This window comes from Vicugna pacos, chromosome 12 (assembly GCF_048564905.1).
Source record: "Vicugna pacos chromosome 12, VicPac4, whole genome shotgun sequence".
Lineage (NCBI taxonomy): Eukaryota > Metazoa > Chordata > Mammalia > Artiodactyla > Camelidae > Vicugna > Vicugna pacos.
This window is the reverse complement of record NC_132998.1, coordinates 55554822-55623954: the sequence shown is the minus strand read 5'-3', so window position 1 is coordinate 55623954 and position 69133 is coordinate 55554822. Positions and strand designations below refer to the sequence as shown.

The 69133-nt window shown below is 54.0% G+C and overlaps 2 protein-coding genes and 1 long non-coding RNA gene across 4 annotated transcripts; 1 reads left to right on the top strand and 2 right to left on the bottom strand.

Annotated features, from left to right (window-relative positions):
- The first annotated feature begins 20642 nt into the window (after positions 1 to 20642).
- LOC140700499 (uncharacterized) lies at positions 20643 to 22866 on the top strand. The gene is made up of 3 exons (XR_012078902.1): positions 20643 to 20712; positions 21033 to 21096; positions 22413 to 22866. It is a non-coding gene; the product is annotated as an uncharacterized lncRNA (long non-coding RNA).
- A 19995-nt stretch (positions 22867 to 42861) lies between these two features.
- MCM5 (minichromosome maintenance complex component 5) lies at positions 42862 to 59941 on the bottom strand. Of its 2 annotated transcripts, none has more exons than XM_072973427.1 (17): positions 59586 to 59941; positions 59185 to 59359; positions 57947 to 58073; positions 57738 to 57866; positions 55341 to 55513; positions 53695 to 53850; positions 51954 to 52120; positions 51331 to 51502; positions 50699 to 50810; positions 49309 to 49452; positions 48907 to 48972; positions 48509 to 48685; positions 48015 to 48127; positions 46549 to 46677; positions 45433 to 45575; positions 44031 to 44158; positions 42862 to 43169 (listed from the first exon to the last, which is right to left on the bottom strand). In XM_072973427.1, exons 2-17 carry the CDS (start codon positions 59349 to 59351, stop codon positions 43068 to 43070), a joined length of 2205 nt encoding a protein of 734 aa, XP_072829528.1. In that variant the 5' UTR covers positions 59352 to 59359; positions 59586 to 59941; the 3' UTR covers positions 42862 to 43067. The 2 variants fall into 2 exon arrangements, with proteins under 2 accessions (XP_072829528.1, XP_015097060.1); XM_015241574.3 differs by having other exon boundaries at positions 59532 to 59605.
- A 2419-nt stretch (positions 59942 to 62360) lies between these two features.
- On the bottom strand, positions 62361 to 68933 carry HMOX1 (heme oxygenase 1). Its single transcript, XM_006207028.4, has 5 exons — positions 68775 to 68933; positions 67515 to 67635; positions 64757 to 65248; positions 63589 to 63688; positions 62361 to 62624 (listed from the first exon to the last, which is right to left on the bottom strand). Exons 1-5 carry the CDS (start codon positions 68795 to 68797, stop codon positions 62494 to 62496), a joined length of 867 nt encoding a protein of 288 aa, XP_006207090.3. The 5' UTR covers positions 68798 to 68933; the 3' UTR covers positions 62361 to 62493.
- Positions 68934 to 69133: the final 200 nt, after the last annotated feature.

Here is a 69133-nt window from a genome sequence, read left to right as displayed (position 1 = left end):
GAGGGCGAGGGCTACAGGGCTGCCCTGGAACCTGCAAGAGCCTGGGTCACATCCCGACATGGTCAGACCCTCCTCCCCCGCCTGCAAGATTCCAGGGCCTGTCATGGTTAAGAACTTGTCCTTCCAGCCAGGCTGCCTGGGTTGGAATCTCAGTTCTTCCACTTCCTGCAACACGGAGTTGATAACAGAACCTTCGTGATAACTCCAACCTGTAAGTGCTCAGAACAGTCTGCTGTTCTTATCTGCCACTGAGGCATCTCAAGTCAGAGACGGGCAGGAGCTTGCCCAAGGCCACCCAGAGAGGCTGGAACAGGGCGGGGGGTGGGGTGCGAGGGCAGGGGGATGTCTCCTAAATTCCAAGCCAGCGTTCTGTCTGTCACTGAGCTCACGGAGCGTTGATGGTTGTAAAGACAAGAGATGCACCTTCAAGGCATTGAGCTGCCCCCAAACAGCCATACACAGAGACTCACACCACTCCCCTCAGGGACACACAGATTAAATCGCAAGCAGATGCGGAGTGTGTATGCACACTCATTCTCTGATGCTGGGCTACTGATACTGGCAGGAATGCATGCATGCGCTCTCCACGCCCCGGGGATCCGGGCCTCCCCGAGACCTCACTGCTGTCTCTCTCTTTTCCTTCCCATCTTCTCACTCTTCCTCTTCCTCCACCACCCACACATATTTGTGGCTGTTTTCCCAAAGTCCCCGGCCTGTCTTGAAAGAGGGGTGATGTTGTCAGCTCCTGTTGCTAACCGGAAGCCAAAACTTCTGTTCCCAGCCTTGGGCCTCAGTGTCCCTGCTCACCTGGAGGGTCCAAGGAGGCCATGAGGTAGAGGCTTCAGCTGGAGCCGGGTCTGGGCTGAGGACCTCCAATGGAGGCTGCCACTTCCTACCCTCACTCCCTCAAAGGATGTCCAGGGGCAGCTGGGATCTCTGGCTGAGGTCCTCTGGGTCTACGTGGTCTCCACCGTTATGGCAGCTCAGGCCCCGCCCTCCAGAGTCCCCATGTTGTATGAAAGATGGAGCCTCAGAACCTTACGGCGCCAGAGCTGGAAGGACCCCTCCCAGCCATCTAATCCAGCCCCTCTTTTTACAGCTGGGGTGACTGAGGCTCAGAGAAGGAATGAGATTTGCCCAGGGTCACACAGCAGAAGCAGACTCCCATCCAGGGCTCTCTCCCCACCTCACGCTCAGGGTCGTGTGGTTGATCACCAGCCTGAGGCTGACCCCAGATGGCACAGTCCCCCCACTGCTCACCAGCCCCCTCCCCACAGCCCTCCACACCCTCCAGACTTGGACTGCGGTTCCCAAGCAAAGGCCGCCCGGCTCCTCCTTGACGGTCTCCAGAGGCGGAAACCTTCCCAGAGCCTGTCCGGAGACTCCGCTGTGATTTATTCCCTCTCTCCCTTCCTGTTTATTCAACCCCTTGGCAAAACGCCCCAGGGGAGAGAATTTATGAGAGAAGGAGGAGGGAAGTGGAGAGAGGAGGCTTAGGGAGATGAGTGTGGATTGATGAAAAGAAGAGGAGAGAAGAGGGGAAAGAGAATTTAAGGAGAAAGCAACACAGGGCGTGTGTCTGTGTGAGCAGGAGGGGTTTGGTGGCCAGCACCTGCGGGTCAGTGGAAACCCCCTCCTGAGAATCCCTAAGCTGGACTGCGGGTGCTCCTGAGGATACCTGGGGTCAGGGAGGAGGTCTTGGGGTCCCCACGCCCCTCCCAGGTGGACAGGCAGCTGAGGATGCTGCACCAAGAAACCCCTCATCCTCCTTAGGGTGCCAATGTCCCTGCCCCTATGCAATGCTCAGAAAAGCCCTGGGACCCACGGGGCCCTTGACAGTACTGTGTATACAGCAGGGGCTCCATAAACGCTGCATGAACAAGCAGCAGGAAAGAGCCAGGCCCCCGGGTTCTTATCCAGACTCTGACTGATTCGATGCACGGCCTTGAGCAAGACCATTCCCCCCTGGGTCTCGGTTTCCTCCTCCGTCCAGCGCGGGGAACGCTGGGTGGTGTCTCAGGGGTCCTCCAGCTCTGACAGCCCAGGGGGTTCACCAGCTAAATGTCATATAAGAACCTTGACACAGTAGCCTGGCCCTCCTCCCCACTACTCCCACTTCCACGCCCAGAGGAAGTGCCAGGGCTCCCCATTATTTCAGGGGGTCCCTGAGGGGCTCACGTTTTCACCCTGCTTCCTGGGTGCCTCGTTTTCAGGACAGCATCACCCGACACCTGAAACTCTGCTGTTTCTTCCAGACCCGCCTCCCTCCATCCACACTGAAGGTTCCAGGGAGACGTCGCTCCGTGCTCCAATGCCTTCCTATGTATGAGAGAAGTGATATTAATACCCAGGGGGAAGGAACGGAGCGGGGAACAGGTGAAACCAGCCTGGCAGAGCTGGGTGGTGGGCGCGTGAGGGCTTATTATACTGTTTGGTGATTGCCTTAAGAAAACATCAAATAATAACAAAGTTTAGAGGGGAGGGTACAGCTCAGTGGTAAAGAGTGCATGCTTAGCAGGCACAAGGCCCTGGGTTCAATCCTCACTACCTCCATCAAAATAAATAAATAAATATCTAATAAAATCTAATTACCTCCCCTCCCAAAAAAATTGAAAAAAAATTTTTTTAAATAACAAAATTTTGAATGCATCTTTTTGAGATACCTGTGGAATACACGGTTGGTAATCAAAGAAAAAAAAATCCTTGCTCAAATAATCATAATAATAATGCAATACCTATTGGGATGTTTGAAATCTAAGGAGGCTGAGAAGGATTTCACAGTGGTTTACAGGGCTCATGGATCAACACAATAGGAAAGCTAAACGCACTGCTTTCTTCCACTTGTTTACAGAATCAGGCTCCATTGTCAAGCCCCTTGGATATCTTCAAGGGTTTGAAACCATTCTCCATGCTAAGTACTGAACCACGCCATGCTAATGAATGCGTCTTGATTCGTGTTCTTTATCTTTGTGCTGTGCATATGGCTTTTCTCTTATTTTCAATTAGGTATGTCCACAGAATTACTGACATGTTGAAAGGAGGGGGGAAAAGGAGTAATTGGGGTCGAACAAATATTTTCATTAATTTTTTTAAAAATGCCCCCCAGCTCCCCAGCACGCTCTCTCCTCTCTTCGCCCTCTCCACTCCACCCCTTTCCCAGTGCTAACAGCCAACCCACGGTCTTCCTTCGGCAGAGCAGTTTTGCCCCTTCCCTCAAGCTCCTCTGCCCTGCTACCCAGCCCCTGCACACAATAAGGACTCAGGAAGAATCCTGGGGCTGAAGGACCGCATTGGCCAAAGGGTGGCTGGGAATGAAGGAGGCAGGTCAAGGTGAGGTCCGGACCTCCTTAGCGCAGATGGAGGACTCTCTTGCCCTGTGGCACTTGTGTTGGGAGTCCTCTGGGGACCCAGTCCTTCCCATGTCCATGAGATCCCTCCTGAAGTGATTGGTTCTGCTGACTTGATACCCAGGCTCTGCCTCTGAACCAGACACAGAAGCTAGATGGGACCCTAGGACCAACAAGACCAGCTGCCTCGTTTGACAGAGGAGAGGAGACACTTGTTCAATGTCACAGGGCACAGTTTATGGTGATTAGATGCTAATCTGACCAGCTTCTCCTCTTCACAGAACCTTGCAGTGGCTCCCACTGCCCATAGGACAAGGTCAGATGCCCCCATCTTGGCATCCAAGTTTTCAAGTTCTGCTCCTGCTCCTGCCCCTCCCCCCACACTCAGCCCCACCTCCCACAGGACTCATCAGCCTTACCTCCTTCCCTCAACCCTGCCCCCACCGCATCTTTACCCAGCCAGCTCAAATCCCCCTGCAGGGTCCTCCTCCCTAGGAGGTCCACTTGCCCAGGTAGCAGAGCTGGTAGCGTGAAAGCGAGTCAAGACTCCAGAGCCCATGCTTCTAACCCGCTCTCGTGCCCCAGCCAGGACCGGGAGAGCCGATGAAGACCCAGTTTCTGATTCCCAAACCTACACTTTCCCTTTCACTCCCCACACACCGCTGGGCACAGGCAGCCAGAGGTCAGGAAGAGGATGTCTGGGGAAGCAGTCAGAGCCATCCCACCCTCTGCCATGAACTTCATCACTCTGGTTCTTGAAAAGCACAAAGGGAAGGCAAATCTAGAGTTGGACCTGTGCTGGGTAGAAAGGAAGATTCTTCTGCTTCCTTCTCACCCAATACCTTTACTTTCAGGAGCCCAGGCAGGACCATATGAGGGCAGGATGTTGCCATGTGCTGAGGGTGGTGCTCTGTCCCACCCCAGGACTCATCCTGCCTCACCCTTCACACCGCCTTCCTCGCTGTGACCCCTGGCCAGACACATGCTCTCCCCACCGAGCCCCATGCCCTCTGGTCCACCATCAGTCTCAGCCTCACTGAGGGATGCTCATGGCGTGCATCCTGGATAAGAACATGGTCTCAAGAGCCAGCTCCACTGGGTTTAAATCCTGCATTTGTCACTTACTGTCTATGTGACCTTAGTCAAGAAATGTAACCTCCCTCTGCCTCAGTCTTCTCATCTGGGAGATGGGGCAGTAGCAGTGCCTACCACATAGGGTCGTTGTGCCAAGGAAACAAGTTAGAACATAGTAAGTGTTTAGAATTGTGTCTGGTACATAATTAGAATGCTGAAAAGGTTACTCATTATCAGAGGGCACCAGCCACGTAGCTAAGTTTTCATTCTTATCTCCTCTAGCCGTGTGACCCTGGGCAGGTTACCTAAGCCACAACTCTCTTCCGCCGATATTAAATGGGCACAGTCATTGCATTGTTTCAAGCACTGAACGCAGCAATTAGCACAGGGGTGGCCATTTTCAAGATGGTGTTATTGACAATAACGTGCTTGCCCTCGAGGAGCTCCCAGTCCAGCAAGGGCAGCCGACGGGTAACTGGCCTTTTATCTGGCAGCTCAGCAGCTGGGCTCCGGGAGCCCCTGGGACAGGGTGCAGGAGCTGACCATCTGCCTGGCAGCTCAGGGGAACCGGCAAGTGCCAAGTTGCAGAGGGAGAGGACACCTCATAGGCCTCCTTAGCCTCTCCAGGCTTCCTCCAGTGCAGCTGAGGGGATGGATGGGCTAGAGGTGGCCAACTATGTGTCACCGAAGGGATAAAAAAGCAACTCATGCCCTAGTCATCTCCAAGGAGAGATCTTGGGCAAGGAGGAGGAAAAGAAAAAAAGGGGCCATAAATCTGGAGATCTGGGACCAGCTGCTATGTGACCTTGGACAAGTCCTCTGACCTCTCTGGACGTCAGCTTCATCTTTGGTCATGCATATGGTTTGGGATGCTGATCAATCCGCACTTGCCTGGCTGGCCTGGGAAATCAAGCCTGTGGCCTGGGATGGGCGTCCCTGGTCTCCATGCAGGTCACGTCCCAGATTTTTTCCTGTCCCCCGGGACTTGCCACATGGGAATGCCAAGCCCAACTTTCTTTAAAACCATGGAGTATCCACGCAGCCTGACACCCCCCACCCCTATCCCCCCGCCCAATGCCTACAGCCTCGAAGCAAAGGCGAAAGTCTAGCAGAGTCCCATTTGCTGGAAGGCGAGAACTCAAGTTTGCAACCCACCTACTGTGTGCCGGGTTCTGGGCAAGGATTAATTCCTTCATGCCTCACAGTAACCCAGTGAAAACTGTTAATGTTTCCATTTTATAAGAAAGGAAACTCAGATTCAGAGAGGATAAGTCACTTGCCCAAGGACTCCCAGCCAGTTAGTGGCTGAGCCAGGATTCTAAGCGTGTGCAAAATCAGCAGTTTGTCCTCTGTCATGATGCTCTGGGGACCAGAGGCACACCAGAACCCTGCAGGTTGAGATGGGGAGCAAAGAGGAGATGTAAGGCCAGAGAGCATGGAGGCCAACCCAAGCAGGGCTAACGCTGTCCTCACCTCCAGAAATGGCAAAGAAGTTCTCTTCCTTCTGGGTCTTTTAGAACCACTTCTGTAACTGTTCATTTGGGGAGGAATCACAGCCATACACCAAGCATCTACCATGTGCCAGCTGTAAGCTGGGCATGGTCACAGTGACCAACACACAGTTCCTGTCCTCTCAGGGCTTATGGTCCAGAGAAGGAGACAAAGGAAGGTCAGGAGTGTGCTAAGTGTCACAGCAATGTAGCCTGGAGACTATGTGAGCCCAGAGGAGGGATCCCTACACCAATCCAGAAACCAGGGAAGGCTTCCTGGAGGAGGGTACATGTACTAGTGGTTTTTCAATGGGCTCAGCCAAGGACAGTCTGTCTTTTTCACCTGTATCTCCCTAAGATTGAGGACAATGCTTGGCAAAAGCAAACTCTCAGGAAAGAATGGCTGAAATGGTTTGCTTCACTGGAAGCCCCATGACAAAAGGTGAAAGCCTTTAAGAATAATACCAGGAAGGATCTGAAAAAAAAAAATTAGGGTTCGAGATGCTACAGATGCACGGGGACCAGAGGGGGCAGTGGGGATGGGCAAGCTCTGTCTTCAAAATCTGCAAGGCATTCACAGGGAAGAGGAAACTGATTGTACCCAGGGAACCCCAAGGGGCAAAGCCAGGACTAATGAAAAGAGGCATATTTGGCTCAGTTTTAAAAAGAATGTTTTAATAATTCCACATTTAGAAAGGTTGAGAGCTGGTTCAAGAAGTTGAGTCCCCTGTTAGCGGGGCTTAAGTTGAGGCTGGATGATCACTTATTAAGGCTGCTGGAAAAAATAAATAGATCAAAGGGCTTGGTGGGAAGTGGTGCCAGCTGACTTTGTAAGGTCCCACCTGTGGCTGAGTCTGGGATTTGCCTACCCAACCATCCATTTAATTTGACCTTGCTAACGAAACTCCCATTCAGGGTGGAACACCATGATGCTCAATACGGGGGCTGACAATGATTACTCTAAGCCATTTATGTCTATCTCATTCCCCTTTGACAGATCTTTTTCCAGCTTGCTTTGCAGTAGCAGTAGCTATGTGACCCACTTCTGGCTGATAGTATGTAAGGGAGGGTCTTGAGGGGGAAAGATCTTGTGTCCTTCCCACACTCCACCCACTCATTGCTGAGCTGGCCCTCACCCATCCTTATAGGGATGATGGTGCAAGGACATGCTATTTGGCAGCCGTTTTGAGACCATGAGGCAACAGAGCACAAGCCTGAATAGCAAGCACTCAGGATGGAAAAGTTCCAGATAGGAAAGCTTAGCAATTCTAAGATACACCATATTTTCACATTTTGACATCTTTGAAATCAAAATATATCTTAAAATAATCGTTGGGTATTAAGAGTGTAACTGGCTTTGTCTTTAATCATTGGAGGCACAGCATGGGATTTTCCCAGTACTCCATACATAATATGGTAGAACCAAGATTCCAATCCAGGTGTTTTCCAACTTAGCATGTGAAACATGGTCTAGGAGAAGAGAGGGAGGGATGAAAAACGACTAAGCCCTTTCCATGTGCCAGGCACAGGGCCGGACACTTCACAGGCACCACCTCTCTTAACTCTGACACCACCCTGGACTTGACCACCAACACCCACCTTGTAAGTGGCAGAAACTGGATTTCTACCTAGATCTGCTGACTCCAGAGTAGAGGCTCACATCATTTCTGTCCCTCTGTCCTCCTGCCTGTGCCTCCATCCAGACCCACAGCCAAGAGTCAAAGCCCAGGAGCCATCGCCTCCCTGCCAGGCACCACTATCCCTGTGGTCTTCGTCCACTTGCCTCTTTCCCTCTGCTTTTCACCCCCAAGAGTTGGTCTTCATCCCAAAGGCCAAGAGAAGCTACACGGTGCTTTCAAGGGGGAGTCTTTCCTTTGAGTTAAGCATTGCCCTCTTCAGCCTCCTTGCTTAAAATGCAGGTGCCCCTGAGAGGCACACTCCTAACCCGACCCTTGAAGATCAAGCTGGTTGAGGTCCTGGTGGAGGGCAAAGTGGGGGACACATCCAGGGGAGGCCCCCATGTCAGCCTCGCTGGCTCCTCTGGTTGGCCCAGGCCATCCCTCTGCCACGTTACTGCCCTTGCACTGACTTCTCCACGCTGTCCGCTGTCACCCAGGCCTCAGGCAGACGACACAGCCAGCCTGGCTGCCTGAGTCTGTGTTTCTGCTCCACAGAGCCATCACCCTGAATCCACTTGAAAGTGGAGGCAGTGAAAGACAGTAGTTAAACACTTGGGTCTTAGATTCAAGCCAATCTGGGCTCAACTTTGGTCTCTGCCACTTACAAATAGGTGAACTTGGGCACGTTATTTATTCTCTCTGAACCTCGGTTTCTTTATCTGTAAAAGGGGAGTATTAAAACCTTACCATGCAGAGTGTTGAGACAAATAGGACAAAGAATATGCAGTATGTGGCACTGGGCTGGAGCAGAGAACATAAAAAATGTCACTATTACTATTACTACTGTTGGCCATTGCCTAATCTGCAGGAACCAAGGCTTGAAGAGGGGCCATGAGCCATCCAGGATCACACAGTTGGAACCAGAATGTGGCATTCTCTCCACCTAACATAATAATAAAAATAGCAGTAGCAATATATAAAATAGATAAAGTCTTACTGTATAGCACCAGGAACTATATTCAATAGCTTGTAATAACCTGTTATGAAAAAGAATATGAAAAATAATATATATATGTATGTGTATAACTGAATCACTGCGCTGTATGCCTGAAACAAACACAACATTGTAAATCATCTGTACTTCAATTTTAAAAAAGCCATAACAATAATTGCAGCTAACACTTACCACGGACCAGGCACTGTCTTAAGTGTTTTATGTCTGTTTTCTCATTCAACTCTCACAGCTCTGTGAGTTCAGTATTATTATTATTACTATCCCTATTTTATATAAATGAGAAAATTGAGGCCCAGAGAGGTTAAACAATTTTCCCAAAGCCACGGAGCCAGTCAGTAGGGATTTGAACCTAAGACGTTCTGGCCCCAGAGTCCAACAAGTACTTGTCACATGTGTAGCCAATCCACTAAATGCCTTTACCCTGGACACATCTGATACCAAGATATGACTCTAGTGGCAGCGGTCAGGCCCATGACAGGGGAGTTGGGGAGGTCTGGTGGGGGCACCCTCTGATGGGAGCTGCTGCCACCCCTCCTGCTCCCTCAGACACAAACAGCGCTCACCGGCGCCTCCTGGGGCCACTGGGCAGGGCAGATGCTGAGTTCCTTAGCCAGCACAGTCAACAGCACCCCAAAGCCGTCCCTGGCTCTGCACAGTATCCCTAGATGTCTGAAGGCCGTGTTCAGAGAGGCAACAAGACCAGGGCCAGGAATGCATGGAGGCCAGCCCAGTCCGTGGACCCCAAGGAGGCTGCAGGCCCCGCCTGCCCCCCATCCAGGCAGCGGGAGAGTCAGCTGTTCAGAACGGAGCCAGCCTTATGCTGCTACCCAGGCCTGGAATATTCGCTTCCTCCTCCCAGCACAACCTGTCCTTGGCCTGCCAGTTCCTCCTCACCCAGTGCTCTCAGCCCAAGGGGCACAGCTCCCAAATCCACTCTGTCCCCCCTTTGCCAAGGGTGAGCAGCCTGCTTCTTAAGTGCCGTATGTGGAGTAGAAAGAATTTAGGAGGTGATGGAACTGTTGTGTCTTGACTGTTGTGGTTTCACAACTGCATGCGTTTGTCAAAACTCGTAGAACTGTGCACTAAAATGCTGGACTTGACGCTGGTAGGTTACACCTCAAGAAACCTAACTAAAAATCATATGTAAATATAAACAAAGAAATAAGCATATGATTAAAATAAAGAAAGAGAAAGACCCCTCTCCTGGAGATTTGCTGTCTAAGGCACAGGTGAAGCCCAGGAGGGCGCTGGCCACCCTGGACACCCACAGCTCCTGGGGTGCCACCACTCAGGCCAGGCCAGCAGGGAGGACACAGCACAGTGGGAGAGAGCCTGTCCCCTCCCTCCGCCACCTCAGCCAGCCCATGCACATCCCGCCGGCTCAGCCTCCCAAACACTCCCAGAACATATGCCTTTGCCCAGGGGCATCCATCCCTCTGGCTTCTTGGGGCTCCCCGCCTGGCTGAGCCTTTTCCACAAGTGAGGTGCATGCTAGGTTTATTCTCGTCTCATGTGAGACCAAATGGGGGCTTGGAGGAACTAAGGAACCTGCCCACGGTCTCCCAGCTGAAAACATGAATAATGACAAGGCTGAGCCCCTGGCCTGCATTATCCATTTATCCTCACAGCTACCTTGATTTTCTAGATGAGAAAAATGATGCACAGAGAGGTCAATTAACTTGCCAAAAGTCACACAGCTCACAAAGAGGCAGTGTTAGGAGTCAAGCCCCAAAATACTGGCCCCAAGATTCAGCTTTCAGCCACTATTCTCTTTTCCCCCTAAAGAGCCACTATCTCACTCCTCTCCCCAAAGACTACACTCAGAGCCATCACTGTCCCTGGTGGTCTACTGTGGCCCCAGGCACCTTCTTCTAAGAGCTGACTGGCAGGATGGGCAGTCCCTAGGGCAGTCCTGTGGGAAGGTGCAATTTAGTCCAAGGTCTCACCTCCTGCAATGACCATCCAGCATCATCAGCTTTTTGGAGCCCCCTGAGTGTTCAGCCTCTCCCTCAATTTCTTCTGCTGCTGGAGGGGTGGGGGAAGGGAGGGCTGGGAAACTTCAGGACCTGCGGGTGGGAGAAGAGAGGAGGGGGGTGCGGAAGGGGGCAGGGAGGCAAGGCCAACACCAAGGTCACCTTGAGGGTGGTTTCCCCCAAAGACAGCCAGACTTGCTGCTCAGTCATGAGGGTCTTACTGTACTAAAACAGAGTCTGTCTTCTTCTTGACCATGAGCATTACTTCAAAAGGTTGCCTTCTCCAGAGCACAGCATCATTCTACAGCATTTTGTTTAATTCAATTATTTAATGACTGTCTTCCAGATGGATGAGGAGAGGGGATGGGTTTCTCTTGTTTACAGCTGTATCTCCAGGGCAAGTGCGGATGGATAGATGATGCGTGGAAGGATGGATAAATGGTGAGTGGGTGGATGGGTGGGTGCCTGGATGGATAGATGGACGGATGAATGGGATAAATGATGCTCGGCAAAGGCTGGTGCTGAGGCTGAGGGAGACCATTTGCCTCCTCTCCACCTGCTATTCAGGGCTAAGAGCTTGTGATATCCCCTCTACTGGTCTTTTCAGGAAACTCGGTCCCTATAATCAGTGGGTCTGAGGCCCCCAGACAGGGACAGAGTGGCAGACTAAAGAACAGGATCCAACAGAGGATAAAGGCAAGATGAGGGAGGACCTGGGCGCAGGGGGTGAGGTGGGGGCAGAGCTTCACAGAATGAAAGTCTGGGGAAGCAGAGAGAAAGTCTTCAGCAGGTAGAGGAGAGAGTGGGTGGGGGCGATAGAAAAGCTGGAGGCAGAGGGAAGAACCTGATCAAAGGAAAGACAAATTGGCAATGATGCTCCCTGGTCCCTTCTCAGCACTTTGATGAGCTTGATGTGGATAAGAGCCTGCCTGGCTGATTCCTGAGCCCTTTTGCTCTCCATTACCGCAGCTCAGTCTCAATACATCTCTGAGGGGTGGTTTTATTATTATCCTTCCATCAGCCTGGCCCCAAGAAGGAAGACGCCAGCACTGCCTCCCTGAACCTGGATCTTTCTCCCCCATCCCTGGCTCCTAGGGTCAGGATCCTCACCTGTCATCCCAGGATGACAATGATACCACCTGGCAGGGGTGTCACAAAAAGGAAACTAGAGCATGTGTACAAGAGTCTGGTATCCAGGCAGCCTCACCATCCTCCTTTCCTCCCTCTTCCTCTCCCCAGACTGAGATGCAGGTGCCCGGGGAGCCAGGATGCAGGCAGAGCCGTTCCTGCAGAGGAATCAGTGGAGGCATCTCCATGGCTTCTCCATAGACCAGTGCTGGGTCTGCCCCAAGAGACTCCGGTCTCATTGACATGGGATGGGGCCTGGCCATCAGGACCCTTAAACTCCCCAGGAGACATTAGTGTGCAGCCCACGCTGAAATGCTCTGGTCTGAGGCACAGACTCTGCAAGGAGATCCAAGGAACTGGTCACAGTTGGCAGTGAGGAGGGCAACTGGGTGACCCCAGGCACAAGGGTGGGAAGGAGGAATATTTTTCTCTGAATACTCCTGAACTTCTGAATTCTGTTCCATGCGCCCATATTATCTATTCAAAGGGTAAATTTAAATGCCTATAATAATAAGCAAATGGAATTAAATCCAGCTCAACCCGCCCCCGAGATTGACAGGAAGTCCTTGGAGCAGCATCTTCTGTTCCTTCTCCTTCCCATGGATGCCACAGAACCCCAAGGTCTCCTGGTCCCTGGGAAATGGTGGTGGCACTCGCCTCAGCTGCAATGGTTGCCACTACACAGCTACTGTGACTGAATCGTGCTCCCCTGAAATTCATGGGTTGAAGTCCTAACCCCCAGGACCTCAGAATGTGGTTGCACTTGGAGATAGGCCTTTACAGAGGTAGTTAAAGTGAAAATGAGGTCTTCAGGGCAGGCCCTGATCCAGCGTGACTGGTGTGCTCATAAGAGGAGGAGACTTGGACACAGATGCACCCTGGCACAGAGGAAAGGCCGGGCAAGGACACAGCGAGAAGGCGGCCGTCTACAAGCCAAGGAGCGAGGCCTCAGAAGAAACCAACCCGGCCAGCCCCTTGATCGCAGGCTTCTAGCCCCCAGAGCTATGAAAAATAAATTTCTGCTGTTTCAGCCCCCGGGGTCTGGCGTACTTGGTTACGGCGGCCCGAGCACAGTGGCTTTTTATGCAGGACAGTGGGTCCCTCCACCAATACCTTCCAGCCTGGCCACCAGGGGTGGCCGTGGGAGGACCAGCTCAGGCCTAGACGTCCCAAAGCCCAGTCACCCCCATCCTAGATCCTAACCCTTGGGGGTGCCGGGCTTAAGGCCCAAGGCCTGAGGGGCCCCACAGCCCCTCTGCCCTTCCAGCCCCGAAGTCGGGTGCACATCCCCCTGGACAGTCTTACTCAATCCCTAGACCTTCGGACAACAAGGCCTTCAGGGCAACCACCTTGTGCGACAAACTCTCTTCATCAGCCTTGGAGAGCAAAAAGTCCCTTATACCGCCTCTAAACACGAAGGCCCGGCTAATACCCTCCCTTCCTTCCCTCCCGGCGCATCTGCAGGGGTAGACCCAGCGCAAGGACACTTCTCAGCCTGCCCGCCTGCCCTGCGGTCATCCTCCTGCCCTCCTGCCCCTTCCCTTCCTCCCTGACCTCCTGTTGTCTCAGGACTCTGGCCTGTAACAGACAGAACCTCACTTTAACCGAAGAGAATTGATTGTTTAAGGATAGAGCTGAAGAGTGAGGTGTGGGCTTCAGGTCTGGCTGATTCAAGGGTTCTCAGATGACACCATCAGAGCTCTATTTCTCTTTTCATCTTGTAAAGAAACTGTCCTCATACATCAAGTATGAGGCCCACAAGCTGCCAAAAAGTGTCACAAAAATCACCAGGGAGGGTTCCACTTGAACCAGCTAAGACATCTGTCCATTCCTGAGCTCTGACTCAGGGGACAGGGGACATTCTGATGGGCCAGCCTATTCTCTCACCCACAAAATGGGGAATTACTATTCCTACCTCCCAGAGGGTGCTGTAGGAACTAAATGAGAGAGGAATCTGAGGTGTATGGCTCTGTGCACAGGGTTTGGTATCTAGTCCTTCGCTGAATCTTTTTCTGAACCTCAGTTTCCCCATCTGTGAACTGGAGCAACAACACCTCACCACAGGATTTGGGAGCATCTGGAGAAACGCTGTGTGCAAATCACTGAAACATGAAAGACACCAAGGCACGGTGTTAGTGGTGTTCCCTCTAGTGGCTCTGGGACTCGGGAAGTTCATTTTCCCAGAGTTGAGGGCGGTCACCGGCGTCTGGCAGATTGTGAGCTGTCTGGGGAGGAGCCAGAGGCTGCCTGTCTGGCCAGGGCCAGTACTTTTATACCTCTTTCTATCTGGGGAGCCTCCGAGTCTTCCAATCCTTTCCTTTCTCCCCGATGTTTGACCCTCAGGGACTCTTGTCTTCCACCCTGACCTGAAGTCCCAGGCAGCGTGATGCAGAGAGTGGAGAGTTTGAGGGGCGCACAGACCTGGGGTGGGGTCTTGCCCTGCACCTTCCTGGCTGTGTGACCCTGAGCCAGTTACTGACCTCCCTGGGCCTCCCTTCTCTCTTCTGGATCCTCTGCTGAGAGGTGGGTGGAGGACCTCTCTCTACACCAGCCGGATGCTCCCCAGAAGTTGCTGTAATTGAATCCCATTTTCTGCACCCTGGGAGCTGACAGTTGAAAGGAACCCAGCTGAGAGCCCACTGAGAACACGAATGAGGAAGTTGGCATGCACAGAGACCTAGGCACCAGCCCTCCCTGTGCGGGGCAAGGAGTTCTTAAACTCCTTAAAGCTGTCCCGGGGGACGGGGAACCACCCTCTCCTTTCCGGGGCCTGGGAGAGTCCTGGAGAGAGCGACAGTAAACGGCACCCACCAGGGTCCTGGAACACTGAACTGTCATCGTCACAGCCTCCATTACCCCTCCCCTGCCCCCTGCTGGCAACCACAATCAGTGACACTCTGGGTGTAAGAAGAGTGGAGATGTCAACGCATCTGAAGATGCCAAGGACCATGTGAGCACCGGGGCTGTCAATGGGCCGGGAAGAAAGCAGAGTGACCGAGCAGGTTCTCCTACCCACTGTCTCAGTTCCCACTAGGGATTCAAAAAATTGAAGCTCAGTGAGTCCCACGCACACAGCTAAGAAGCAGGAGTGAGCTTCCAACCTGCATCAACCACAAAGCCCTTGCTCTGTCCCACTGCAGCCTGTGGCTTTGGTGTCTTCCATTTGTCCCCTCCTCCAACTCCTCCACCCCTCCCCAACCCCTGCCATCTCACCTAGCTGGCTCTCCTGCCTCATACCTCCCTCCACTCAACTTCATCCTTGACCCATTTGCAGAAGTACTTTTTCCACAAAAGCTTGTAAGTGTTTCTGTCCTAGCCTCGCTCAAGAACCTGCTGTGGCTCCCCATCACTTCTAAGAACCAAGTCAGAAATCCCCAGCCAGGCGCAAAGTGCCTCTGAAGCACCTGACTCCGTCACCTATATAGTCTGATCTCTCCTTCCCGCTAACCCCACAGTCCCTCAGCCCCAAATTGGCTCTTCTGCCAGTCCCCCAGCTGCACATGCTTACAATAGCCCCTTACCCCTCAGAAGCCCACGTGTAGCAGGCAAAATAATGGCTCCCCTAAGAAATCCACATCTTAATCCCTGGAACCTGGAAATGGATTATGTTACATGTGCCGGCAAAGGGGAATTACAGTTGTCTATGGAATTAAGGTTGCTAATCAGCTGATCTTAAAATAGGGAAATGGTCCTGGGTTACGTGGGTGGGCCCAATATAATCACAAGGGGTCTTAATTGCAGAAGGAGGAGGCAGAAGAGATCAGAGTGATGCACCGTGAGGACTCGACTGCCATTGCTGGCACTGAAGATGGAAGGGGCCACGAGTCAAGGCATGCGGGCAGCTGGAAAGGTAAGGACACAGACCTCCCATAGAACCTCCCTGCCCACATTTTAGCCCCCAAACAGCCATGTGAGCCCTCTCATCTACAGAATTGTAAGATAACAGATGTGTCTGGTCTAAGTCAGTAGTCATTTGTGATAGCAGCATTGGGGCCTGCCTTCTTCATGGCCTTTAAAAAAAAAAAAACCTTTCTTATTATTAGTGATAACGGTAGCTATGATTATTCCAGTGGTCCTTGACCATGGGTGATTTTGTCGATGTCTGGAGACATGTTTGGTTGTCACAGCTGGACGGCGCTGCTGGCATCTAGTGAGTGGAGGCTAAACACCCCACGATGCACAGGCCCGTCCCCACAACGGGGGATGGTCCAGCCCCAAGCGTCAAGAGGGCACAAGCCCAGAACGCCTGGGCTGTGCAGAGGCTGGTTTTGGACGCTGCGGCTGTGAGCCCCAAACCTTGCAGCAGCCTGGCAAGGCAGCGTGAACAACCAGAAGACAAAATTTAGGCTCAGAAACATCAAGGAGCTTGTCCGAAATGACACAGCTGGAAGGAGGCCAAGGCAGGGCTCCGTCACAGGCCTCTGCTGTCAGTCCTCCAAACCCTGACTGAGACCGCCTTCTGCAGATGGGGCGTGGGGGGCGGTCTGCGGCCCGGCTCAGGGTCTACAGGAGCCCCTTGCTGACGAAGACCTTGGCACCCAGGCTTGGCCCACCCGATCAGAGTCCACGCCTTGCCTCTGGGTGTCTCGTGCTTTAAGGACAAAAACAGTGCATAGGGAAGTCGAGCGTTTCAAAGACATCACCCGAAAAAACCCACCCCGTGTTTCATAAAGTGCTTCATTCACTTAGGTGGTGAGTGAAGTTCTATTGCACACCACACGCCAAGCACTGGCTGAGCCTCTGAACACACCTCCGTGGGGCCCGTGGACTCTGTGGTCTCTGAGGGGTGGGCACCAGCATGATACGATGGTTATGAGCGTGGGCTCTGAGCTTGAACCTGGCCCTGCTAACCCACTAGTTGTGAGGCCTTGGGCAAGTTAACCTCCCAGGGCCTTGGATTCTTCAGCTGTATGACAGGGACCATCGCATCCCGTCCCCCCAGGGTCATTGTGAGTTACATTTGCACAGCGCCTGACACACACACCGCATATGTTAGCTCTCAGCATGGTGACCTGTCAGCAAGTAACAGGGACAAGGCGGTGTGAATGTGGGACCCCTCATCCTCTCCCTCCATCCCTGCTGGTTCTCTGGGGGTTGCAACTTACGGGACAGACTGGTTTGGATCAACATGTTACAATCCAAGCAAAGGGACAAGGGCAGGGTGGGGGCGGTGGGGAGAGAGGCACTGAGCAGTTTGGGCTTGGAGTCTGGGGACTTAGCAGGGTCAGAAGATGAGAGCAGGGGAGAGAGGCAGCCACAGTCTATGTGAAGAATATTGAGAGAGAGAGAGAGTTGGGGAGAGAGAATTTCTAAATGCTGCTCTAAATTATGAACAAACTTCTCCCTGACCCCAACCCTCCTGCCAACGTTGGGACTTCCTAGAAAGGCAAGAAATAAAGACCTGAGGTTCCTCTGACTATTTCCTGGTTGCTAGACTGTTCCTTGCATGTGTCACCAAGCCAAGACTGGACCACGCGGAACACAGTTACAGGATCGTCACCCCATCGTACAGACAAGAATACCGAGGCTCTGAGAAGGCAAGTGCTGGCCTGTCTCCTGGTCACAGGACAAGATGAGGGCACAATAAGAGCTCAGCCTTTGGCTGCCTGCCTCCGATTTTCCGTGTTCCAAAGAGAGCATCTGAACCTCCCTTTCGTGTAAGAATCAGTCAAAGGAGACAGCTTCTCTGGTGCATCTACAATAGGATTTGGGGCACAAAGAAAGAGCAGGGTTGACACACTTGGCTTAGAGTCAGAGCTCCTAGGCCTTTCCTGGCCGCCTGCCGCCCATGCCATGGTCTCCCTCAGCCAAGTGCCTGTGCTGGATAGACTGTCCTGTTAAGACAGAATCCTGGTTCAAGAGGTACCACCAAGCCCCACTCCCCAGATCTCCCCAGTACCCTGGCATTGTCCTCTCCCTCCCCTACTGAGCCCCTAGAATGAGCTGCCATCGGGAGAGGGTGGCCACCATTCCCCTGTGGAACATGAGAGGGGTGGGCAGACTGCCTGGGCTGATAAAAGAACCCAGAGCCACTGATGCGTGTCTCCTTCTGCACCCAACACCTGCTCATGAATTGTGCACGTTCCTCAGGCTCGCTGTCTCCGTCATGGCTACTGTGCTGCTCTGGCCAGTTTGCTCAGCTTCTCTGAGCTCAGCAGGAGTCACGACACCAAGGCCTCCTTGTGAGGAGCAGGTGGATGGGAAAGGAGCCTTGGAGACAGGATGGTCTCGGGCAGGCATCTCCTAAGATCCCGGGGGAGAAGGGGACCCTTTTCCTTCAGTGTCACTGTTTGTTTAACAGAAGGCAATTACATTCTCCAGAACACCCTCGAGATGTAAATATTTACCCATGGAGAGCTGTGGGAGGCCCGGTCCAGGGGTGAAGTGAGGTCCTGAAGAACATGGCTCAGGCTTGGAGGGTGAGGCAGAGGGAGGTAGGGGAGGTGGAGGAGGAGGTGAGAAGAGGAGAAACCACATGTATATATGTCTGAAGGAGAGAGAAGTCCACAAGTGGCAGAACTGTTTAAAAACTGGCCTGTTTTCAAGCGAGCTGGCCGCGCCGGCCCCGCGGTCTCAGCCCGGAGGGTGGGCAAAGGTGGTTCTTGAACAGAAACCCACATGGAGGGGGAAGCACCAGCTGGAAAATGGGGGGAGGGCTGGGCTTCTGCTCCTGGACATTTCTTCTTCGTTTTGCACAGGAAGTTGAGAGCGACAATTGTCGTCATGGACACCCGGCCCGGTGCCAGGCATTCCCACGTGGAAGCAAGTGTGATTCTTAGTGTCACTTCTCCCGGGGAGCCCCTGAGGCAGCCACCTGCCCTCTCCTCCAGCACGTGCCCACTGGGCCCCGCCCTGATGCCCTCTAGGCAGGAAGGGGCAGATGAGTGAGACCGAATTCCCTTCTCCTGGAGACAGACCTGATTCAGTGTGACGCCAGCAACGAAGATACTGGAGAAGGGGCTGTGGTGTGATCCAGAAGAAACTGGAGAAGGGGGTGTGGTGTGATCCAGGCCAGGGCGTGAGAGGTGGAGGGGAGTGAGGTGTTTAGAGGGACCGTGATCTGGGCAGGGGCTCCACAGGTGCAAAGTCCTGGAGGACGGAGCCGAAGGCATTTGGGAGATCAGGGCAGAGGCACTGGGACGTCCATAGTTAAGGGGACCATGGAGGAGGGCAGGGCGGGGCGATATGTGCATCCCACCCAGTGAGTACGTACAGCAGGCCCTGGGTTCAACCCCCATCTCAGTCCAAGCAAGTTTCCCGCAAGGGTTAGAGGACAGCACTGGAGCAGAGGCCAGGGCTGAGGCAGCCAGGGCTGTGGGCCCCATCCCTGCCAAGCCAGCCTCACCCCGACTGCCTTACAGGACAGAAAGCGGACCCAGGTGGGGCTCAGACAGTCCCCGGAGGAGGCCAAAGGGCCTGATTGCCTTCAAGTGGCCTCATCTATTCACGGATCAGAAGGTGGCCGCTCCTCGCCACCTGCCAGCCTCAGTTTCTCCCTCCTTCTCCCTAGAGAGATGCTCATTCTTTTAACCCACACAGAAGCTGCTGCTGACACAGCCAGGGACACATTTCTCTGTACTGAGAGCCCTCGTCTGCTTCTGCCTGGGGGGCAAAGGACAGACCAGTTAACGAAGGAGGGCAGCGGTGAGATGGTGACGAAAAAGCACAACCCAATATGGAGATGACTGAGGACACAAAAGTCATGCTCCAGGAGCTCCGTCCACCTGAGCCTGCCCTGCTCAAAGCCACCTGGGGTTTATCCCTGTCGGAGAAAACCGAAGGCTGGAGAGTAATCATCTTGGCCCTTCGAGGCAGGCCCGGCTGCCACCTTGCCCACAAATGCACAGCATGGTGTTGGAGGAGCTGCCTGGCAGAGAGGCCAAGTCTGTTTGACTTGCTAAGGGTGGTAATCTCCCCACACTGAGACCCACAGTGGTGTCTGACTTAAATATTCTGGTTGCCGTGGCAACCTGCTCCACCATCACTTCTTCCCCTGTCATTCTCCATCGCAAACTGTGGTAGGAAGTTTTTGCTTCAATTGGAAACTTATGGTTGCCAAGGCAACCCCCTAGAGCATCCTGAGGATGCCAGTGGGCTGCAGGTGAGGTGGGGTTCTGTCTACTGGGGACCTAAGATGGCTGCATGGTGGGCAGGGGAGGGGCCCGGGGCAATGGTGGGGTGAAACGACCAGGTTTGGGGTAGAACATGGAGGGAAGAGGGGTTTTGGAAAGAGGACAGTGGGCTTCTGCAAATGCACACATTCATTCACTCCCACCCTTGTAAGTCATTCGTTCATTCACTCACCTGCACACTCTCCGCTCAAGCATCCATTCTGCTTTCTGGCTCTTTTGCCTGCATACTAGGTGGAAGGAGAGAGGTCAGAGCCCTCCACACACACATGCGGCCCCCGTGGAAAAGCAGGAACAGAAAGAGCCTGGCTTAGGAGTCCGACAGACCCCGGTTTTCATTTAGACCTCTGACCCTCTCCTCTAACAAGTGGCGTGTTAAGACTAGGACCTGCTTCTGAAGATGCTGGAAGCAGCAAACACCCGCGTGCCCGAAACTGCACATTGAGACAGGTCTTCTGCACTTGAGGAGTGTGTGGGCACAACCGTGGCTTGGGTCTGGTTCTCCAATGGGGGGAAGGGCTGATCCTGAAGGGAAGCAGTTCAGAAACTGGGATGGGTCAAGTCCGAGGGCAAGGCCGGGGAGGTCCTCACCCACTTGGAGAGAGACAGGAGCCCTCCTTCCTCCCCTGAGGTGGGTTCCAGAAGGAAATGAGGGAAGGATGGGGCAGAGGCAGGGGGAAAAGAGGGGTGTGAGGGCCTCCTGGCCCTCGCCTTATCCCAGCGATCCCACCGGGCAGCCTTCTTTCCTGATTTTGTAGATTAGGAAACTGAGGCTCAGAGAGGTGGAATTAGGTCACCAAGGAAGTACGCAAGTCAATCTGGAATTCAACCGTGGGCAGAGCTCCTTCCAAAATCCCTCATTTAATTCTTACCACAGTCCTAGGAGGCGGATTCCATTATCCCCACTCTGAGGATGCGAAAAGCTATCTGAAGCAAGGTAAGGCAGCTCACCTGAGATCACAGGGCTCCTTCCCACGCCCGCTCAGCCCAAACACCCAGACCTCGGGACGAGAGTGTGCCCTTCCCTGTCCAGAGGTCCGCGCTGGGAGATGGACAGGAGGGGAACTGGCATCAATCCATTGTTTCTGCTCTACCCTCAACTCCCAACAGCCTGGCTTCTGGTCAGGGTGCGAGGTCGGGGAGAGAAGCTTGGGCAGGGCTGGCTGAGCTCCTGTGGCCATGTGGAGCATGGACCCTGGGCTGGGAGGCCAGGCAGGCAGCTGGAACGGGACAGCCCCATTTCCTGCTCCTTCACAGGAATTGTCCATAATAGACCTCCCGGCAGCACAGAACAGACCAGAAGCCCCTCAGACGACGACATGTGAGGATTGGAGGTGGGCGGAGGGAGGGAAGGAAGGAGGTGAGCCTGGGAGATGGAGAGGTGTGTCTCCCTCCCTCCAGAGGCGGAGACCGTGGTTCAGAAACATTAAGTGATGCATCCAAGGCTCACAGTGGCCAAGGACATGCAGATCTGAGACTCAGTCCCGGCCTGTGCATCACCTCCAGGGCTGCTCCAGCCGCAAAGGGGCGGCTTCTGTTTCTGAGCCCCTCCCTGCTTCTCCCCACACCGGCGGGGGCAGCCCCAGGCCGCAGACCCTCAGACCCACCAGGCCTTGTCCAACCCAGGAGCTTGGCCCCTGCTCTCCTTCCCACCCAGAACATTCTTCCCCGAGATGGCCACTCACACACCATGCAGGACTTTGATGGCATGTCCCCTCTCCTGAGAGCCTTCCCTGGCCATCTTATCTGAAATTCACACCCCTTTGCTTCAAACAATCAGCTTTGAACCTACAATGAAAATGAATATGAAAAGGAAAACACACACACACACACACACACACACACACAAAACTGAATCACTTTGCTAGACACCAGGAACTAGAATCCCAAGGGTCTCCCTCGGTGCCGGACCCAGAGCCGGCGCTCAGTAAATATCTGCTAAGTCAACGAAAGAATCAGATGCAGCAACGGAGGTAGGTATGTTCTAAAACACAGAAGTACCGTGGATCGGGCTTTAAGCCTGGGCCCATCTTAATCATAGGTGTAGGCCTGAGAGGGGGATGGGCTTATTTTTCATTTACTCATTCCACAAATGTTTAAGGACACCTCTTCTTGGCAAGGCCTCTGCTGGCACCAAATTCGCCGCGCCGCGTCTCCAGGGAGTGTGTTGGAGGCAGGCCCGGTGCTACGGGAAACCTCGAAAGGGAAACCTCGCCCAGTCTCGGGCACCGGGAGGGCTTCCTAAAGGAAATGATTTCCAAGTTTAATCTTAGATGAGTAGCATTTAGCCAGGGGAGGAGAAAGGGTGTTCCAGGCAGGAGACACCAGCGCAGCCAAAGGCCCGGAGGCAGGAAGGGCTCTGGGAGATCGGCCACACTCCAGCGGGACGGGGCAGAGAGCACCAGGGAGGCGCCTGTGGGCCAGGGCAGGGCTGCTCAGCGTGGACCGGAGGGTGGGCCCCTGGCGGGCGGGCAGCAGAGCCCGGCCCCGGGCTGAGGGCGATGGAGAGCCCGCCGCTGCCACTCCCGTCCCCTCTGCCTCTGGTCGGTTCCAACGACGCTGCTGCTCATTCCTGCTTCAGACTTCAAGTGCTTGCTCTTTCCTCTGCCTAGAATGCTTTTCCCTGTCTCCCCACAGGCTCTGCTCCTCCTTCAGGTCTAGGCCTGAGCCTGGGCGGCTCAGAGAGGCTGACCGTGACTGGCCACCTGAAACAGCCACCTGGGGGATTACCCATCTTAGCTTCCTCCCTGCTTCCTGCAGAACCCGACACAGTCCCTCCTGCTCCCCATTCTCCCGCCCACCACGCGTCTTGTGGATTTGCAGGATCTCCCACCAGAGGCAAGGGATCTTTTCCCAGCAACCGAAGGTGGACATGACCGTGAGACTCATTTTGGCCTATAAAACATGGGCACAAGTGCAGGTGTCCCAGTTCTGAGCCTTAAGAGGCATTACAGGTTTCTCTCCACCCCTTGCCCTTCTGCCATCCCCATGGGACAAAAGTGTGGCTAGCAGCCCGAGGATGAGAGACCTGGGGAGCAGCCCTGGAGCCAAACCCCCTGAGCCCAGCGAGATGCATTGATCCCCAGCACACCCACAGACCTGGGAGTGAGATTAAGTGATTGTTACTTTAAGCCAGTGATTCTGGGGATTGTTTGTTAAGTGGCATGATCGTGACAATAAATGACTGATATACAGCACTTAACATGCTCTCTCATTATTCTACCCGTTTTGTCACCATTGTCTTGTCTTATACCAGAGCACTGCTGTGTCTTCATGCCTCGCACAGGGTCTGATGCGATGGAGAACTTCAAGTATGCGTTGAGTGAGTGAATAAATGAATGTGAGATCCTGAAGGGTCTGGAGCAGAGGAGAGGCATGAGCAGACATGGGGGTTAGGACGATGTCTGGTTGCTATAAGAGGAGACAGATGTGGTGGGAGAGGACTTTGCAGAGGGGCCGGGGAGGAAGCTCTCGCCATGGCCCAGAAGGGGACAAAGGGACCAGGATTCGGGAAGGACCTAAGAAGGATAACCACAAAGCTAAGGCTGATTTAGCCCGTCCTGTAGGCCAGGCTTTCCCTACATCTCACTTCATTAACTCCTCACAACCACCATGCAAGGCGGGTACCTTGATAATCCCCATCTTCAAAAAGGGGAAACTGAGGCATGGAGAGGGTCAGAAACCTTTCCGGGCCAGGCAGTGAGTGAAGGGCTGTCCAGCCCCAGCATCCTGGCACCAATCCCACCACCACACCTGGTGCTCCAGTCTCACAGTTCAGAGCAAACATCTGCAGACCCGAGACACTGATGGCATTGAGAGGGACCGAGAAATTCACCCCCAGCACACAGGGGAGGAGGGGATGCTTTACCACCGAAAGGAAACTGGGGAGAGTGTGGTGGCTTTTTGTGGTTTGAGTCAACCTGCTGGGTCACACTCCTAGATCACTTACTGGGTGCAAATGCCAGGCTCCGGAGGCCGCCTGGGGTCAGCCTGGGGGGGCTGGGGGGTCCACAGACAACGCAGCTGCCCTTCCCTCCCAGTTCCATTTCCTTGCCACTGCACCCCTGAAGAAAGGCTACTGACCCACACGTAGAGCACCCACACCTTCCTCCCAGGATTGGAGAAAAGCAGAAAAAAACCCTTAGTGATGGAATCTCAGGCACCGGTGAGAGAAGAGGGGAGCAAACCCAGGAGGAGAAAGGGGTCTTTGTGCAGGCCCCCCAAATCTCATCTGGGTTGGGAACCCCCAAACCAGCGGGGAGGAAGCGTGAATAGTAACATTCCCATCTGTTCTGCTCTTTGCAGTTTACAGAGCGCTTTCCTACACGTCCCCACGTTTAAACCTCACAGGAAGCTTCTGTTTTCCCCACGGAAGACGAGGACACTGAGGCCCCCTGACTTTTCCGAGCACACATGATCTTGAGGGACCGGAGCTGGCTCGGGGCCCTGGGCTAACTGCCGCTCCTGAGCTGGTTCCGCAATCTGAGCCAAGCGGAGATTGTTTCCAGGAGGTGGAGGTGGAGGGACAGACCACGGTGCAGGTGGGGGCGATGCTGAGGCCCCCGGAGGGCTCGGCGCACACAGGGCGTCTGGGCAGCAGGTGGGTCGGTGGAGGGGAGTGGACTCTTTAGACCAAACCTCACATTCAGAAAAGACTCTCAGAAAGAACCTGGGTGATGAGATGCTCAGAGAACTGAGGCGAGAGAAGGAAGCAGGAGGCGAGAGGGACCCGAATGTTATGAAGAAGAGCTGTGCAGGCTGGGACTTGAGGAGGAGACAGTCTGGAAGATTCTGTGGGCAGAGTCCAGGGAGGCGACCCGGGTCTCCCGTCCTCCTCCCTGGGACCTGCAGCCTCTCCCTGCACGAGATGCCCCGACGTTTCTCTGCGAACATTTCAACACTCCTTGGTGATATTTTGCTTGGTGGTTTCCGTGTTGGCCTCGCCTGCAGGCTTTGAGCTGCCCCTCAACTCGTCTGTTCACTCGTTCATTCACTCACAGGTGGCCTGGCCATCCCGGAGCTGGGGACGCAGTGGCAGCAGGCTGGGCAAGGTCTTACGTATCAGTGTACAGGGGCACAAGGGTCAGGAGAGAGGGCTTTCTTTCAGTCCCACACCTGGACACCTGCTTTCTTGATGAGGACACCAGGTGCTAGCATGTTCCAGCCAAGAACTGGTCACAGTGGCCCACTTCCTCCCCAAAACAGCCCGGCATTCCCCAGCGAAGGCTTTGTTCCTCTCACTCCAGACAACGCTCCCTGTTAAATCAGATCTGTCCCTCCAGGAGGAACACCCTGGCCCTTGTCCATCAGTGACCCCTTGTGTGTTCTTGGTTTCATTTGTTCCAGTGCCTAATTCAGGGCCCAGCACAAAAAAACACTGTAGGGTGTCTGCTGTCTGGATAAAGATGAATCCGTCCATTCAGTCAATATCTAGGTGATGCCTGCTGTGTGCAAGGCTCAGGGCCAGCTGATGGACACACAGAGGGAAACCAGACACACTGTCACTGGCCTTGAAGAACACAAGGTCTGGGGTTGGTGACAGGCACAGATCAGAACGTTGCAATACACTGTAACAAGAAACCCCATCAGTGCAGTTGCTCCAATTTTCTGGGTATCAGGTTTCTCTGAGAATGTCTACTGAACCGAATTGGGCTAAAATGCCAAAAACATTTCCAAAACATAGTCAAATGCACCTAACACCGTATTACATTTTCCTTTCATGGCCTGAAGGCCCATTAGGACTACGAGACACAGCAAGGTCTCAACGGTGCTCACTCTTCTTCCCATTTCCCAGGTGAGACAACGGAGGCTCGTGAAGGTCACACAGCTAGTGGGTCAAACTCAGAACAGTGTGGCCCGGCATCTATATTCTTTCCATGACAGCCCAGTTCCTGTTTTCCAGACAGCCGGCTTCTCTCCTACCTGTCTTCTCTCCTGCCTGTCTTCCTTGGCCAGTCAGAAATGGCTCATCTGTAGCAGGAAAGCAGGAGACTGGCACGGAGACTCGCAGAGCCAAGAGGAAGACAGCAGCTTTCCCGGGGCCCTCCGAGCTGACCTCCATTTGCATCTCATTGGCCAGAAGTAGGTTACATGGTCAACCTAGCTGCAAAGGAGTCTGGGAGGTGGCTGTGGTCCCTGGGCTGCCCCAGACACACCTGGCTTTCTTTAAAAGGAAGGTAGATGAACATGGCTGAGCAGCTTTGCTGTGTACACCTCATTTTTGATGATGGTAATGAAGACGATCACTATGGTGATTATTATTATTTTTATGGCCATTCCCTGCCTGTCCCAGCACTTTCCCTGACCCCAGCCTACCACACACACACACACACACACAAGACCCTGCAGAAGGGAATCCTAAGCCCCAGTCCCAGCCACTCAAGACCCAGGTCACAGGGGCTCCTTGCCAGACTCAGGACCGTAGGATCCAGGGCCCCAGGATGTGTCCAGACAGGGTTCCCAGCCCTGACTCTCCCCTAGCCACAGCCCCGACTCTCCCCCAGCCACAGCCCCAGCAGGGACAGCTATTTTGAGAGCAGCTGACTGGCAGGTGGCACCTTGTGACAGAGCATTTCTCATCTGAGCCAGGCAGACCAGGGCTGACGCCCTCTGATCTCACTGCCTCCCCCCTCGCATCACACCACCTGGAAGCCTTCGTTCCCCAGCCTCATGGCCTTTCTCCGCCTCCTCTCCCACCCATAAAGCCCTTCTTAACCTCCTCTCTCTCTCTCCCTCTCTCTATAAATTTATATATATATATATATATATATATATATATATAGTCTATATATACTGTCATATATATATATATATATATATATATATATATATATATATCTTTCTCTCCTGCCTCCCAGTTCTATTAAATCCAGCCACCGTTCCAGGTCTCTAGCAATGACCACACCACTGATGCTGACACGGATGAGCCTCCACTGTCTGCCAGGCACCAGGCTATTCTTTCATAGCACCATCTCATTTAACCATCAAAGCCCTCCTATGAGGCATCCCTGATCCCACTTTAAGATGTGGTGCAGCAAATTCCAGGCAGGAAAGGAGGCGCCAGCACAGGGCTGGGCTGGGATGAGGAGGGCGAGGTGCTGGCACAGCCCCGAGAGTGGGCACTCCTTTAAGTCTGCACCCCAGGTGCCATGCCCGCCGCTCCCCTATGCCAGCCCCACACACGCCACCAGGGGAACTTTAACCAAGGTGATTCATGAGAGCCAGGCCGAGGAGGGCCAGGGCCCCGAGAGCAAAAGCCACTCCCACAGCTGGCCAGAAGCAGAGATGCAGCCAACACAACAGCCCCGTGGGAGGGAGCCCAGAACCCTCACCCCAACCCCACCCCCCGCCACGTCCACCTCCAGTGTGTCCCTGACGCACATTGGTCAAACCCAACAGGAAAACAAGAGGGTGGAATGATGCTCCCCACAAGTGTCCACAGATGCATCCCTGGACCCTTACACAGAAAGAAGGACTTTGCAGATGAGATGAAATTAAGGACCTTGAGATGGGGAGAGTATCCCGGATGATCCAGGTGAGACCAATGTAATTACAAAGGTGCTTAAAGAGGGAGGAAGGAGGATCAGAGTCAGAGAAAGCAGATATGATGTTGGAACCTGAGGTCAGAGAGGCTGGAAGAGTCTCCACTGCCAGCTTTGAAGATGGAGAGGGGCCAGGAGCCAAGGAGTGCAGTTGGCCTCGGAAGCCAGAAAAGACAAGGAAACGTCCTCTCCTGGAGCCCCCAGAAGAAACCCGCTCTGCTGACGCCTTGACTTGAGCTGTGTGAGACTCATTTAGGACTTCTGAGCTCCAGAACTGTAACAGAAGAAATTTGTGTTGTTTAAGCCACTGAGTTTGCAGTCATTTGTTAAAGTAGCCACCGAAAAGCGCAACACCGTCTCTGTAGGCCAGCCTCCCAGGACAAGGAGCAGGGAGAGCAGGGCAAGGGCAGCTCCGGGAGGGCAGACAGAGTAGCCACCACAAGGGCAAAGGCACTGTGGGCATCAAAACACGAGGTGTGTTTAGGGGACGGTGAGCAGCCCGCCGAGACTGGAGCATAAGACACAGGGTAGTGTCGGGTAGCAGATGGGGCTGGAAGGCCTTGAAACAACACCAAAAGGCGGAGCTTGGACTTTATGTTTGGGCAATGAGGAGCCATGGAGGGTTCCTGAGCAGGAGCAGCCCGGTCAGATTTGGATTCTATAGACTGATGAGACTGGACAGGAGTAGGGAGGCTGGAAGGGCAGAGGGAGGATGTCAGTCAAGATGAAGTTGAAATAAGTTTGCTGCCCAACAGGAAGGGCCCTTTGAACACAAACAAGGGACCCTGCCTGTAGCTTTGTGTCTCTTCTAGGCAGTTCTAGCCCTGGCCCATTGGTCCCCACCCAACCCTCACACCCACACCACATTCTCACCTACAGGCCTCTGTATGAACCACTTCCCTGGCCTCAAACCCCCTTGCTGCTCCTCTCCATTGAGATTTCCCACTCTTCAAGTTTTAGCTTAAGGGCACCTCTTCCAGGGAGCCCTCCCAGATGAGTCTCTAAAGCCATAGGAGCCTCAGGGGCCATCTCACCCTGCCCCTCCTCCACTCTCTTACATCCTCTCTCACTTCTGCTCACAGAGCCCCACTGTCAGGATGTTCATCCCCTGGATTCAGATCCCACCCCTCCGCTTCCGAACAGGTGACTTACCCTTTCTGTGCCTCAATGTCCTTGTCTGTAAAATGAGGACACATACTGGGTAGGGCTGTTGTGAGGACTAAACAGACAGGAACACGTGGAGATGGCTCGGCACAGTGCCCGTGGGTGCGTGGCAAGCAGTGAGTAGTGCCGGTATCCGGTGTGATGATCCCCGAACTGAGCTCAGGGGTGTGGGGTCGCCCTGCTTGAGCTGTGTGTAGCCTTAGGCTCCTCCTCCTGCTGGTCCCAGCCCTGCCCCCGGGCCACCAGCACACTGCTAATCCATCTTCCACATGGCATCATGTCCCCTGAGCCTTCCTGCCTCCAGGTAAGCAGTCCAGTCCCTTCTCTCGCGCTTCCCACAGTGAGTTTCCAGGACTTTCCACTCAAGCTCCTCTCCCCAGCGCTCTCCTGGACAGAGCTCCCCTTGGACACAGGGTTCCTTCACCACACGCCCCCCTAGGCTCCTGCTTGGTGCTGGGGCTGGGGACACCGAGGCAAGGGAGGCATCATCCCTGCCCCGAAGCAGCTCTTGACTTCCTTGGACATTATGGAAGCCGGAGTCCTGCTCCAACCACCGGGAAAAGTATAGCTGTTTGCACTGCTGTGGTTGGAATTCTATTCTTCTGTATAATTCTTGAATAATCATTCTTAAGTTGGATTTTGTGGCTTGGCTTTGTGGCTCCAACTGGGCTGGAAGGTCACTGAGGGCAGGGTTCATGCCTCTCCCGGTCTTCTCCCCTGTTGCACCTGGGGTGTCAAAAATATTCCAGCCAGTGCATGGGTCACAGACCTCAAGGACCTCAAGGGGCCTCAAGGGGCTTCAGGGATCAGCTAGTTCAATGCTCCCATTTCACAGATGGGGGAGTTGAGATCCAGTGAGATTCCAGTTCACGGCCATTTCCATCATGACTCCCCAAAGGGCCTCCTGCGTGCTTCTCCAGCCCCAGAAGGGCCTGGATATCTCACTCAGGCTCTGACTCCAAGCCAAATGTCCCCATTTCTCATGATTTTTTCCCCACTAACATCCTTTATCACAGGGCCTTGTCAAAGACTCTTTGAACATCTAAATATTGTGATATGATATTAGGGGAAGTGCCAGGACCCCAGGCTGCATCTCCAATATGATCACAGCTGCATGAAAGTGATGTCTGCATGTGAATTAGAATTTCCAAAGGGAAACGTGGGAACTTGACAGTGGGCAACCAAGGAAACCAGTGGGATTCTAGGGGGCTCTTCTTTCTTTATTAACATTTCCGAGTTTCTCTGAAATTAATGCATGAGGAAGAGGGGTGCAATCAATACCCCCGTGTGTCCACTCTGCTCGGGCACAGAGCAAAGCGTACCCATGGTTCAGTTTATCACTACAATAATCCTGTAATATTCAACATCACCACTTTCAAAATGAGGAAAATGCAGTTCCCAGATGTTTCAGAAAAGTAAGTACCCAGCTCATGTAGCTACCACGTGGTAGAGACAGAACTGGAACATAAAAGTCTTCCAGTTCCAAGTTCAGTGTTCTCTCCCTAAAGGGAGAGAGTGGGGGTGGAGAGACAAGGAAGGTGGAAAAGAAGGGGGGGAGAGAAAAGACAAAAATAACTTAAACGTGCTACATTAACTGGTTTGTCCCAAATATGCACAATGTTTAGTACTTGTGGAATGGATGGATGGATGGATGGATGCATGGATGACAGATGGGTGGATGGAGGACACCAGGCAAGCAGCAGTCCCCAGGCTAAGAGCACGGTCATTTCCATGTACCCCCTCAGCTTCTGTCTGAGAGGCAGTGACAGCTTTGCCTAGGAGATGATGGCCTATGCCAGGGTCCCTCTGTCTGGGGGATCTTAAACCTTTCCCCTCCTAGCTCTCACTCCTGAAGTGGTGAATAGGAAGATAGGAGAGTGGGAAAAGGACACGTGCGGAAGTGCAGCTAACTTGCCGTGTGTCCTTGGGCAAGCTGCTCCCTCTCTGGGCCACGCCCGGGAGTGGTATAGGGCAGAACCTCCTGTTGGGGGGCTTGGTTGGGTGGGCAATGACAAGGAAACAGGAAGAACGCCAAGTTTCTCAGGGAAAGCATGAAGCCGTGGGTTTGGGTTCAGTGCAAACCCTCCCACCTTCGCTGCCTCCCTCCATCAGCAGTGAAGTCTGCTGCCTCACACAGGAGAGAGGGCTTTTGTGGAAACTGAGAAAGGGGCTAACTTCCACATCTGGAGTGATGTCATGCAGAGGGAGCTGAGTGACACCCTGGGAAGCTCCAGAAGCTGGATTCCGTCCGAGGAAACAGAGCTGGGGGTCCTGGGGGAGGGGAGGCGGGAGTTGCTGCTTTGGGATCTGCAAGGGCAGGGGGCCCAGGTGACATCTGGATCACAGAGCACTAGACATTCTCCTTCCATTTGGGGAAGTCCAGCAAAAACATCATCCTCTTTTCACTCTCAAGGAGACAGAGGCCCCAGAGGTCGCCCATCAGGCCCACAACCGAAGTAGGGCTAGAACTTGGCTCCAGTGTCCAGTCCAGGCCAGAGAGGCAAAGTCTGGGGCCTGGAGGGAGGGGGCAGGGAGGCCTGAGGCGAGGCCCAGGAGGAATTCCTCTCTCCCTCCACCTGCCCCTCCCGGCCCAGGCGTCAGGGGACAGGCCCACAGGACAAAGGCCGCAGCAAGAGGGCGGGGGGACAAAGTGGCTGCCGTGTGGACCAAGTTCTAAAATAAGCCCGACTCGCCGCCAGTGTAGTCACCATGGCAACGGGAAAGTTGTTTGGCAGAAGTGGAATCGAGTGCTGCTGTCACTGCTGGCGTCACAGGGAAGAGCCTGCTATGGCCAGACCCTGGGGTAGGCACTTTCACACACACACCGCCCCATCAAAGCCACTGTCACCGTCACTCTGCAGATGAGAACACTGGGGCTGAGACAGAGGCCCTGGCCAGAGTTTCACACAGCCCAGGCCTGTCTGGTTCCAGGTTCAGCAGTGGATGGGAACTGGGGGGACTGGATCCAAACACCCATCTCCTTCCCTGTCCCCTGGCCTCCCAGGCTCCCCATTTCTTCTGAGCCTTAGTTTTCCCTCCCCACCCAAAGTTTGTCAGGGGTAGAGATGGGGGGTAGTTCCGCATCCCTCCAGGGTGGTAGGGGTAAGGAACAGACATGGCTGCCTACGAGCAGGGGCTCTGGGGCTCCTATAATAACCTCCTGCCCTCTGGGCTTACAGTGATGGCCTCCGCTGGATTCGTTAATAGGGCTTCCTTTTGGGAGGTAGTGTCAAACAGACTCATTATTTAATGCTTTATACGTGCCTGAGTTTTCTCATCCCCCTCTTCTAGGAAGAGGCCACCGTGGCAGAAAAGGAGCCAGGTCTGACCAATCAGTCATTGACCCCATCTCTCTGGCAACTGTGATTGGTCCAAGAGAGAAGGACTGGCCCAGCGGAGCCAATCAGAGAGCTGCCCTGGGTCCGATATGTGGATACCAAGAGAAGGAAGCTCTTGCTTTCCTGGAAGGTAGTGGAGGTTGCTGAGTGGGGACTTCCAGTGACCTTGTCCTTGGAGAAGGTGTGACTTTCAGCCAGTCTTCAGTGATAAACAACAGAATCTATTCTTGCTAGTCTGATCAAAAAGAGATTTTTTTTTAAAAAAGCATATGAAATGGCTGAGGATCCAGGAACAACGGTCCAAAACAACTGTCCAAAACTGCAGAACTGGGCCACCAAGGGGGCTGCAGCTCTTGCCTCCATCAGGAAACTGTGAAAAAGGGAAGTGACCACGCAGTTGCCAGCTCTGGAACCATGCCTGCTCTAATGCAATCCAAGCAGCAAAATGGGTGCTCTGTGCTGTCTCTCTCCCCACAAAACTCAGTTCCAAATTCTAGTCTGTGCAGGTGCTCTTTATGGCAAGATTCATGTTACAGCTGGACTGCTACCTGCAGGAGAGCCTGAAAAATGTCATTGCAGAGATTTCCAGCTTCTACAGCACAACAGGCACGCTATGTGGAGAATGTGGCCAGTGCGGCACACGTCACAGGCAAAAGCTGACCCTCACCGTCATCGCTGTCATCCCAGGAAACGCTGTCACCCTTTCCCACACTGTCCCTGACCTGGAGTCAGAGGCCTCGTCTGGGCTCTGCTGTTTCCTCGCGACGTGTCCTCCAGCAAACCATCTCTCATCTTGGGGTTCAGTCTGTTCTTCTGTCATTGGGAGATGTGGAGACCTGTCCTAAATTCATCTCCAAGCGGTTATGAATCAAAGTGAGAGGCTAGGTGAGAATGGCTGTGTACACTGCACAGACCTGTGCACCTGGGAAGTTATTACTAGTCAGTAAGTGGCTTTAAGCGAGAGGAAATGAACCCAGAGAGGGTGAAATGGCTTCCCCAAGGTCAGGTCAAGGTCAGGCAAGAAAACGTGGAGAACCAGAACTTGAGACTGTGAATTCTCCCTTAGGTCTCTGTGGAGTGAGAGGGAGTGGGGAGGACAAGCGGGCAAAGGCGGGACAGCACAGGATCCGAACCTGCACTTGGCTGTGCCCCTTCCCCTGCGGGAGGCGGTGGCAGTGGTGGGTTGGATTAAGTTGTCCGGGGCTGTGCAGCCAATTCCCCCCAAATTTAGTGGCTTAAAACAAACATTATCTCAGTTTCTAGGATCAGGAATCTGGGCACAGCTTCGCTGGGCTCTCTGGCTCAGGGTTTCTCACGAGGTTGAAGTCAGGGCGTCAGCCAGGGCCGTGTTCTCATTGGAAAGCTCGTCTAGGGAGGGTTCACTTCCAGGCTTACTCCCACAGCTGCTGGCTGGCCTTGGGTGCTGGCTGGACGTTGGCTTAGCTGGGCAGCTCACATCATAGCAGCTGGCTCCCAGCGAGCAAGAGAGAAAGGGAGAGAGGGAGGAGACACCACAGACGCAAGCCACCATCTTTGGTAACCAAATCTCAGGAGCGACATCCCCGTCACTGGTGCCATGTTCTATTTTTAGACTCAAGTCACTAAATCAGCCCACATTCAAGGCTAGGGAGGATGACACAAGAGTGCACGCACCAGGAGGTAGGACAAGTCAGGCCATCTGAGAGACTGCCCAGCACAGGTCTTGAAGGAGAGGCCCCACCCCAGGCCCCTGCCCCGACAGGTTGCCTCTAAAAAGAAGGTGGGTACACAGGGTGAGCAAGGCTGCTCCCAGACCTTTTGCAGCAGACATGCCCAGCCCTGGGTTCTGCGGGTGGAAAAGCTGAACTGAACCTGCGCTTGGCTGTGCCCCTTCCCCCACGGGGCAGCCTCACAGAAGCGGGAGGCAGATGGAGGTGGGAGAACAGGATGGAGGGCAGGCACTAGCAATGGCAGCAACACGGCCCCCCTTACTTTACGGTTTCCCAATGAAACAGGAGGCCTCAAGGCCCCAAAAGGCAGTGTGGTATCATGTGAGGAGCACTGGACTGAGAGCCAAGAGGTCTGGGTTCTGACTCTGGGTAAGCCCCTAACTGGCTGTGTGTCTGTGAGGAAGTTACATGGCCTCTCTGGGCCTCAGTCTCTCCAGCTATAATGCAGGGCTGATGATCTGATATTGCCCAGGTCCTCTTGGGCTCCAATGGTCAGAGTTCTCTTCCATGTCAGGGGGATGAATGGACAAAGGCAACCGAGGAGCTTGGCCTGGGCCTCCATCACCTGCCCCCAAGGCACTCGCCCCCAGCAGCCCTGACCTTCCCTCCATCCTCTCTTCCTCAGCCTCTGTCCTTAGTGCGTGATTCCCTGGCCTTCCTTCCTGACCCACCATCTCTATGTTCACTCAGCCCAGCCAGCTCCCAACCCCTATCCTCCTCCCCTCTCCTCCAGCCCCCTACCCCTCCACAGAGCCGGATGAGACCAGACTGCGCTGGAAGAAAGGGCTGAGCAGATGGCTTGGGCCAAGGACTAGACGGCGGCTACGAACTGTTCACCTGAGGCCAGGGGTCGGCGCTGGAGGCTGGCCTCTTGTCTTCTTCCCCCAGGAAGGTGGAGGAAGATGCTTCCAGACTTGAAGCAGCTGCTCTGACGTTCCTCCTCCCCCCTTCCCACCCCAGCCCTGCCGCAGAGGAGCAAGGTGCGTGTGGGGGCTGCAAACAGCACCGGTAGAGCAGCGCACTGGCTCCCAAGCTGGAGGCTTATGTAACTGCTGCCCGCCACCCCCAGCCAGGCCCCTGGGCTCTATCTCAAAGCACAAGGCCACCCTGGTACCCACACACCAGCCTACACAGAGCCCCTCCCTCTCGGAAGATGCCATAGCACTCTGTGCTCACTCACAGGCCTGCCACCTCCGTGCTGGCACCTACATTCTTTTCTGGGCCTTTCTCTCCCAAGGCAAGAAGAGATTAGCTTTGTTCTCTCTATTCCCAGAAAACACAGTGAATGCTCAGTAAATTTTCATAAATGAACTAAAAAAAATGATAACAATAATAGAAACACTTATATAGTATTTACCATATGCCAAGTACTCTTTTAAGAACCCTACACACATTAATGCATTTCATCCTCATCACAACCCTAGATCGGAGATACTATTAATATCTCCACAATACAAATGGATGGATGAGTGAATGCCATATTCTTTCAGTGGGAAGCCACTGACCTATGAGAAATCTGACTCATCACCAGATATAAAGCATGAGAGGGTATGAGGGTGAGTGATAAGGTGACAATCTAACCCCTGTTGTTACATACATCTCTTTTGATGATCCCAACTTCCCAGGGAAGTGTAAAAGGCAATAATCCCTGTTTTCCTGACCTATATCAGTCAGGATATGTAACATCAAGCTGTGTAACAAACAGTCCCTCCAAATCTCAATAGCTTAAAACAACAAAGGTTTACTTCTCACTCACACATATCCAGGAGGGTGGGGGCAGGGCTCTGCTCCCTGCTGCCCTCACGGAGGAACTCACCTGGAAGTTCGTATCACTGCTCATGGGGAAGGGAACAGGGAGAACAGACACTACTTCTGAAAGGTCTCCACCCAGAAGTAACATATTACTTGAGCTCCTATTTCATTGGCCAGAGCATGTCATATAGCTAATTTCAGGGGCAGGGATGTGTAATCTTCGGTGGGCCCAGAAGGAAGGGAAACTGTGGATTTGGTGGAAAGTACTGGATTAACTGAGTCATTTATGGAGTGTCTGCTCAGTGCTCAGCACTGGGAAGAAACAAAATTCGGCAGGGCCCTGTCCTCCCAGAGCTCACCTTCTAATGGGGAAACAGATAAACAGATAAACAGAAGAAAATTACAACCCAGTGAGACTAGAGCTCTGACAGAGGAGAGGGACACTCAGAGGGGTTCCTGACCCAACCCCGGGGAGCAGGAGGGCTTCTGAAAGAGAAAATAACAGAGCTGAGTAAGGCCGGCTCTCCAGTCCAGATCCCAGGTGGAGAGAGGGGACCTCGAGGCCTGCCCTGGGTAGACCCACCACCCCGAGCCTCTGGCTTGCCAGGAACCCCACAGGGAGACAGGGCTCCAGGCTCAGCGCTCACCACGTGACTCAGCACTTCCGCTCTTCCCCCTGCAGGGGCAAAGGGAAAACGCGCCAGCCTTTCTGGGATAAGGACCCATAGAAGGGGAAGGGTTAGAGAGGAAACACAGAACTGACCTCCTTTGTACCAAAGGGGACACCCTTCCAAGTGCCAACAGCCCATTCTAAAGGAGTGGGTGGGCTTGAAGCTGGAGGCTCCAGGAGCCCAGGAAAATCCTCCAATTCACCTGGGCTGGGACAGCAATACCAACAGGAGGAACCTGAGGGCGGGGGGTGAAAAGCAGCTGGGTCCCCAAAGACCAGGTCACCAGAAACCCCATCTACCTCTGACATCTGGGAAAAGACCCAAGAAACTAACTGCAGTCACCTCCAGCAAGGAAAAGTGAATGGCTGGGGACAGCCTGCAGAGGAGGGGGATTGAGTCTTTCCTTTGTTATCTAAGTGGAGAAAAATGTTAACAAATACGTATTTGCCTTGAATAAAAATTTCTGAGTCTAGGCCTTTTAAGCCTCTATGAGTGTTAAGGTCCTTCTAAGACCAGGATTCCATCATTCTTGGAGGCGGATGACAAAGATTTGGAGGTGAGATGCCCCCGGGTTGGAATCCTAGCTTCACTCATTGCTGTGACTTAACGTTGCAGCCTCTGTTTCATTGTCTGTAATTGGAGGCAAGGATACACTCTTCAACCCAGAGAATCATAAGGTTAAATATCCCAGGGTCTGGGACAGCCTTTGTCTAAACAAAGCCAGTGGTGAATATCCAGAGCCTAGAGGATTCTCCAGGCTGACTCTGAGCCGGGGTTTCCGGGTTCCCAGGGAGTAGGCCGGAGGTCCCTGGGAAGCTGCTCCTGAGAACTGGTGGGCAGGGAGGGATGGGGACAGATGGCTGCTATGGCTGGTGCTCTGGCGCCCCCTCCCGGACACTGTCCTCACACCTCTGGGAGAACAGGAGGGTTCACTTCTATCAAAAATCTCCCATTGCTTGGGGTTAAAAAAAAAAAAAAAAGGACCAAGGCTAGGAACAAGAGGCCCAGTGGCTGCTTTGGAGCCCCCAGCCCAACACACAGCACTTAGCAAAAGTCTGGCAGCTCTTGACAGTGACTTAATAGCCACATTATTAACCACAGACCCTACCTGCTCACCCAAAGCCAGTGCCCACAGCCTCTGAATGAAGTGCTTTATCTGAATTATTTCCCTTCATCCTCCCCACAATTGCTCAGTTTGCATTACTATCATCTTCTTTTAAAATCTGGGGAAATGCAGGCCCGGGGAGATAAAGAAACTGAACTCAGGGCACACAGTCAGGGAGTGGGGGCGCTAGGATCCAGGGTCTGGCCATCCGACCCCCACCACGCACTCTGCATGGAAGGATCCGTACTGTATCCCCTGTTTACTGAGTGCTGGTCCTGCAGTGGGTACCAAGCTGAGTGCTTTCACTCGGAGCCCTTTGACTCCGATCACGACTCATCGAGATGAGTTTTTACTTCCCCCATTTCTAGGGTGACCAACTGTCCCAGTTTGCCCAGGACTGAGGGAGTTCTGGGATGCAAGCCTTTGGGTGACAGCACCAGAAAGGCCCTACCCATGTTACAGACAAGAAAACTGAGAACCAGAGAGGCTGAGAGCACGGGAGAAAGCTCTCTGACCCATTTAGGATGTGGGCCCCTCCTCCCTCCCTCCCTCTGCCTGGCTCCTGCCTGAGCTGGGGTTCACCCTCCTGGCAGCATCTGGTCCTCTGACTACTGATCTGCTTTCTCAGATTTAACTGGCCACCTGGCCCAGCCCGAGCAGGACCTCCCTGTCCCCAGAGCTCTCTGGGAGGGTGGACTGGGCTGTGAGGACCCTCCTCACCACAGCGAGGAAGCTAAAGCCGGCACCAGCACCCCCTCCCCGCACTCACCCAGGAGGCATTTCCCTGGACAGCAGGCTGAGCACTCCAGCCTCCCAGTGGGCAGCAAGCAGCTCCAGGCCCTTCCAGCTTCTGAGGTCCAGCCTGGGCCCAGGCCTCTCGCCCCTTCTGGGGCCCAGGACGAAATCCTCTCTGGAGCTGCAGGGGCTTGCTTGAGAAGAGACCCCAGCAAAGGCCTCAGTGGTCTTCAGACACCAAGCACAGCAAAAACATCACTCTATTGTCTTTTGTCTGATGCGTGTGTCAGACACGTGTACCACTCTCGGGCAGCTCGACTGTACATGAGAGTCAGAGTCCTCAGTCTGACCCCAGCACTATCACTCTCTAGCTGTGTGACCTTGGGGGAATTACTTGAACCCTCTGTGCTCGATGTCCTCATCTGTAACATGAGAGTAGTAAACCACGAACCCACAGGCTCTCAGAGAGGATCAAATCATAGAATGTTCCAGTGCTTAACACACACAGCAGTGCTCAATGTTACTAGCAAGCACATCTCTAAAATAACACATTTCAACTGTTGACTGTGTGTCTCTTTCCAATGAATAAAAAGCCAGACTGACATAATCTTCACATTTCCCTTTGTAATACTGCAATTTAGCACATCTGCTCTGCAAGACTTCTGATCCAGTGCGTGCAAGCCACCAGGTCTGGTGACGGTCGTGTGGAGGAGAACCTTACCCTCACCAACTCAGCAACTACGATGGGTATAAATGAAACCATAAAGGACGCAGGACAATGGAAACAGCGAAGTTTCCAAACCACTGGGCGGAGAGACTAAATCACAGATGCTCCTGTGCTCTCTCCTCACTCACTCTTTCCCCTAGATTTTGGACTGGGTGGCTCTCTTAGAATAGAAGTCCAAAGACCCACAAAAGCCAGGGATGGGGTGGGGGGCAGGGGTGCTGAGCCACCTGGGTGGGAAAAGGTGAAACTGGGAATGCAGAAGCCGGAAGTAGAGAAAACAAGATGCTCAGCCCATCCTGGGACACTTCCTCCAGGCAGACATCTGTCACCTCAGTGAGTCCTCGCAGCCACCACGGGGTAGAGGACCACTGTCACCTCCTTTTGACAGATGAGAAAAGGGAGGTGAGAGACTCAGCAACCCACCCAGAGGAGGAAACTGCAGAATTTCCGCAGGCAACAGGAGGGTGAGGTCTGAGAGCCCGAGGTCTCAGGTAAGGGAGCAGCTTGAGAATCAAACCCAACCCAGGTTAGGATCCTTCTCGGATTTCACCCAGACCCCAGCCCAGCCTCGTCCTGACTCCCAGAGTGCTCCCTGGTCCCCTTCCCCTCCATCCATCAGCATCCCCGCTCTTCCCAGCGATCTTCGTGGAGGCTTGGTCAGTTCCTTCAAATGCCTAAGTACCTTCACAGCCCCTCCGCCTGGAAGGCCCTCAGGGATCCTGACTGGAATGTCGCTAAGTTCTAAGCAGGAGCCCCCTCCCAACCCCACCAGCCACAGCCAAGCCAGTCACACTCCCCCATCTGGCTCCTCGGCCCCCAGGCTGCCACAGTTGTGCCATCTACCCCAGGGACAGAGACTATGCTCAGGCAGCCTTCCCCCTGAACCAGCACCTCCACCAGGCCACGACCACAGGGATGCCCAGTGAGGACGTGGGCGAGGCGGCAGCGTGCTGGGCGGTTCTGAACCCTGACCTTGCCCTCACTCACTGTGACACAAGCCTCTGAGCCTGTGCGCCCATCTGGAAAAGTAACAGCACCCATGACTGCTGGGGGAGCAGGCACATCCCAGCTAACAGATGCAGGTGGTGGAGCTGGACACTCGCCGCTTTGTAGTCTCCACGGGCGCGAGTACCAGCCATCACTAGATGAGACCTCAGGCGAACACAACCCCGGAAGAAAGCTCCCTCTCCACCTCCAAGAAATGCAAACCCAGACCCGGCCGCAGGGTTAACGAGCGTTCGAGGTCCAACATTCAACACACCACAGGAAAAGAAGGTCCAGTCCTGCAGTGGATGCAGCGAACGCTCAAGAGTCTACCAAGATAAACCACAAGGTCCTACTGTGCAGCGCAGGCAACTACATTCATATCTTATAATAATGTGTAATGATAAAGAATATGAAAGAGGGGAGGGTATAGCTCAGTGGTAGTGTGCATGCCTAGCACGCACGAGGTCCTGGGTTCAATCGCCAGTATCTCCCTTTAAAAAAATTATAACTGAATCACTATGCTGTACGCCAGAAACGAACACAACACTGCAAATCAATTATACTTTGATTTAAAAAAAAAAAAAAGCCTCCACTGGAACAAGATAAAAGGTAAAGAGGGACCGGAAATGCTCAGATGCTCTCAGGAAGCCCAGCATCCAGAAAAGACAGCCAAGACCTGTGTGAAAGGCTCTCCAGTTATCAAAGCAGAAACATGATTTAAACAAGAGCGAGTCATGTGATTGAGCTAAAGTGGATTTAGCTCCTCTCATCTCTCCATTTCCCAGAACGGTGTACAAGGGAAGAGCTTTAAGCAGCTGGAAACTGTTGCACAAAAATACACTTGTGACTTAACAATGAGCACACAGAGGTACCAAGTTTTCCTGTCCATGTTTTTAGAAAGATCAAATCATTTTACTTTGAGTTTCTCACGACTGTCTTCATTTTTACATGGTGATTATTTGCAAAACACTTTATCTGCTAGTAATTTATTAGGATAAGACGTTTTAACATATGTTTGTGTTTTCATTGAGGTTTCGTATTTCCAAATGTATTTTAAATATCAAATATTTTACTTCAAGGATTTGTTTTTAATTTTGTGAATTCTACCTTCTTCAAAACAAGATATACTCATATTGATATTTCAATATTAGGCAAAATAATGACCAAAAAACTAGCATTGTTGATTTTTTCCAATATTATTGTTACTAGCACTTTCTGCTACTCAAATCTCACAACTGATGACTCCTATGACCCCCAGTTTACTGACAAACTCAGGTGCACACAAATCAACCGAACAGAATAGAGCCCAGAAATAAAGCCACTCATAAACGGTCAGTTAATTTACAACAGAGGAGCCAGAAACACACAATGGGGAAAGGACAGTCTCTCTCATTAAACGGTGTTGGGAAAACGGGACAGCTACGTGCAGAAGAATGAAATGGACCTCTGTCTTACACCATACACAAAAATTAACTCAAAATGGATCAATGACTTAAACTTAAGACCTGAAAGCATAAAATTCCTATTAGAAAACATAGGCAGGAGGCTTCTTGGCATCAGTTTTGGCAATAATTTTGGGGGTTTGACACCAAAAGCAACAAAAGCAAAAAAATGAACAAGTGTGGCTACATCACTAAAAAGCTTCTGTACAACAAAGGAAAACCATCAACAAAATGAAAAGGCAGCTGATGGAACAGGAAAAAATATTTGCAAATCGTATCTGATAAAGGGTTAATACCCAAAATATATTTAAAAAAAAAAACACTCATCCAACTCAGTAGCAAAAATCAAACAATCCAATTAAAAAATGGGTAGATCTGAATAGCCATTTTTCCAAGGAAGACATGCAGATGGCCAACAGGTCCATGAAAAGATGCTCAGCATCACTAACCATCAGAGAAATGCAAATCAAAACCACAAGGAGACACCACCACATGCTTGTTAGAATGGCTATTATCAAAAAGACAATTAATAACAAGCGTCGGTGAGGATGTGGAGAAAGGCGGAATGCTTGTGCACCACTGGTATGAAGGTAAAGTGGTGCAGCCAGTGTGGAAAACAGTAGAGATGCTTCAAAAAATTAAAACTAGAACTACCTACAATCGAGCAGTCTACTTCTGGATATGTATCTAAAGAAAACAGAAACAACTAACTTGAAAAGGTACCTGCACCCCCATGTTCACTGCAGCATTATCTACAGCAGCCAAACTATGGAAACAACCTAAGTGTCCACTGATGGATGAAAGGATAAAGGAAATGTGCTGTGTGTACACGACGGAGTACTTTTCAGCCATTAAAAAAAATAAGGAAATCCTGACGCTTGTGACATGGACAGACCTTGAGAGAACTAAGACAAGCTAAACAAGGCACAGAAAGAGCGATACTGCATGACCTCACTGACATGTGGAGCCTGAAACAACAACAAAGAAAAACCAAGCTCAGAGACAGAGAATAGACTGATGGTTGCCAGAGGTGGGGGGTGGCAGAGACGACACGAGTGAAGGGGGTCAAAAGGTACAAACTTCCACTTATAAAATAAGTCACAGAGACATAATGTACAGCATGGTGACTATAGTTAATAATGTATAATAGATATCTGCAAGCTGTTAAAGAGAATAGATCTTAAATGTTCCTATCACAAGAAAAGAAAAGTGTGTTAACTATGTGTGGTGATGCGTGTTAACCAGACCAAAGGGGGGGGGGATGCCAAAATAAATTATGGCATATCCAAAAAAACAAACTTGGGCCCAGAAGTCAGGTGCCTCACTCACGGCCACACAGTTTGTGGGTGGTCCCACTGGGGAGAAGCAGTCTACAGAATTCCAGCACCTTCTGCTCTTACCTACTCTGCTCTAAGGCCCAGTGGGAATCCATGCCCCTGAACACAAAAGCCATCAGTCTCTCCACACTGCCTGGCCCTTCCTGGACACGTCACTAGCAGTAGCTCACTTATGCTAAACACAACCCTGTGCAGGAGACCCTGGTGTCGCCCCTATTTACAGATTAGGAAACTGAGGCTCAGAGAGAGTCGTGAATTCAGCCAATCTGATGCAAATGCCTCCAGCCTTGCCCACCCATTAAGCGGCTAGGGAACAGCTGAGGTGAGTCAAACTGACCTGCTTTACAATGCACTTCCACACACCCTGGATCTTGTTGGATTCTCACCTGCACCATCAAGACGCTGGCAGGACCCTCCCCACTGAGCCGGGGAAGGTCCGGAGCACAGAGGTGAGTGCCATGCCCAGGAGCCCGAGTGGCAGAGCAGGTCAGAAACCCAGATCTGTCAGGCTCCAAAGCCTGCCTTTGCCCGAGGGCAGGGTGGGGTGACAGGCCACCCAGGGCAGAAGCCCGCAGATATCCAAACACACCACAGCTTTATTATTTCAATAAACTCCAAAGGCACATTTCCTGGGTCTGTGGCTGAGGCAGACACGGAAGGCAGTGAGGCAGGAGCAGGTCCCTGCATCCAGAATGCATGGGAAGTTCAAGGTGGCAGTGGGGAGGCGGAGGTGATGGCAGCGGCATTCCTGCAGTGGGAGGGGCGGGAGGAGGCGCAGCGCCACTCACTTGAGGCGGTAGAGAACCTTGCGCTGCATGCGATGCTGGATCTCGCCCCGCCGCAGCATCAGCTGCAGGACCTTGTGGACGGCGTGCTCCGGGTATTTCTGAAGGACACGAGGCTGGATGCAGGCGCATGCCTCCCAGGGGACCCCAAACACCCCACCACTGGAACCTGAGGAGCCCCAGGGGAGCCCAGGCACCCCCTGCTCACAGGGACCCTGCAGCTGTCACCCCATCTGAGCAGATCCAAGAAGGGCTCACACTTCCTGAGCACCTACTACGTGCCAGGCACTCTTCTAAGTCTTCACACACTTGCTCAAGGTCACATAGCAATTAAGCAGCAGAGATGAGACTTCAACTGAGTGCATTTGTTTCTAGAACCCAAGCTCCTGACACCCCCAAACCTCTCTAAGTCTCAGCCTGCTCACCCCTCGAATGGGCGTGGTACCACCTACTGCGCAGAACTGCTCTACGGATCAAGAGGAGATGATGCACGTGAGAGGGAGCTGAGACCCCAAACTGGGATTCTTCCTGTGACCTCAAAGATGCTAACAAGCGCTCCACAGCATCTAGAACGCCCATCTCCCTCACCATGGGGTCAAGCACACTGTCCCCAGAGAGCTGGATGGCTTGCCCTCCTGGCTCACCCCCCACCCCCAAAGACCAGGCAGTGAGGAGAAAGGACAGACAGGAGGGCTGGGAAGCCTGGGAGGTTCCACCAGCACCTCTGCCACCTGTCCTCTCCCTCTGGTTAGACAGAGGAAGTATCCCTGCCCCAGACTGAAGCAGTCGCCAGGGGACGAATACTGGGAACAGGTCTGAGCCAAGGAACAGCCGCCCCCTCCCCTCCCAGGCCTGTATGCCAAGCAACAGGATGCTGTGCTGGGTGCATGGGAACTAGGCCGCGGGGAGCCTGCAGGAGCACCGCCCCCGGCCTACCCCACCTGGCCTCAGGCAAGGCCCACCTGCTTGGTGAAGTCCTGGATGATGCTGTGCTCTGACACCTGGGAGCCAATGGCAAAGCGGCGCTTGAGCTGCTTCTCGATGCGGCTCAGCAGCTCCTGGTCCTCCTGGCTGGTGAAGCCCTCTACCCCTGTGGGCATGAGGAGGGAGGTCAGTGTGTCCTCAGTGAAGGCTGGGAGAGACAGGGGCCTTGAGCCCCAGGAAGAGTAAACCGGGCCCCAAAGAGAAAATGAGAGGAAGAGACAGAGCGTGCTGGGCACAGCCAGGGCCTGACCTAGGGGACGACGGACAGAGCTCCTTGGGGAAGGAGTCTGCAGGCAGAGGGGACGGCTGGCACAAAGGCACAAAGGTGGGAAATACACCCACCTCGTTCACAACCCAGTCGGGGGCTGGGGACACGGCCAGAGTGGCACCAGGTTCTGTGGGCCCTGGAGGCCATGGCATAGCTTTTTGCTTTAATTCTGGTGAGCCAAGCAGCCACTAGAGGGCTCTGGGACAGCACGTGGACCCATGCAGCTGGACAGGCAGCAGGGACAACTTCTGGGAGGAGTCTCTCTAGGATGGAGACCTGGAGGAGACCCAGCAGTGACCTCGCAGCGCATGCAGGCTGCCCCGGAGACCGGATCTGTGAGGCACCCAAGCGGCCCAGGCAAGCAGGAGGCTTGTGACTTTCCACACCTGCTAAAGGGTGGGTCTCCCCCGCTGACCTGGGGGCCTTGGTGTTTCAGCTAAGGAGAGGGTGGGGCCGTGGTGGGGGAAGCCACAGAGAGGGACTTCGAGGCCCCAAGCAGAATTGAGTCTGCAAGGCAAACTCTTACACTGCAAAGCCCAACTCCAATTTCACTGCCCCAAATCACAGCTGTCCCCTGTATCCTCAGAATCCCAGAGAGGGCTCTGTTCGCAAATGTCTAATAGGACAGGAAGCTCCTCACAAATGTCTAATAGGACAGGAAGGGCAGAGACTGCGCTATCTTCAACAAGGGGAGGGTGGGGAAAGCAGACCCACCTCCCTGGCTCCAGCCACACTGGCCCTTAAACATGCCAAGCCTGCAGTCCCTGGGGTCTCGCCACTCAACCTTCCCTATACCTGGGGTGAAGGGGGGCCACAGGTCTTCACTTCACGCCAGGCCCTCCTTCCTGCCTCCTCCTTGGAGAAGCCATCCCTGACCACCCAACAGGGAGGCATCCCCACCCCACTCCAATGTGCCTGACCTGCTGGAATTCTCCTCTCCGCACTCTTTACACCTTAACTTGATTAATTTGCCTCTTTGCTGGGTCATCGCCCCATCTCATCCCCACTCCAGGAGAATGGGAGCCTCACCAGGTGGGGCGGCAGTCCCACCCACAGAGTCCCAGGCTGGGAGCCCAAAGACCACCCAAGCCTGTGTCCCCACATCTGCTCACCTGACAAGGTGCCGGACAAGGCGGCATCCAGTGTGGACACTTGGAAGAGCCTCAGAGCCTCCTCCACATCTGCCTCTGTGGCAAAGGGCTGCAGCTTCATCTTGCTGAGGGCCTCGGCAATGCGCACGATGGCCTCCAGCTGCCTGTGTGGGAGCAATGGGATGCGAGGGCGACCTCAGGTCATCTTCCCTCCCCTGTCCCACCCCAACCTCCGGGAGGTGCCTGCCCAAGGCAGTACGACTACAGAGGAGATTGCTGGCTGTCCCCATGATCCATCTCCCTTTCCTCCTTAGTAATGGAACCCCAATTTTTATTCCAGCACCTGGCACCCAGCTAAAAGACACTTTCCGGCCTCTCTTCCATTTACATGTGTCTGTGTGACTAAGGTGTGGCCAGTAAGTTTTAAGTCCAATCATTTTACAGGAATTTTAGGAAGTGGCCTTATAAGATTGGCCCTTCTTTTCCTTCCAGTCCTGACACCTGGAATGCGGAAGCAATGGCTGGTGTTCCAGCAGCCATTTTGGACAATGAGAATAAAGGTGAGCCTGAAGGAACCAAGATTGCTGATGACTGAGGAGCCACCACGCAGTCCTGGACTACCTACCCTCTTACGTTTTCACATAGAAGGAAATAAACTTCGAATTTACTTAAGCTACTTTATTTGGGTTTTCCATTACATACAGTCAAGTCCACTTCTATACTGATCAGTGCAGGAAGCAAGATTCAAACCAGGTAGGTAGAAGCTCTTAATCATTCTACTGTACTGTATAAACTCACAAGAGTAAGGGGAGTTAAGAGACAAGAAAAGTGAGGTCCAGAGAAGGAAAGCCATTTCCCTGTAGTCACACAATGGGCTAGAGACTGGTATCAGGTCTCCTGACCCTCACACCTGGCCCCTCCCTCTCACCCTCAGGCTTTCCCACAGCAGGGACGCCAAACGGAATTCAGAAGAGAATTTTGTGGATTTTCTTAACATTAAACAAACCAAGAAATACAGATAATCAGGGAGACCACTGTCTTCCCTCCCTGCACCCTGGCCTTGGCCCTGCTAGGCACACAGCACCTTGTAAATTGAGGCCGTCACCCGGCCCAGCCCTGGCCCACCCGCCGGCTCACCGCACAGTGATGGGGATGCTGGAGCGGCGGTCGCTGTCCCTCTCGTGCTGCCGGGCCCCACTCCGCATGATGATGTACCGGTTCTTCAGCTTCTCCGCGGCCGCTGCCGACAGCCGGGGGCCACACTTCCTGCAGGACGAGGGAAGCAGCTGCCTTGAGGGCGGGAAGGAACCCACCCCGGCCCCGGCCCTTGGCCAGCTTGCAGACACACACTTCCGGGGACCACAGGCCAGCAGGCTCACAGCAGTCCTCCACCTTACGCGTTCAGGGGCAAGGTGCACAATGACACCTGGGAGAGGCTTGGCAGCGACTGCCATCCAGAGGCAGGGAGCTAGCCAGACTCTCGCAGGGGTAGTGGGGATGTCTGCCCAGGATCTCCTCCCACCCCATCCCCTCCATTCTGGGCTCCCCGCCAACAGTCACTGATTTAGGGGAAGCCTTAGATCATCTAAGCCAACCCTCATTCTGAGGATGATGAGACAGAGGCCAGAGGGAGGGAGAAAACTCCCCAAGGCTACCTGGAACTTGCTATCAAGGAGGGACTAGAATCCAGGGCTCTCAGACTCACACCCAAGGGCCCAAGCCTGAGGATGAGGCCATGAGGAGCTCAGAACGGTGACGAAGACCCAGGTACCACTTGGCACGGCACCACCCATCACCCAGGCAGAGGGGGTGAGTAGGGACCAGCCCAAATATAGCATTTCACCTCCCATCGGAAAGACACTCAGAAGATCTCTCCACCTTGGGTTTTAGTTCCAACAAGAGGCAAAGGAAGCATGTGTCTAGGATCTTGGTGCGGTGGCTAAAGGCACAGTGTCTGCGGTGGCTAAAGGCACAGTCTCTGGAGCCAGGTACCTGGGTTCAAATATTTGCTCCACTACCTCCTGCCTGTGACCTTGGACAAGCTACTTAACCTTTCTTTGCCTTAGCTTCCCCACCTGTAAAATAGAATAATAATACACCAACTTCATAGATTTGAGAGATAAAATTACATATAAAAGACTCACAATAACATTTGGCATAATTACTCTATGTGTGACTACTATTATAGGCAATCTGTGAGAGTAACGATAATTAAAGTTGCAGCTGCCACTTATTGAGTGTACTCAGTGCAGGGCTGTGCCAAGCACTTATTCATCATCTTGTGCAATCCTTACTAAAGCCCTAGGCCACAACCCAGGGAAAGCAAGGCTCCGAGGTCAACAGACTTGCCCAAGGTCACACACTGGGGGCAGGCACTGCCCGTGTCCACACTGCCTCCCCACATGTCAGAGTCAAGGAGGTCTTTGGAGCATCTAAATCCTCCTCCTCCCCGTTTCAGAAATGGGGATCCTGAAGCCAAGAGCCACTGAGTGATCGTGTAGGGTCGGAAGGAGCAGAGCTAGGGCCCTAAGGGCCTCATCGCAGGCATCCCGAACGGAGCCCTCCCCACTCCCACCCCCACGTGGCCTGCATCCAAGACTCACGATCGGCAGTAGGCGATGAACTTCTTCAGCTTGGCCAGGTCCATCTCACCCTCCACAGCCTGGGTCTGGGTCAGCGCACTCACGTGCAGAGTGATGACATGTTTGGCCAGCATCTGGGAGGTGGAGGGACACTGGGTCAGCCAGCAGGCCTTTCCAAGTCAGGTGGCAGACAGAGGCACCCTGACGACACTGAAGCTGGACCCAGCTGGGCCTCACACTTCAAGGCTTGTGGATTACATCTGCCCTTGAGCTCCTTTCAAAAACTAACTGACCAGAACTGGGGTGCTAGTACTTGCAACCCCCTTATTTCACATACAAAGGACCAACGCCCAGGGAATGACTGACACAGCACATCACACGCAGGAGAGGCAGGACTCTCGGGAGTCCACAGCTCCCGCCTCCTAGGCGGCCCGCTCACAGGCCAAATCCCTGGTCTGGCCTCCCCCAGAAGCGTGGGTCTGGCTAGTGCCCCTGTGGCCCCGCCCTCGACGCACCACATCCCGCTCCTCGTTGTGCTCGTCCTTGACGATGAAGATCATGTCGAAGCGGGACAGAATGGTGGGCATGAAGTCAATGTTGTCCTCCCCCTTCGTCTCGTCCCAGCGGCCGAACACAGAGTTGGCAGCAGCCAGGACGGAGCAGCGGGAGTTGAGGGTGGTGGTGATGCCAGCCTGAGGGAGGAGCGAGGGGCAGCAGAGATGAGAATATGGGGCTCCAGCCCTCTCAGGGTGCACACCCACACATATACACACGATTCCAGGACCACCGCTGCTGCCAACAGAGGCCGGGCCAACAGGCCTCAGCACTGGCCGCCTGAGGTCACGGCCAGATCCCGGCTCCTCCCGGTACCTGGGGCCTGGCTGGATCAGCCTGGACCAGGGAGGCTGCTCACCTTGGCAATAGAAATGGTCTGCTGCTCCATGGCCTCGTGGATGGCGACACGGTCATCTTCTCGCATCTGTTTGGGAGAGAGAAACATCCACCAGGCCCAGGGCAGGGGGACCAGGGAGCAGCGGCAGCAGGAAAACCTACAGCAGCCACCATTCTAGGGTCCCGACCCTGTCCCAGGCCAATGGCAGGACTGGGTCACCTCTCGTCATGACAACAATTGTGTGGGGTTGGCTCTCCTCTCCCCACTCTCCAGGTGTGGAAACTGAAGGTCGGAGAGGCTTCACCACTTCCCTGTAAGTGACAGGCCCGGGGACTGAAGACAAGTTTCCAGATCTAGTGGTTTCTGTGTTCCAAGCACAGATCACACCCCCAGCCCACAACCACCTCACCCTGCCAGACTCACCTTGTCAAACTCATCGATACAGACGACTCCTCCATCAGCCAGGACCATGGCCCCGCCCTCCATGATGAAGTTCCGGGATGAGGGGTCCCTCATCACCGAGGCTGTCAGGCCAGCCGCGCTGCTGCCTTTCCCAGACGTGTACACCTGGGAGAGGGTGACGGGAGGTGTCAGGACCCAACTTGGTAAGTTGAAGGGCGTCGAGGGCTGGAGCTTGCCCAAGGTCACACATCACGGCTGGCTGTAGAGCAGATGACCCCAGCCCGGCCAATCCCAGCCTGGCCGGGAGGTTCTCCCCTGGGAGGCATTCACATCCATCACTCACCTGAGCCCTACCATTGCCCCATGAAGCAGCCCTCAGGGGCCCAGCTCACAGAGGAGCACACTGAGGCCCAGAGGAAAGGAGTGGCATGCTTCTAGGGGGCCTCGGGGCTGGGGTGGACTCCTGACTCCCAGGGAAAGGCTTCCCCTACCCCGAGTCCCTTGTCATCTTTGTATAGACCAGGGAGCCACGTGCTGCCACTAAGCTCTTAAACCGCAGCAGTCCAAAGCCAGACGTGCTTAAGCGTAAAATACACAGGGAATCAAACTTAGTGCTAAAGGGAAAAAAATGCGAAGTCCCTCCTTCATGTTTTTGTAACATTAAGCTACACGTTGAAATAACATCTCAGACACATTGGGTCAAACAGAATGTGGTGAAAATCAATTTCACTATTTTCTATCACTTTTTAAAGTGGCTACTAGGAAACGTACAATCCCCAGGAGGCTGACATCTGTGGTCCACATGGATTTCCACAGGGCAGCACTGGCACAGGACACCTGGCCCAGCTCCTCCCACCCAGAGACCACACCCTACACACAACCCTGCCCCACTGACACAGCAGTCACCCTCGCCAGCTCTGATCCCCCAGACCCACTCACTGAGGCACAGAGGACCTGGCTTACCCAACAGCTGGGCTCACATCCCCTGACCAGCATGTACTCGCCATGGGATCTTGGGCAAAACACTGAGCTATTCTGTACCTCAGTTTCCTCATCCATCAAAGAGGGTAAGAGCACCCACCACCCAGAGGTGAGGTGAGCAGTAAATGAATAAACATATAGAAAGGACTCCAAGCAGGGCCTAAGCCTGCCTTCAGCCAGGACTGTTATTGACACTCTGGCTCGGTGGATGGACAAACTGAGGCTCAGGGGGATGAGGTAACTCACTCAAGATCCACAGCCAACTACTGGCCGGGCTGAGACCCAGATCCCATCCAGTCCAGTGCTCCGCCCACTGCCCCGAACCGACACACCCTGCTGGTCTCCTGCCTCCCCCTCCTCCACAGCCCGCCTGCAGCCTTCCTCCCTGCAAGGGCAGCCAAGATGGACCAAAACTGTCCGGGAGGCTCACCCCAATGGGAGCGCACTTCTCCACAAACTTCAGCAGCTGGGACTTGGCCGTCCCCGGGTCGCCCAGCATCAGCAGGTTGATGTCTCCTCGGCGAGTGAGTCCATCGGGGAGCCTGGGGGAGAACAAGCAGGCGGGCCAGGTGAGCAAGGCGAGAATCCCCGAGGGCTGGGACTCAGCGCCAGCAGTAATTGGTAGCTACTAGTAACGTTACTTTCTGTACTTCCACTATTTTAGAGTTTCCAAAGAACATGTGATGTCCCCTGCGTGTTAGGTTTTCACCTGTCTTATTCAGGTGGAGACCTGGGTTCAGAGAGATGGTATCTCTTGCCTAATGTCGCACAGTAAACCCCAGTCTCCTGACTCCAAGCCCAGAGCTCTTCCCACTACACTTGCCAAGCCCCCCATAGCCAGGGTCAGGGTCGGAGGGATCACTCGGGAGAGGAGGGCATGAATTAGCCACCAGCCCGCAGACAGCAAGCCTGGGAACTGGGGAGGGTGCCTGGGAGCAGCAGGCAGGGCCAATGGTCCTGGAAAAACGAAGGGCGTAAGTCCTGGCCATCTGGCAGTTAGTTGCCCACCTATGGGCCAAGTCACCCGTCCCCACCCCCCGGACCTAGGGGCCCAGACCCCACCTCTTCCGGGAACCCCCGAAGAGCAGGCAGGCGATGGCCTTCTTCATGTCCGTGCCCCCAAAGATGGAGGGGGCGATGCTCTTGGAGATGACCTCGTAGACGTTAGGGAGGGCGGCCAGGCGCCGGAACTCCTCCTCCTCCTGCGGGGTCACGGCCCCCGCAAAGCTCCGGCCTGGGTGGGACAGAGTGGGGAGGGTGCATGAGAACCAGGAGGGAGAGCCTGCTGCAGCCCACCGCCCAGGCCACAACCCAGGGCAGGGCCTTCGGAGCAGGACAGCACAAGCGTCAGTCTGAGCAAAGACAGAGGCCCCAGTTCTCCCCCTCAGGATGGGCTTGTGTGCTCGCGGGTCCAGTGAGTGAGGGGATGAGTAGTATGTGTGCTGAGGGGGCAGGGGGGAGGCGAGTAGTCTGAGGAGTTGGAGAGCCAGGCCCCAGGGACATCTTTCATTTTGCTACTGGGCAGGGGGTGATGACGTGTCTTTGGTTATGACAGCACCACTCACCCTGGTTGTTGTGCAGAACAGGGTGTAGGGGCGAGGGTGGAGACAGGAAGACCAGGAGGCCCACCGATAGCCCATGGGAGGGACGACAGGGGCTCAGCGCACAGCCCGACAACCACTCACCAGAGCCATCTGTGTCCACCTGGATGCCCAGGACACGGATGTAGGAGCTCCGGATGCCCACGCCCACCCGGTCTCGGCCCCTGCTGGAGGTTAGGCCAAACTTCTTGATGGAGTAGATGCCCATGATGGTGACCCTGTTCCCAGGGACGACCTTGTCACACAGGTACCTGAGAGGAAGAAGGAGAAAGAAGATGAGAGCCTGGTGGGGACAGGGAGTCCCTGGCCCCACCTACCCCATCACACTCCCAGTCCATCTTAGCATCTCTACTGGAGGCCCCAAGACCTGAGCTGGCGCCAGCCTGTACCACCGCAGGGCCCTCTCCCTTTCACCACAACCCAGCCCACGCGTGGACGGCCCAGCTGCTGGAAGAACAGTCCTTGGTCACAGTGGTTGCTAGACTCTTCCACAGCCTTCAAGAGCTTATCTCTTATGCTGGTTGGCGTTGCAGGGACCACCCCAGCCCCTCAGATGCCCCATCTCCATCACATCTGCTGTCAGACGCACCCCAGGGCTCCTACACCAACCCAGGGGAACCTTCCCCCTCATGCCCTCCCTGTGAGGGTCATCCTCCATTTCTGCCTCTTCATGGCTCCATGAGCTCAGCCAAGTGATTTTGCCTCTGGACTTTTATTTCTTCTTTAAAAAATAAGACATTGAAATTAGAAAGTCTACGAGTCCCTCCAGCCAGAACCACAGGTGCGTGGAAAAGACACTGGGGCACGTATCAGTACCCAGACACTTAGAAGCTATGTGACCTCAGAGTCACCGCACCTCTCTGAGCCTAGGGGCATGACAAAGTGACCTGACCTGCTCAACTGCTGTGGGTATAAGACCCAAAAGTGCTTTATACACTGGAAAGAGCCACAGCCCATAAAGGACCACCACTGTCATTATTAATGTTCTAGGAAAGGATCCTGACTCCTCTCTTCCCGTTCCCCATGTCTTCACTTTGTACATCACAGACCACTTGAATGATCCAATAAACACCGAATATATCATTTGTATTAAAGCAGCTTTAATGCTCCACACTCAATATGCATTTTCCAATTGAAATCTCCCAGCATCCTGATGAGAGAGACTGAGGCCTGTCATGATCCCCACTTTCCCAATAAGGAAACTGAGGTTCAGCAAGCACATGTGACTTGCTCAGGAGTCTGACTCCTACAAGTTCTACTGCCGCTGAGGAAGCTAACGTGACCTACGGGTCCACTGCTCAGAGAACATGCACGCAAAGGCTACCTGCATGCGATGCCAGGCTGTGCAAGCCCCGGTTAGGGACCTCTGTCCACAGCTCCACACCTTCACCCCAGGTCCTGAGACCAGGCCCGGCCCAGCACCCTCTCAGCACCCTCTCCCCCATCACCCAGCAAAATCCAAGGAAGAATCGGAACAGAAAGCCCAGGGCAGGGGGGTCAGGCTGGGAAGAGGCTCCCCCAGCCACTGGTTGTCTTAGCTGTGCCGTCTGGGGCCTCCCAGTTCTAACAGGGCTGGAGAGATGGATTCTCCAGGAAGAACACAGCCAGGCCCCTCCACTCACTGAGCCGGTGACGCATCCTCGTCTGCAGGCGGGGGCTGACATGCCCCTGAGGATTAGGGGAAATGTAAGGGAAGCACCGAGCACGGAGCACGTGTTCCCTAACTAGCATCCTCTCCCCCGCTCCTGGCCGCGCTTGGTGGTCCACAAGGGGCACCTGACTTAGGGACGCGGCCAGGGAGCCCGCCCGTAGGCCGCTGGCTCACCTGTCGCAGTACAGCTGCATGTGTCTGGGCATCTCGCCGTGAGGCACCGCGTCTGGCAGCTCCTGCAGCTTCAGAGTCTGGAAGTCCACGCACTTGCACTTGTCTGGCATGATGAAGTACGGGTCCAGCGGGCACCTGGGGCGCCCGGCCTGATCCCTGTCCGGGGGAGGAGAGAGGGTCACCGGAGCGGCCCCGAGAGCTCAAAGTCCAGGGAGTCCAACCCAAGAGTCAGCGACAGGACTAGCTGACAGCGAGCCAAGGGTCTCCAGGACCAGCCCTATTTTTTTTAGTCTTTCTACTTATTTTCCACTTATTTTTTTAGTCTTTCTACTTATTTATTTCTTTTTTATCACTCTATTTTTTTATTTTCAGAGGAGGTGGGAACTAAGTAGATTTATTTATTTACTTATTTTCAATGGTGGTACTGCGGTTTGAATCCACGACCTTATTTATGCACGCTAAACATGCACTCTGCCACTATTTCCTCCCCCAACACAAGCTCTTAAATTACCTTGCCGGAAGGCAGACAAGCCACACTCCCAGCTTCCCAAGGAGACTCAGTGTCCCCACAAGTGAGAGAGGGGCCAAATCACCACTGATCTTTTAAACCCCACTCAAAGCCCCAGATCTTCCTCTCAGGGAGGCCCCTGGATACCATGCTCAGGCTCTAAGCACTTGTGGATCTCTATGTAACGAAGCCATTATCCCACCATCACAGCAACGTTACAGCGAAGCACCACTGTGCCGGTTACCATTCGAGGTGCCGGGGACACAGCCACGGATGAAAAGCCCCTGCTCTCGTGGGGCTCGAGTTCCGATCAGGGGAGAGCGAGAAAACCCACCAGCAAAGAACCACGTAACAGAACGACAGGCAGCCCTGTGCCGTCATGGAAGCAGGGATGCGAGGGGGAGGGACGTGTGCTCCAAGCCTAGGACGGAGGGGCGGGGAGGCAGCCCTGGGAGAAAGCTGCCGGAGCAAGTGAGGACACGGGCCGAGAAGATCAGAGGGAAGAACGTTCTGGGTGGAGGAAACAGCAAGTTCCAAGGCCCTGCAACACGAGCACATTCCAGGAACAGGAGGGAGGCAGAGAGGCCGGGCCAGGAGGGAGGACACGAAACCGCGGGGAGCCGGGAGCAAACCTTGAGGGCCGTGCAGGCTGACATGGGACTTGACTTTGAAGTGTGGCAGAGCCCTGAGGTCAGGAGGCTGAGGGGACCCAGCAGCCAGAGAGGGAGGAGCCCTTAAGATCAATCGGGGTGGAGAGCGGTCAGCAATCATTTTATGTAAGGAGCCAGAGGGTAAGTATTCTCTGTTCTGTGGGTCAAGAGGCCACACACCCTGCATCTGTAGTGCAGCCACAGCAACATGTAAACGATGGGGCCTGGCACAGTCCTTGGCACGCCCTCGGTTTGCTTTAGAAGGTTTGAGATGGACTCCCAACCCCAGCTCCCTGCACAGTGGTCCGGGTGCCCTGGAGGGACACCATCCCCAGTTCCTAACCCTGAGTTCCCAACCATCAGCTCCCACCAGGCACAGCCCTGCCCGCACCCTCCCCGCTGCCTGTGGGGCAGGCTGGCCTCATCCTGCTCACCTCCACTCAGGTGTCACCCCCACAGCCCCGCGGGGCCATGCCAAAACCACTCACGTGTTGCACTTCCTGGGCAGGGGGTAGCCCTCCAGGCCGGGGCGCATGGCGATGTTGGTGAGGGTGTTCCGGCAGCTGCGGCACTGGATGGAGATGCGGGTGGCCTTGGCGCGGACCCCTGACGCGGCAATGATGATGCCAGGGATCTTCACCAGGTGCGACATCGTGTCTGACTGTAACGGAGCCACAAGGAGGGTGGTTGGCTAAAGGGAGTCAGGGACACCTGCGATCCTGTACGAAAATCTCTTTTTCATAATGCACGTGGAAATATTTAAGGGTCAAGTACCATGTTAGTAGCTTTCTTTAAAATACTTCAGCAAAAAATAAAAACAAACAAAACGGAGAAAGCAAATAAGGCAAAATATTAACAGTATTAATCTAGGTTGAGGTAGATGGAACCTGTTACACTACTCTCGTCACTTCATGGGTGTGATTTTTTTACCGTAAGAAGTGAAAAACAAGAAAAGTCCTTTTCATCATCTTTTCTTCCTGCTCCCAGGAGTTTTTTGGAGGACAGAGGTGGGTGACAGGTTCCTGCCGATGCCCTCAGTGGAGGGGAGGAGGGAGAAAGGCAGGAAGGGGGCTGGGCCCACACTCTCCAGTGAGGCCAGGGGCGCATGTGGCTGCCACGGCCCAGGGGACACCGGAACTGCTAAAACCACCTGAGTCCTGTTTTCTGGGAAACAGTCTACGAGCTGCGGGGGTCCTAGCACTCCAGAATCCCAGGGCCGGAAAGGATTAGGGCGGCCTCAGCCCCCAGGCGTCCCCTGACCAGCATTCCTTCTAGAGGGGGCTCCTCCCGTCTTACAGAACACCCGGCCCCCGAGGCAGGCCGTTCAGTCTGAGAATGGGAAATTTATTCCTGGGGCGGGCTAAGGTTGGCTTCTCCGAGGAAACTGCTGCCCCACAAAACAGTTCACTGCCACCTCCACAGACAGGCCAATGTGTAATACTTGGTTTAGTTTCACCCATGGTCACAGGGTCCCTCCCTGGTGCTGGGAGCAGAGATGAGGCCAACTCATTCCACAACCTTGAGACCTACAGCCCAGCCCTGCTTCTGGAACAGACCTGCCATCATGCTGACCAAGGCAGGCTGGACAGGGACCTCAACAGAGCCTCAGGACACAGGAATTCCAGCAAAAACCAGCACCTGGCCTTTCTGGCCTCTGGTGCAGTGACCGGGAGGAGGTGACACTATCTAGGCACCACTGTAGAGTTCACCAGGCACAGCCATGTGTGTCCTTTCATTTGCTTCTCACAACCACCTTGTGACACAATCAATGTCGGGACCTCACTTTCTCCTCACGGTTCTCCTGGCTTCCTTCCACTCCTGCCTGTTCTATAAATTCTCCTTCCACACAGCAGTCGGAGGAAGCTTTTCAAGATGGAATCAGCCTGGTCTCCTACTGAACTCTCAATCCAAGATCCTTTCCACAGCAGCCAAGGCCTTGGCCACTGGGTCTCTCCATCCACTTCCTCCCTTCCTTTCCCCCAACCGTCACTCCCTAGGGTCCAGCAACACTGGTTTCTTTCTGTCCCTTGACACCTGCTGCTGTCCCCTACTCCAGTGCCTTTGCACCTGCTTATCCATGAGCCTGGAACGCTCCTCTCTCTGGCTGTCACCCGGCTGGCTTTGCATCCCTCAAACTCGCATCAACATCACTTCTTCAGAGAGGGCTTCTCTGACTGCCACCCCCACCCCCAGCCTCTGTCACACTGCTCTGTCTTCATGACTCTTGTCATGGTCCCTGAGATCAGCTCACTGCTCCTTGTCTGTTTCTCCCACCATAAGCTCCACAGAACCAGGTGAGGGTCTAGCCCAGCAAGTGGCACATGGCAGCCACTCAATAAGTATTTGTTGACTAAAACAAAGAAATGACTGGATGAGACCACCTCTGCCTGCTTCCTTACCACCCTCCAGCCACGCTGCCTTGCCCCACAGGCTCTGCACCAGCTGTGTCCCCCGCCCCAGGAATGCTGGCTGCTGGCCCCCGTCCTTGGATCTTCACTCAGACATTCCCTCCTCAAAGCAGCCTTCTCTGTCTTTTTCACACTTCCTCATCGTCCTCCTGACTTCTCCCATTCTTCTTACAAAGTAATCGCGGGTGACGTTTACAGGTTTACTCGGCCTCCTCTGTGGGGATACCCACTCCCAAAGGACAGGAACTTGTCACTGAGCTTGTTGAGTTCACCGTTGTTTCTCCAGGACCCAACTTAATGCCTCACTCACAGGAGGAGCTCAGCAAACATCTGTCCAAAGAGCTAATTTTTCAGAGGAGGAAACAGGCTCAGAAATGTCAAGTGAGTTCTTCAGGGTAACACAGTGGGCACCCAGGTCTGCCTGTCTCTGAAGCCACTGCCACTGCCACCCTCCAACCGGCCTCTGAGTGGACCCACCTTCAGGCTACGAATGCTGGACGGGCTGGCGTCCGACTTGAGCATGACCTGGATATCCTGGAGCACCTCATCGCCCGTGGGCCGGGGCCGGGTCACCTCATCAGCCACCTCTTTCGCAGCTTCCTCCAGCTGGAGAGGAGGAAGGGGACAGGCTATGAGTGCCTGGAGCAAGGCCAGCCCAGCCTGGGAGGGAACAGGGTCCCACTCACCAGCTGCAAATGCTCAGCTGGTTGCTTGTACAAGTAGTCAGCCAAGTCCTCGTCAAAGCTGGCCAGGTCCTCCATCTCCACTTCGATCCAGTATTCCCCCAGGTTATAATGCCGCTTGAGTTCATCCCTGGAATGGGCAGGTGGCAGGGCAGGGGCGGGGAAAGACACAGAGAAAACAAAACTGGCTAAGGTACACTTGCACCCGGAGTCTACCCACACCAGTGCCCCACCACTCCTCTTCCTAAACACGCATCTAGTCCAGGTAGTTCTGTTATTTAACCCTGAAGAGGCTCCCACTGCCGACAGGTCATCCTCCAAAGAACGTTCTGGGGGAGCGATTTGCGAAACAATCAAGGGATGTTTCAACACTCACACAGACAGGGTTCTGTGCACAGCTGTCTGGGAGACTCTCCCTGCAAACCAGTCCTTTCACTGGGCTCCTTGGAGCCTTTAACTTTTTTTTGGAGGCCAGCGAGGCACATGGCCGGATCTTGGAGGGCTCCTCTGAGAGCCTTCCCTAACTCCCCTTGAACATTCCTCCTTTGAGACAATCATTATCTTGTAATTTATTTGTTGGTCCTACTGGCTTAGAAGCTTCTTGAGGGCAAGCAGTATGAATCTTTCCATCTTTGCATCTCAGGGTCTGGCACAGAGACGGTCAATGCCATCCAGAATGTGAATAAACGGAGGTAACGTGGTTATGCCCACTTTACTGATGAAGAAACTGAGGCCCAGAGAGATTGTCACTGGGAAGTCACTCAGCTAAGGATCAATCAGGCCCACGCCTGGACCTGTAAACTCATTCTCTGCCTTTTAAAGGCCTATGAGGATCTGGCAAGATGTCGCAAATGTACAACGACTAGGAGCAGGGACCCTGCCCGACTCACTCAGTGCTTAGCCCTGCACCTGGAACAGTGCCTGGCACGCAGCAAGTGCTCAGTCAGCAGAAGCTGACTGAGTGGAATGAATGAAGGAAGGAAGGAGTGAAGTAAACCTATCTACCATCTTCACCTTTTGCACCCACAGAGAACTTGGTTTACAAGCTATCACGCACATTACACGGAAGGACAGTGAGAAGCAGACGAATAGGAGCAAGACATGAAAAAAGAACCAAAGGACCCCGAGACTCACTCAGAAGTTAACCTCAGATATGAAACGTACAAAAACCATATTCCACCGGGGTGAGGGGCCCCAGTGAGAGGACAAGGCCCCGCTGGGACCGCATCTCCAGCCCGCACCTGTATTTGAAGGTGAAGCCGGTGCGGTCGGTGCCCACTCGGTACTGCCGCAGAAACTCCTTGAAGCGCCTCTGCAGCTGCGACTTGCGGGCCTGCCCCTCATCGGTCGCGTTGTCGCCCCCGAAGCTGTCGCTGTAGAAAATGCCGGGGTCGTCGAAGCCCGACATGACTGCACCTGGCGCGGGGACAAGGAGCTGGAGCAGGCGGAGGGGGCAGTGTGGAGGGGGACGCGCGCGCGGCAAACCCTCCGACACCCGGGTCCTCCGCTCCGAATGCGGGGCGGTGTGAGCCCGGTTCCGCCTCCCAGACCCCGACCCCAGTTCTCCCAGGAGAAACCACTGCCTTACTGCGCCGTCAAGTGCAGGCGCCCAGGTGCCCACTCCCAGCCCCGCCGGCCTCACCTCTCCCTTCCCGCACTCGCCGGAACCCGAGAGACAGGAACCCCCACGGCCCGCCGCCGAGTTTCGCGGGAAAAACGAGATGCCGCGTTTGGACGCCGCGGTCGCTGCGCTCTCATTGGGTAACCAGAGCCCCTCGGCCAGTGATTGGACCGCTCTGCGCCCGCGAGTCCCGCCTACCGGACCTGCCGCCAAGGCGGATTGGCTGCAGGGCTCATGACGTCAGGCCCCCTCGCCTCCTTCCGGGCTCCATTTTGCGTGCCGGACAATTTGGCGCGAAACTGACCCGGAGGAAGCAGCGGGGCGGGGCGCCAAGATGGCGGAGGGGCGGGCCGAGGGGCCGGGCGGGCGGGCGAGGGCTGTTTTGTGTACTCTCCTTAAGCCTTTTTCAAAGTCTCGGGAGGAAATGACCCACTTCAGAGCCACGGGGCGGAAGAAGCTGTAGGTCGCTGAGAAGTACAGGCTTGCTGGGTGTGAGCCTGCTGCCCCCTAGCGGCTGGAGGGGGGCGCGGCCCACCTGCGCTCCCCGCTCTCACGGAGAACACGTTTCCAGAAGTTGTAGATCAGAAATGCCACCGCGGGGCACCTTAACGTCTCCAGAACGAAACTCAAACCTGGGGCTCAAGGGATGTTTTCTCAAACCCCAAAATGGTGAGGTTTTTTTTTTTTTTTATTGCGGAAGAGCTTTCATCATTGAGCAATGCTTAAAATTTGCGAAAATTCACGACCAGATTCCCCCGCCTGGCTTGAAAAATGGGGAAATCTGCCAAACTCGACAGATTCTCAAGCTTGGACTGCATACTCTCGCTCCCTTCTTTTCCAGTCTCACTCGCAACACGAACTTTTTATTCCATGTGCTATATTTGCACATATTTACAAGGCATATTTGATATATCTTTTTACAGGGTGTTGAAATTACATCAAATGAATCTGAAACTGGCTTTTCTCCTTAATACTTCGTGGAAGTCCCTCTGAGTGGAGACATAGTTTTAACTCATTCTATTTAAGAGCTCTTTAATTTTCCACAGTGTGAATGGAATACAAATTCTTTAGCCATTTTCCTGTTAGTAGAATTCAGGATGGTTTCTCTCGGTCTGTAACTGCCCCCACCCCCTTCCTTTCTTTGTGGCTACAAACAATGAGTATTGATGCCCTTGTCACAGAAAACTGGAACCTGGTCCCAGGGTCAGAAGAGCTCTAGCCACTCTTTGAATGCCTACCCTTGGCATACATAAACAATGGCTTCTGGACCTGGTTGCACTTTGGAATCGCCCAGTAGACTTTTATAAGCAGTGATTCCAGGGCCCTTCCCCAGGTCTCCAGAATCAGAATTTTCAGAATCTCCTGAGGTGGGTCCCAGGATACTGGGTATTTTGATGCCACCATCCACAGACTGGTGTTTGGATGCTTCTTGACCCTCCTTCCAGCGGGATGTATTGTTTTTGGCCTGTGAACACAAGGAGACTAGAAGTGACTTGACCAAGGTTCCAGACTTAGTGACAAAGTCAGGACTAGGGACAGAGTCCTCACGTATTGGTCATATAAGGAAATGCCTTGTCCCCCTTCCCTCCCAAGTAACAACATCAGCAAGGGGCTTTCACTCTCAAGACTGGGAGAGTTTATTTTCACTACTTCAGTGGCTTTCAGGACATCAGGCAGTGGGAACATCTTAGTTTAGTGCTGGCCAGACCTGGTTGAAATCCTTTCTGACCCTCAGAGAGTGGTAGCACTCCTCACAGCTTCTCTCTGAAGATGAACTGAGATGATACAGGTGAAGTGACTCACACAGCACGAGAATCACAGCAAAATGAACAAAACACTGGTCTCTCTTGATTTGTAATAGGAGTCAGCATTGTACAATGTTGGCATTTTACATGCATCTCATTTGCTTCTCAAGACAGGCTGGCGAGCCTGTATTCATGTTAAAGGTGATACAGCTGAGCCCTGGAGAGGTTCATGACTAACCTCCAAGGCAGAGCTACAAAGTGGAGTAGTAGGGATTTGAACCAGGGAATCTCACTCTAATCCCTAAGACTTACTATACAGGACACATAAATTTCACCCCAGAATCTGCTCACTTCAGGGAATCCTGTCTTCAGTAAAGCTGTCTTGCATCAAGCAGGGTTCGCCCCCAAGATTCGCCTACCAACTTCTTAAAGCTCACCCCCCACATTCTCAGAACAGAGCGCAACATCCTAAAATAGCTCCTGCCACCCACACCTTCACCCCTCCTCCCCACCAGGCTTTCAAGAAACAAGTGAGGAAAAGGTCAGTTCCCCAAGGGGAATAGAATCCAAGAAAAACACTTCAAGTTACTATCAGGCAATGTAGTTTATTATTTCACAGAAAAGTTAGAGACCAAGGCCACGGTGCTGTTAGACGCCTCCCTCCCCAAACCCCAACAACCCACCCCAACCCTGCTATAAAAACAGAACAGAACACAACAAAATACCACAGTCCAGGCTGAGCTGGGGACAAAGCGTGGCTCCAACACAAACAAGACAGAAACACAAGACAGAACATCTCTGCACATTTATATAAAAATCGCCATGGCTCACGGGGAAAGTGGTCACAGCATGTTAACAAGGAGACTGCAGATCCGAGGCATTTGGAGCTGCCACCTCTGGCTACATCTTCTGGGCTCTGCTGCAGGAACGGGGGGTAGGGAGGGTGCTGAGGGGCCGGGCAGGACCCTCGTCCCACTCTGAAGTTCAGGTCACTGGCTGGATGTGCTTTTGGCTGGGGAAGATGCCACAGGCTCCTTTTTCCCGGAGGAAGAGGGACGCAGGGAGAGGGCGGGGGCTGCAACGGCCTCTACCCTTCCCCTCCCAGGCCCAAGTAAGGAAGGCAGCCAAGAGATGGCCCCTCTCCAGGAAGAGTTCACGGCCCCCAGGAGCCAGCATGCTCGCGTTCACATGGCGTAAAGCCCCACAGCGACCGTTGCCACCAGAAAGCTAAGTGTGAGGATCCATCGGATGAGTGGCACCTGGGAGAGGATGCTGGGCTGGGGCTTGGCCCCGGACGTCTCTGTGGGAGTAGAGCCTGAAAGAGAAAGGGTACAGTGTCAACACCAGGACAGGGATGGGCACTTCTGATGTCACAGGAAAACAAAGCGGGGGGGGGGGGCCTCAGCAGTGTCTAGCATAGTTCCCACTCAAGGCCAGGATGCTGCCAGAGCACAGAGCAGTCGCCCTCTAGCCATGCTTGAATACCTCCAAAGACAGGGAGCTTACTATCTCTCCAAGCTGTCCATTCTTCCCTTTTCAACCACTTTGTGAGGAAGTCCCCTCCAGGGGGGCCCAAGGGACTACCCTTTGAGAACTGGTGCATCCAGGTGAAGTCCCCTCACCTCCATCAGGTCGCCAATCCCATCAGGCCTGGCCACCATCCCAGCACAGTGAGAAAGTCACAGGGCAGGTGGGCTCAGGTGGCACCAGGAGCAAAGGCCTGAGGTAACCTGCCAAGCAGGTGGCTGAACTCCCCACTCTTCGCTCCCCAGACTCCCAAAGCCACACTCCTGCCCCTGGGGGTGTCAGGCTCAGGGAGGGGGCATTTTGTGGAGCACGCCAGTGCTTTGGGGAGTTTCCCAGACCCTCTCCCAGCAGAGTAATAGCTAGAAGCAGTCCTGGATCATCCCCTGCCCCACGTCAGGGGGTCTCTGCTCAGGAACCATTAAAGGGCCCCAAATGGAACCTAAATTAAGAGGGAGGAGGGATCTGCCATGACTTCCAAGGGCCCTGTGTGTGCACGTCTTTCTTTCCAGCCAATGAACTAGAACCAGCTCAACCCTCCTGATTCTGGAACTGGGGAGACTGAGGCTTGGAGAGTCTCACATGTGCCCAGCATCATCCACTGAGGGTGGGCCCCATGCCCTCCAACTGCATCCAGTTTCTCATTTAAAACATTGAGAAGATGGGAACAATCAAGTGATGCTGGAGACAGACAGCTGGGCCTGATGCCCCTCCAACAGGGCCCAGAGGAAACACCGCTCCCGGGAGGCCCTCACCTTGCACCCTGCTGCCGGCCCGCCTGTGAAGGTCTGGTGCTTGCGAGGGACTCTGGTCCTTGGCGTCCCGGGTCAGCAGCTCCTGCAACTCCTCAAACAGCTGCAAAACCAAAGACACACATCTCAGTGAGCGGTGGTGCTAGGCCGGCCGAAGGTAAGGTGTGGGTTTGGTTATGAAACATTAGGACATAATAAAGTCACAGGAAAAATACTGAGCATCGTGTACCTTTCACTCAGCTTACAAGAGATGTCCCAAGTACCTTTGACCCGCCTGCCTGCTCTCTCCCCTAAATGCTCCCCTAACAGCCATCCTGAATTTGAGGTTCCTGGTCACCACGCATGCCCTGATCCTGTGTCCCTCTGCAAAGCACAGTTTCATGAGTGGTCCCCTAAGGGATGCACTCTGCTGCAGCCCGCTGCCTGCTCTCATTTCTCTTGGTGAAATCCATCCTTAGTGTGTTCCATGATAATCGTTAGCCAGAGTTTACAGGTGAGGAAACTGCAGCTCCCAGAGATGAAGTGCCTGGGCTGAGGCTAACCCAGAGGGCAGGCAGCAAGAGCCAGCCCTCCAATGGGGCTCTGGCTCCAACCCTCCCGTTCCTTCTGCAACACCTCGCTGAAACACACAGATTTTTCTTGGAGGACTGACCAGGTTTTGTGGGTTACACGGTGGTCGTTTTTTAGGGAAATGCAAGGAAGGGGCATTTTTCCAGTCTCTTCTGAGGTCCCAGGCTGGGCATAAGCCACAGGAGAGCACAAGCCAGGAGACCCAGTCCCCGCAGGGCCTCCGGGTTGTCCCAGTGCGCTACAGCCGTAACGCTCGTGGCCCCAGTAACAGTAGCTAAGGTTAGAGGGGCAGACCCTGCGCCCGGCCTTGCTATCGGGCCTTTATTGATTCAAATTCACTTAATCCTCACAAGAAACTCTAGGAGGTAGGTCCCACTGTATCCCCATTTTACAGATGGGGAAACTGAAGTACTGAGCGATGGAGGGATGTGCCCAAGATCACCCAGCAAGTAAGGGGGAGAGCTGGAACCCTGCCCCGACCCCCGACTCCAGGCCCCTGCACTTAACTGTGACCCTCAGCCCCCTCCCTTGCTCTAAGAGAAATGTCCCTGGAGGAGTAGCTGGGAGAGGTGGCGGCCACCCTGAATGGCCAGACCCTCACCTGAATGTTGAGCAGAAACGCAGTCTTGGCCTCTTCCAGGACCCTCTGCCTGACCTCAGGGGTCATCTCCAGGGTGTTCATGCGGGCACGGTAGAGTTGTTTGAACTTGGTGGCGCTGGCGATGTTGGGGAAAGTGAAGAAGGCCAGACCCTCCCCGGAGCTGGGCAGGTCCAGGGCCTTCTGGGCAATCTTCTTGAGGACCTGGCCCCCGGACAGGTCGCCCAGGTAGCGGGTGTAGGCGTGGGCCACCAGCAGCTCGGGCTCCCTGCGCCCCACCTCGTGGAGTCGCCGCACGTAGCGCCTCGTGGCCTGCGTGTAGGGGATGCTCTCCTGCCAGCGGGGTCCATACCAGAAGGCCAAGTCCTGCTCCAGGGCGGCCCTGCGGTGCAGCTCCTCTGGGAAGTAGAGCGGGGCGAACACCGGGTTCTCCTTGTTGTGTTCGATCTCCTCCTCCAGGGCCCCGTAGATGTGGTACAGGGAGGCCGTCACCAGCTGCAACCAGAGCCAGCAGGTCAGGCTGCTGCCATGTATAAGACCCCATCCACCCCATTCACACTACTGCCTTCAACACAGACCCGCATCCCCACCCCAGGCTGGGCTCCCACCTCTGGCTGGCCCCTCCAGTCCTCTCCACACAGCAGTCAGAAGGAGTGTCCCAGGAGAAAAATTTCCTCAAGCCCTTTCTGAGCCTAAAACCCTTTCCTCACACTGGATAAAACACACAGCCTCGCTTAATCCTGGTAAAAATCCTACAAAAGAGTTGCTACCCCTCATTTCACAGAAAAGGTTCAGAGAGGGTCTGAGACACGGAGGTCACACAGCCAGGAGACAATGAAACTGAAGGCAAGCCCAGGCTTTCCGAGGGGGCCTCCTGACTCTGGAGCAAGGGAGGACCTGAATGAGGGTGTTACTCTGGCCTTTGATCTCTGGGTGACCACCTGCAGGGCGTGATCCTCCTTCCTGGAGGCCTGCTCAGAACCCCACCACCGCTGGAAGCTGGGCTGGGGGACGGGCCCAGTGACCCCTGGCTCAGGAAACTCCCATTACACATTAATTCTCTAGTTTGAGTTTGAAGGAGGACAAAGTTTAAGAGTTCTGGTTAAGGTTCCCAGGTTATTTCTGAGGCACACACCTTCACGGCAGCCCCAATTCTCACCAGAGCAGAAAGCCGGACAGCCTGGTAGAAAATAGCTCGGGTTTTCACCTGTGAGCAACCGGGTTCTAACTCGGCTGAGCTAGTCCTCAACTGTGTGACTGCGGGTAAGCCGCTCGCCCTCTCTGGGCGAGCTGAAGTCTGGGAGTGACTCTGTGCAAGTCAGGCCTCTGTTCCCTTCCCTGCCGAGAGAGATCACCTGACAACACCCCAAATGGGGCTGGGTCGAGGGTCGAGCAGGCTGATGCAGGCAAAAGCTCTGGATGCAGCCTGGCACGTAGCACTCAAATCAGAAGCTGTGGTGATTTAAAAAAAAAATGCCACCTCCCTCAGCATAATCTGAGTGAGCACTGGGGCCATCAGTGGATATTCAGGATCCAAAGTCCATGGTGCAAGGGGAAGGATAGCTCAGGGGTAGAGTGCATGCTTGGCATGCATGAGGTCCTAGGTTCAATCCCCAGTACCTCCGTTAAAACAAATAAATAAACCTAATGACTTCCCCTTACCCCCCCAAAAAAGAAAAAACATTTAATAATTAAAAAAAAAAGTCTACAGTGCCTGGGGATGGGATACTCCAACACCCACCTCCTCAGCCACATCACAGCAACCAGGTGTTGGTCATCTTTTTTGTGGAGACATCATGGGGAGAATGAGGGAGAAAGAGCTAAACCCAGCATCCACAGGCCATAGCCCAAGGCCCTTTAACTGCGTTAATCTCCCTTCACTGAAGCACTTCTTGTGTTGGAAGTGTGTCCAGAAACCAAAAGGCAGGGGGTGCAGGAATGGTGGGATCCAGCTCCCCACCCCACAGTTCAGCTCCAACAAGCCTCACACCCAGCACCTTCCTGGTTCTCTGTCAAGTGCTTGCCTTCTCTCTGCATGAATTTCACAACTGTGCCAGGAAATAACAAAATCTGCCTCACATAGATCTGTGCCCTGAAGAAAACCCCGCTGTTGAAAATCTCACAAGGAGAAAAGATACCTGAGGGAAGTCAGATAAGGTGCCCACAATCTTACTATTAGGAAATGGATGTGCTGGGGCTCGAACCCATACTACCCCACCCCGCCACCCCTCTGCTTTCAGAGGCAAACTAGAACTAGATCAAAAGCACAAGCTCTGAAATGAAGCCAGTCTTGGTTTGATTTTGGCCTTTCCCATTTCCTTACTGGCTGTGTGATCTTCTGTTAGTTACTTAACCTCTCTGAGCCTTCCCTGCCTCATCTTCCTTATCAAGGCTGAGGCACAGATTAGGAATCAAATATGAGGGAGTGGGTATCACTCGGTAGTATAACACATGCTTAGCATGCACAAGGTCCTGAGTTCAATACCCAGTACCTCCATTTTAAAAAAAAGAGAGAAAGAAAGAAAAAAGAAATCAAGGAATAAAACGCTGGGCACAGACTAGGTGGTCAGTTGATGGTACAACTGCCCTAGCCCCTCCACAGTACCACGCAGGTCACACCACATAGGTCACATGCTGTGTGACCTTGGGTTAGTCACCTCCCCTCTCCGAGCCTCAATGTCATGCCTATCTGGTCCTTCAGCATCCCTGGACCCAATCCCCACTTACACCACTGGCCACCCTCTGCCACCTGGCCACATACCTTAAAGCCTTCTCGGGTCACCTGGCCCCTCTGAAAGTTCTTCATGAACTCAGCATTCTCTGCCTGGGTGTGCACCTCCTGGGTGGCCTCCTTCAGGGCCTCAGACAAATCCTGGGGCATGCTACAGAGGGAAAAGAGAAAGGTGAACAGGGGGATGGCTCTGAGCAGGGTTCTTCCTGAGCCTCTGAGGGTACGCCCACCTGTCGGCAGGCCTTCCAGAGATTTTGGCTTTCATCGGGCTTCTCTGCAGAAATCCAGACTTCCATCTAGTGCACAGGCCACAGTCCCAAGCGCCTTAAGATGCAGCCCCAAATTAACTGTATTACATAAAACACTATGCAATACGGTCCCCAAAACCAAGGGGGAAATCCTGGTACCAGATCTTCTCAATGTAAGAGAGGAGGCAGCACCACCCAGGGAGAAGCAGCAGTCGGCAGGGTGAACCCTCAGATTCAACCTGGCGATTGCTTTGATTGATTGATTTTAGACCCAAGATTTAATTCATTAACTTTGTTGAGGTTTCAGATTCAAAACTCATGACCCCCTATCATGTTATGCTCATCACCAAAGTGTCTGAGTGAAGAAGCCACAGAATTGTCATTTCTCCTTTCTCTCCTGCACCCCTTCCAGAAGCATCATCTCCTATTCTGTATATGCTGATCAAATCCTTAGGAGAAGGGAAGGAGCCAGATTTGGAGGTGGACAGATCAAGGTTCAAAACCCAGCTCTTACACCTGCTAGACAGGAGCCCTTGGCCTTGCTGCCTCCCTCAACTGTGCCATCCTCGTCTCTAAGTGGGGACACCGCAGTCTCCCTCACGTCTGGCTCAGCTGCTGTCCTGCCCAGGCAATCAACAGCTAGTGAGAGATGGATGTGGCCAAGAGGGGGGTCTTGTAAGAAAACTAGGCACTGTCACCCAGGTTCCAGCAGCCGCAGGAATCCTGAACTAAGCAGCCACCTCCAACCACACTCACAAGTCCACCGCCAAGAACAAAGTTGGAGTCCATAGCAACACTCCCATCGCTCACCCACCCGGAGCCAGGCATGTAAATCACCTTTCATCCCTCCAACTACCCTACCCGGCGAGACTAGAACCCAGCTCCTCCCTAGACCAAAGCCCAAGTGACTGGCTGCTCGGTGAGGTCGCTTCCTGCTTCCCCATTCTGTCTCAAGAGCTCGGCGAGAGGGTAGGGGCTGCCCCGCCGGGGAGAGGCCGGTCCCCCGCCCCGCCGCCACGCTGCCCCGCCGCCTTGCGCTTGCCTGTCGGGCTGCGGTTGCTCCATCTGTCCGGCAGCTCTCGGTGCGGGCTGCGGTGCTGGCTCCGATGGCTCGGATAGGACGCGAGGAAGCGGGTCGGAGGGCGACGTCCCGATCCCGGCCCGCGCCGTGCATTTATCCCCGGGGCGGGTCACGTGGCCGCCGCCCGACAGCTGATCTCCACTTTCTGGCCCGAAGTTGCAACACCCGCGCCGGCCTACGCCCCGCCTGCCCATGGCCAGCGGGGGTGGAGGAGGAGCGGTCATATGATCCTTGGAAAACAAAGCTATTTAGAACAGGACGTTAAAACACAGACACACACACACACAGACACACACACACACACACACACACTTACTTCT

Bases quoted from the DNA above. Each gene is read 5' to 3' on its own strand.
- MCM5 (XM_072973427.1), bottom strand. From the start codon at position 59,351: ATGTCGGGCTTCGACGACCCCGGCATTTTCTACAGCGACAGCTTCGGG. The intron at 57,867-57,946 runs GTGAGTGGGACC...CCTCCTCTCCAG, and splicing joins CAGCTGAGCATTTGCAGCTG to CTGGAGGAAGCTGCGAAAGA. The intron at 48,128-48,508 runs GTGCGTCGAGGG...TCCACCTCCCAG, and splicing joins ACAACGAGGAGCGGGATGTG to ATGCTGGCCAAACATGTCAT.
- HMOX1 (XM_006207028.4), bottom strand. From the start codon at position 68,797: ATGGAGCAACCGCAGCCCGACAG. The intron at 67,636-68,774 runs GCAAGCGCAAGG...TTCCCTCTGTAG, and splicing joins GAGCAACCGCAGCCCGACAG to CATGCCCCAGGATTTGTCTG. The intron at 65,249-67,514 runs GTATGTGGCCAG...CTCTGGTTGCAG, and splicing joins TGACCCGAGAAGGCTTTAAG to CTGGTGACGGCCTCCCTGTA.